We start from the raw sequence: 72089 nt of genomic DNA, 5'->3' as shown, positions 1-72089 counted from the left end.
TCGTTCCCTATCCAGGCATATGGACTCTTTAATGGTGGCACTCGGTGGGCGGCCTTCCACTCCTCTAAGACCATCATTAATGTCTACTTAATTGGCACAGTCTTGGTCCAGGGCTCTCAGGCCAATCTCCTCCTCTTTGATAGATGCTTCCCACGTCTTATTAACTTCCTTTCCTCTCCTGCTATCCCTTCTTACCCCTCTCTGGCTCCTCTGCTGCCTCCTTCCTCTGCCACCTCTTCGGGACCCCCTGCTGCTTCTCTGGCCACCATGTTGCCTCCCTCCTCTGCCACCCCTCCAGCACTCTCTTCTCCTGCTCTGACTACCCTGCCTTCTCTTCCTTCCTCCTCTGCCCATCCTCGGGCACCTCCAACACTTCTGCAGGGTGTACCTCTGGCCTGTGCCCCTCCCCAGAAGTCCTTCAAATGTGGCAACCTGCTCCACATCGCTACTCTCGTTCAGCTGTCAAACACTCCTCTGACATCAACTGTCTCCTAGAAGAGCTTGATTTGGATGTACTCGGTCTCACTGAGACTTGGTTCACGGCCAGCTCTGTCATGAGTTTCAACACTCTCCTTCCCGATGGCTACAAGATCGTCTCCGAACCCAGAACCAACCATCCCAGTGGGGGTGTAGCCAAGATTTTCCCTTGATGATACCTGCTTCTGTCATTCCAATGTAGCACTACTTCTCCTTTGAAGGCCTGGTCTGCAGGCTCTCTATCTCTCCTGCCCTCTCTCTCACTGTGGCCACTATCTACAGGCTGCCTGGCCAGGTTGCCCTCTTCCTCTCTGAGTGGGCTGACCTCTCCTCCTCACTCCTTGCCTCTACCTCTCAACTTCTCCTCCTCTGAGACTTGAACATCCACCTGGATACTACCAGCCCTTCTTCACACTCTTTTGCAACCTGTGATTCTCTCTCTCTATTCTTCTCTCTGGCCCGACTCACTCTGCAGGGCATACCCTGGATGTTCTGATCTCCTCAGACTTCCCCTTCTCCAACCCTCTCACCACTCCTCTCTTTTGGAGTGATCACTTTCTCCTTTCTTCCCACCTCTCTCTTCCCCGCAGGTGAAGCTGATTCCAACCCTGCCACCTACCTTCTCGGTCATCCGACTCATGAAGCATGTGTCATTTGAGGCTTTTGCCGCTACTTTCTCTCCTCCTCCTGCACCTTTGGCTGACTCACACCCTGACAGAGCCCTCTCTAATCTTCATCTATCTATCTCTAACACTCTGGATGTCCTACCCCCTGTCATGAGAATCCGCTTGAAGCCCAAATCCAAGTGCAACTCTTGATATGATTCCGACTTCACTGCCTTTAAGCGCATGTGTAGGGGGGCGGAGAGGAAGTGGAAGGCATCGGACGCGCCCACTGACAAACTAGCCTGCCGCCTGCTCTATAGGCAGAACAAACTCTCTGTCCTCTCTGTCCTCTCTAACAAGAGAGCCTATATTCAAGCCCGCATCTCTGCGGCATCTAACAACTTGGCCAAACTTTTCAAAATCTGCAAGGAGAAGGCCAATCCTGCTGCAGTCTCTACCTCTCCTGCACATCCTTGGCCTCTCATTTCACTACTAAAATTCAGGCCCGTCTGATTTCGTTTCTCCTCCTCCTTTCTGCTCATTTCCCCTGTTCACCCTTGACGATGTTTCTAGACAATTCCGATCTATGAAAGTCTTGTCAAAGCTGGTTCTCCCCTGACCATCAAGAACCACATCAACACCCTTGTTCCAGCCTTGGGCAATTTCTGGAATCACTCCTTTACCACTGGAACTTTCCCCTCCCTCCCCCTTAAGCATTGTCTTGTGCACCCCCTTCGAAAGAAGCCCTTGGCCGATCCTTCCTCTCCGGCTAACTATTGTCTGATCGCCATCACTCCTTTCCTGCGCAAACTCTTGGAAAAGCTGGCCATCTCCCAGCTTAATCTACATACTGAATATGTTGGTTGCCTCCATAACCACCAGTCTGGCTTCTGAGCTGCCAGAAGCACGGAAACTGCTCTCCTGAACACCCTTGAAGACTTGCTCTCCAATGTTGACTCTAATCACCCTTCTGTCCTCATTCTCCTTGATCTATCCTCTGCTTTTGACACGGTCAACCATGCCATCCTGCCCAATTGCCTCCGCAACACCCTTGGTATCACTGATCAGGCCTTGGCCTGGTTGACCTCCTTTCTCACCGACTGACCCTCTAAGGTTCAACTGGTGTCTTTCCTCTCTTCTATCTCTCTCTCTACTTGTGGTGTTCCCCAGGGGTCTAACCTCTCTCCTTGGCTGTTCAACCAATACCCGGCACCTTTCACCCACCTCATTGCTGCTCTCTGCTTCAACTTTCAGTACTATGCGGATTACATTAAGCTCGTTTCAGGCTCCCCTCGACCACCTCTTCTCCTTCTCCCATTCTCTCATCTCTGACTGTCTGTCTGCTATCCAGGAGTTATGTGCCGCCAACGATCTCTGCCTTAATGCCAGTAATACAGAGATTCTCCTCATTGGTACACCTGCACCCTCCTTTCCTGTCACTCTCTGGCTGGCCTCCCTTGGCCCTCTTCCTGCTCCCACCAGTGAGGCCAAGAATGTCAGGGTCATCCTCGACTCCGCACTCTAATTTTCTCCTCACATCTCTGATGTCTCTAAGAAGTCAAAATACCAACTGCACCTCCTCAGAGGTACCTTTCCTCTCCTTCCGCCAGAAGATCACTGTCTCTAGAGCTCTGGTTCTCTCCAGGCTGGACTACTGCAACAGCCTCTTTCTCAATCTGCCTGTTTCTACTTTACGCCCTCTGCAACTCATCCAGAACAGGACTGCGAGACTTGTCCTTGGCATCAAGCCCAGGGATAGTATCTCTCCAGCACTGAAATCTCTGCATTGGCTCCCAGTGGCTGCAAGGATTAAGTTCAAGACCCTCTGCATTGTCCACAAGGCCTTCTGGGGCCTGGGTCCTCAATACCTGCAACTCTGTCTTCGTAAATACCTTCGTATTCGAGCTCTTTGCTCGTCCACCTCCAACTCCCCCAGGGTCAGTCGCATCTCCAAGCAGCGAGTTGGTGGTAGATCTCTTTGTTCGGCTGGGCCCTCCCTCTGGAACAGCCTCCTTGCCTTTCAGAAACTTGAGGAGCACCATCTCCGGTTCCAGAAGCACCTCAAGCCCTTCCTCTTTGTTTCTGCCTTCTCTTTTCCTCTCCCCTGCTGATTTCCTGTCTGATACTGCACTGGTCACCTGGCTACTCTCTGATGATTTTGGGCCCAGGCCCCTGCCCTCTCAGTTGCACACCCGCACTGCCTCCCGGCAACCCTTGCACTTGGGTCTGTATCTGTAACCCTACAGTCTCCCTACCTGCACTTTTGGACACCTGCTGTCTGCACTTACCCTTGCACCTGCCACCTGCTGGCCGCACCTCTTGTTATTTTTTTTATCCCATGTTCAGCACTGCGCGCTCTCCTTCGCCCTGGCACTTTTCCTCTCCCCTGCACTCGCGTGATCTCAATGTCACTTGGCCTAGTAAGACAGTTGTCTTTGTCCTCCATCTGTTCCCCCTTCCTTGCCTTGTCGCGCCTTGAAACACTTGTGTATAGGTGCGTTGCAAATGCCATATCATATCATACCAAGAGACCAGAAAACTCTCAACCTGTACCGTCTGCCTCCTGATGCAGTTTTACCAGCCCCAGAACTCTCTCCTACATGCTGGCACTCCCTTGCAGCCTCAACCTAATTAAAATGTGCTTCAAAATGCAACAGAAAATAAAATGTGTATAAAATGTAATTTTGTAAGAAACAAAATCTCCTATTCTTTGCTTCAGTATTCGTGGGGGCGGGGGGTGGTCTATCTTTTCCAACAAGATGGAGGGACTACAAGCACCACCTATGGGGCCTGCTGGGAATAGCCACAGTGTTCAGGAAGGCATTGTTGGGTGAACACCATCTGAGATGATACAAAGACTGGGGGCCTCACTGTTCAGCCTTCTCAGTGAAGGAGAAGGCATCACCCTTGATTCTCCCCAGCCAGACCAAGAAAGGCATGCTGGGGGCTGGTAGGAGTAGACGGGAGTCGAGGAGATAAATGGTTAAGGGAGCTCAAGCAAGGTGAATGGGGAGTAAAAGGTGAAGGAAGATCGAATATAATAGAAAGTGGAGAGCAGATTGGAAAGGAAGATAGATATATTGATGTTGCAACACTATTTTCCTTGCTTCTCCTTTTGCTCTGTACTGTTTTTTTTATAGCGAGGTGCACATATATTTTTCAGATCTGGGAAGATATTTTTTGCTGGATCACAGATCTGGGAAATCTGGGTCAATGATGTCACAGAAAATGGGCGGATAAACCCTCATCAATAACACCAATCCTGCTTCTACACTCACAACAGTCCCTATGGAAGAACTCTACTGTCCCTGTGTACCCTGTGCACCCGCTACCCAATGGCTGTGCTGATGTAGCACCTGTCTAATAGGGACAGCCAGAGAGACAGTCTCTGCAACTAAATTGAACTAAAAGAATGAATAGCTTGTATTTTTTTTAAAAATGACAAAACACACAACAAAGGCTTAAAAATCTAAAAGGATACAGTCAGGCAGGGATACTTCTTCAATTTTATTCTACCCTTTACATGAGTATGTACCATATCTCTTTGAATAAGCCTTGAAGCAGTGCCCCCCTAACTCACAGCATATGTGAGGGGTCAGAAATGAAAGCCGGACACAAACGTATCATGTTTTTGGTTAAAGACATTTATTTAATAATAAGGGGTTGGGACAATGCCTCTCTGACCCTATTCTTAAGATGAAGTTCACTACCTAAAGCCAAAAACGAAGGATCTGTCTTTATCAGGATGTCAATAACTGAAAAGTTGTCCTTGTGTCCAAAACATCCTATGCTCACCCTGACACTACAAACAAAACAATAGAAATGTGAAAGGAAGTGTCTTCAACTTGATATTGGCAAAATAGTGTTCACAACTGAAAATCTCCAATAAAAAATGTTCTCCAAGGTGGAAGCCCTTGGATTCACAGGGTGGACCCCTTGCCCTGGATTCTTAAGTGGGATGGCAATTGTCTCTTTTACTAACAGTTCCTTTGTGTCACTCCTTGATTCACAAGGTTCCTGTTTAGGCAACACATTATGTAACAGACTTTCTTTAACACAAATGTCTCCTTTGTTTAGAAAAGTGTCTCTCGTTATTATTTCTGGAAGCTTTGTGAACTGTCTGGTATTTTCCCTTGCCAGGACTCTACGCAATTCCAACTGCCTGGTGTACTCTCCTGCCGGGTCTCTTTATGCGATGCCAACTGTCTGGTGTACTCTACTGCCAGGGCACTTTATGCAATGCCTACTACCTAGTGCATTGTCCCGCCAGGACTTGATTTGTGGTTTTCACTTGCCTGGTATACACCCCTGCCAGGACTTCTTATGCGATTCAATTGCCTGGTGTCCCATGCGTTTCAGAATTCCTCTGTATTACCAACACTGTATATATTGCTTTTGGTTTGGTATATATGTTTGCGGTAAGATTTGTTTACGTTTTGCCCCACACTTGCATCTCATGCATTCATAGCTCATTGGGAACTGTACTTTGCCTTTTCTGCATTCAAACCATCTTCTTGTAGTTTTAACAATGGTGTCACATTCAAATTGTCATTGGTGCGGTCGCTGGAACACCCCAGGGTCCTCACTGACTTTGGGTAGACTTACCAGTTCTCTCCAGCATCTCCAGTTCACACTTCTGCGGTCTGACTCTTTCACCCGCTTTCCACACTAGAGTGTGGAGACGTCCTTCCGGCTCCCTTCACAGCTCTGCGGTCACACACCTGCCTCCCTTCAGGTCCCGGAATGGAGAATGCTGCCTCTTCAAGCTGCCCAGGACCTCTCTCGCGGCTCCCAGCATCTCCACAGCACTTCCATCGCTCGCACAGTGTTTTCCCTCCTGTTTCAGCGGCCTTCTCTGCTCCGCCACACCGGTACGTGTTTCTCGCATTCGTGAGCATTTGTATAGGAACCAACACCTTCTCCTGCACTGCCACACTCAGCAGTGCAGTTGCCATCTTTAAATGTTTGTGCGCATAGGTGATTTGCAAAAACAACTAGACTACATGCTGGGTTGCATTGGGCCGGGCCGAAATCATAAGCCCACGCATAGGCTGGTTTTTTAAATCATATGCCTGGGCCTTTTTCTTTTTTATGCAACTCGTGCTCAGGGTATGCTGCAGGCAGCCTCTGAGCCAACTGCCGCGTGCGACACCATGGCGCGGCGGCGCCAGCAGTGTTTATTTTACAAAACACTGGGAGCGGGCAGGCTGGGCCCGGGCCAGGCCGGGGCTGGCATCTGCCTCAGCCTGGCCCGCTGCCAGTAAATTCAATTGTAAGTGGCTGATCGTGGTGCACATTTGCAACCTAAGTTGCAAATTGCTTTGCTTTGGCGCCGGGGGTGGGCCGGGAGAATTTCCTGAGCACGTCACGCAACCCATGCTAGGGGAGGTTCCGGGCCGTGTGGCAGCCTCCGAGTTGAGCAACACAACAACGGGCTCAGGAGACAGACAGCTGCTGCAGGTGACAGAGGAGCTAGTACGGAAGGAAGTGAGAGACGCCAGGGACCGAGCCTGCCGCACAGCAGCAACACCAGGTATGCCCCGTACTTAGCAACGCTGGTCGCTATAACTCATTTGTAGAGTGCAAAGTATGGCACTACGGTCCACAGCTCAAATATCGAGCGCACCATTCCACTCAAGCAGAGCAAACAGATGCGCACCAACATGTGTTACACAACACCACAAGATCACGCAGACACTAGGATTGCAGCGCAGCATACTGAGGGGGAGACGTGCATTTGGCGAGTGCTTCTTTGCACAACAGGGCACATGAATATCTAATTACATTGCTGCACACTGAGGAAGTAAATCTAATTATATTGCTGCACGTCCACCATGTGAAATGGTAAAGGCGCGCTATATACGAGAACAGAACACATCTGTTGCACACAGCCTCACGAATGTGTTGTGCATTGGTGTTCTTGCAGAATGAGGCTCGTATAGGCGGAATTGTAATGTTTCACCAGGCGTGTGCATTTTGCTCAATCTAGGTGCTGCAAAAGAAACTATTTCGGCACACTTGAGGTCATACATGGTCAATTGGATTTGTGCAATCTAGAGGGATGTCACATATACGTTCCCACTGCTGGGCACTGATATAATTCAATGGTTTGCTGCACACCAAGGTTCATGAATGGAAGATTGTACATGGAGACTCGTGTATGAAGGGTTGCACAGTGAGGGATGATAATAGAACTCAACAAACCTTAATTTGATTTGCCCTCTGTTGCGAGTCATGCTCAAGACTGTAGCACAGCAAGCTTCAAGTAAATGCACTTCTGTGCTGCACGCACGCACGCACGCACGCACGCACACACACGCACACACACACACACACACACACACGGATTGCAATACTGCACAACTTTGCTCTGGACTCACCTTGCACTGAGATTCTTTGTCCCTCTTCTAGTCTATGCTCTGTACTTGCACGCGACGATTCCCTTTCCTATGGCCGCTGCATCAATACAGAAATGTTGTGTTAAGGAACTTCCAGGCTGCCTGCTTTCCACAGCCTATGACTACGCACCACTGTCATGTGCACGGTCTCAGGTACTCGGGCAGATGTGAAAGCGAGGGCTCTAGGGATGAGTATGTCCCATGTAATGGCGCGGGCCTGTGCCTGCTTTGGTTGGTCCGTGGAACATTGTTATGCCTGTAAGTGGACATTGTAGACTGGGAGATTGTAAATAAGGCTGTGCTGTGCCAACTGCGGTGTGCCACGTTTTATTTTTTTTTTTTTTTTTTTTTTTTTTTTTGCAACTTTATTTTAGAAAAAGAAGAAAAGACAATAACATATTCACAAAAAAAAATTACATACCAGTTCACTGAAACATCAAAAACAAGAATATTTTAAATACAAAACCCAACCCAACCCACAGTTCACATCACATTACCTATAAAATCAAACTCAATACAGATCCAAAAAAGTCCCCCATATTTTTGCAAACAAACCATTCTTACCCTGTTTCCTATATATACATTCCTCCATAGCTGCCAAATCTCGCATTTCACTTATCCACAACTCTTTCTCCAATGCAGCAACAGATTTCCAATTTCTAAGGATAATTTTCTTACCCACTGCAGCTCCTCTAAATAACCATTTTTTCTGGCATTGAGAGAGATCATCCAAGTTGAAGTCGCTCCCCAGAATGATTGTCTCGAAATTAAAATCAATTGTCACATCCAGGATTTCTTCACAAATTACACCGACATCATTCCAGAACCCTCGAACCTTCACGCAATCCCACAACATATGCTCCATTGTACCATTCTCCTGAACACATGCCCAGCATTCCGGACCATCCCTTAAACTTCGCCTCCACAATTTTTCCGGGGTCCAATAGACCCTATTCAGGATCTTAATCTGTCTTGTCCGCTCAGTCAAACTCAAGGAACACAGTTTGACATTCTCACACATCCGTGTCCAAACTTCCACAGAAATGTCCGTGCCAATTCTCCTACTCCATTCAAATCTTAGAAAATCATTGCCTTTATATTCAAGCAGAATCTGCCTGTATACTCTGCTCGCTAAGCCGCCCTCATTCACCAAAGATTTCCTCGTAAGAAATTCCAGGTTCAGACTATTTTGAAAATCACACACACCAACAACCAACTTCAGTTTCCTGTAGTCTGAAAACTTGAAACCCTCAATGCGAAATTCTCTCTGCAAATCTCTAGCGCTTTTCCATTCACCCTCAGTGAAGAGGTCACCAACCCATTTGACACCACCTAAAAACCATTCAGGCCAAAATATTGTTTTGCCGTTTAGTTTGATAGAGGGATTCATCCATAATGACGCATTCGGATCTCTGCATGCATCCACACCTAACAATGCATTCAGATTCTTCCAGGAATTTCTCAATGATGTAGTCAATATATCTTTCACACCTTTCGATACTGTGGTCAACAATGCCCTAGGTGACAAAGGGCCATTAGCACTCGCCTCGGCCACAGCCCACACACTAGGATTTGTTTCCATGAAGTCAACCACAAAAGCACAATTAAAGGCTAGATGATAGGCCCTGAAATTTGGTACTCCTAACCCGCCTTTCTCCAATGGCAACTGTAACTTCCACAAACTCAATCTTGGCGGTTTCTTGTCCCACAAAAATCCTTGTGTAAGCCTGTCTAATTCTTTCCAATAAGAAGCCTCAATATTCAATGGGATCATACCTAAAATATAGTTGATTTTAGGGGCGGACACCATCTTCAAAGCGTTAACCTTCCCCCAAAGCGAGAGATACAGTAATTCCCATCGTTCCAAGTCATTTTTAAAAGCCACCGTAAGCATATTCATGTTCACTCTTACCAAGTCACTAATCCTCGGAGTGATCCAAATCCCCAGATATAACACCTTATCTGGACACCAACGAAAACCCAGATCAGTGACATATTTTTTGCTACATCCAGGAACCAGCGGCATCACTTCCGATTTGCTCCAATTTACTCTATAACCAGAAATCTTCTGGAATGAAGTTAAGACATCCATTAATGCTGGTAAAGATAGATGCAAGTCCCGCAGGACCAAAAGTATGTCATCTGCAAACAACCATATTTTCTGTTGTAAACCCCAACACGAGACACCGTCAATATCCAGTTCATTTCTAATAACAGCTGCCAAAGGCTCAATCGCCAGAACAAACAACAAAGGCGAAAGCGGGCATCCCTGTCTCGTCCCCCTTTCCAGACTAAAAGGAACAGAGCGGATCCCATTGGTATTAACATCTGCTGTCGGCTCCGAATATAAGAGCCTGATCCACGATCTAAAATTCACTCCAAATCCCAATTTCTCAAGGACTAAGAACAAGAAATCCCATTCCACCCGATCAAAAGCCTTCTCCGCGTCCAATGAAAAAACGGCTGCATCCCCTGACTCATCCGTCGCCTTATTAATCGTATGGAATAAACGCCTGATGTTGCTAGATGTTTTTCTCCCTTTCACAAAACCCGATTGATTTTCATTGATCAACTTCGGGAGAAGATCCTCCACTCTAGAGGCCAAGATCTTCGCCAAAATTTTGTTGTCCGTGTTAATAAGACTAATCGGACGATAACTCCCAGGAAGCGTCTCATCCTTTCCCTTCTTCGGAAAGACAGATATCATGGCGTGTCTAGTCGAAGGCGGCAGTAGGCCACTAGCCAAAGAGGATACATACATGTCCCTAAGTAGATACAGGGCTGAATCCGGCAATATCTTGTAGAACTCAACCGGAAAGCCGTCTGGCCCAGGTGACTTCCCAACATTTAATTTGCTAATAGCCTTCTTAATCTCATCCAATGTCAGGTCCTCCTCTAGTGTCTGCGAATCAAAATCAGAAACTCTAGCAAGGTTCGCCCTCTCAAGAAAGTCCACACTCCCGAGTGGTTCATCGATTTCACTCTTATATAAATGCATGTAATAATCCCGAAAAACACTGTTAATTTCATTTGGCATAAATGTGATCCGGCCATCTTTATCCTGAATAGATGCAATCGACCGTTCAGATTCCCTCATCTTCAACCTATATGCTAACCATCTATCACACTTCTCACCTTTCTCAAAGTACTCACATTTCAGGTTATGGTATTTCTTTTCCGCTCTCTCCTCAATTATATCACTAAGTTCTCTCTTTAGTTTTTTCAATTCATTAAGACCATCTCTGTCAAACGGGTCAGTCATGACCACCTTAGATAAATCACCAATCCTCACCTCAAGTTCCTTCTGCCTACCAGAATTCTTCTTTTTCAATCCACACGTCAAATTAATCAGATAACCCCTCATAGTGCATTTCAAAGCTTCCCATACAACCTCAGGACTCAATTCGCCCGTGTGATTTACTGAAACAAAAAAATCAATTTCTGCCCTCAACTTCTCCACCTCCTTATCCATCTTCAAATACGTATTATCCATTCTCCAAGTATATTGCTTCTGAACAGGACCTCCCAAGCTAATACACATCACCACGTGTGCATGATCCGTCAGTAAGATTGTGCCTATTTCACTGGATTTATAGTTCTTCGTCATTAGTCCAGCTGTCAGCAACATGTCCAGTCTAGAGTAAACCGAATGTGCACCTGAGTAAAAACTATACTCTCTAGCATGTGGATGTTCCAACCTCCAACCATCCCGCAAAGCATGTTCCTCCAGCAAGTCCTTCAGAGAAATCAAATGGCGGTCACTATGTCTATAATTTCCAGACATACTTCTATCCAAATCATTATTCAAAACAGTATTAAAGTCACCACCAAGAATTATATTATCCGAACCCAAGTCTTGAAGCGTCTGAGCCACCTTCCTAAAGAATGAACCATCATCCACTGATGGGGCATAAATATTACATAGCGTCACAAAACAACCTTGAATATTAACCAGCAAAGCCACCATCCTACCCTCACCATCTGATATTTCCCGTACAATCTTCAATGGAGTATTCTTCCTAATTAAAATTGCCACTCCCCTTGATCGAGTGGAAAAACATGAGCCATAGACCCTTCCAACCCAACCTTTATTAAGGGTACTGACTTCATCTTTAAGCAGATGAGTCTCCTGAATAAAACAAATGTCGCACTTCAGCTCTTTCATGTAATTCATGATCTTTAGCCTTTTCTTTGAATTATTTAGTCCATTAACATTCCACGTAAGTATACGTAAATCATCAGCCATGTTCACTGACCCACTATCAACGCCAAATTCACCAAATATAGGATCCACTACCAAACCAGAAAATCTTAAAAGGTAACTACAAGATGTGAACAAACCCTCCCCCCCTCTGAAATAGAAGCAAGTCAGCAACAACAGACAAGTACTATACACTAGATATAACATTCTAAATAGCCCAGTGTCCTGGACACCCCTCCTATAAGCTTATGAACATTATCTATAGAAATAATCCCCCCAAAATTTACCAACTAGTCAAACGCCACCTTATGTATATTAAATTCGACCTTGACAACCATCCATATATTTGTTACAGTTTCCATATCTCCAAAAGCATTTCACTCACCAATTAAGCGCTCATCCCACACCACTGATAACACCTCTAGCAACATGCATCAGCCTCAAATAAACCTAACAGTATCCCAAACCCACAGATTTGCCTCCCCCAAGTCCAGCATATTGTCATCAGTTAGGACAGTAGCCCCTCGAACACACTCCCCACAAAGAGCGAGTGCGAAAACAATCTGCACAGGGAGCCTGGGTGATGTCCCGTGGGCCGTACATATATATTCAAATAAGAGGCAGTATATCCAAAGAAATAGCAAATTAAACTAAATAGATCCAACTACTCTTCACATAAAGACTGAATCCATATTTAGTCGGACCCACCCAATCAAATTAAAACACCAAAATGAGCCGAGAAAAAATAAAAATAAAAATCGGCATGGAAAATAGAAGACATGCAAGGCAAAGAACATACCATTTTGAATAAATCAAGAATTTTTAGGTGCATCTATAAATAGGCAACTATATAAATATATAAATATATTTCATATTAGGTAAACATGTACCCTGTCACCAGCATCCATTAGACACCCCTCCATTCTCTCGCAATTATCAAATGAGGACAATAAATTCACCAGGAAGGAGCAGCCAGTACCTAGAAAGAAATATGTTTATAGCCAATACTAATACTTTCAACAGGGCATATAACAACTCACTTCGTCCCAATCTACAAGACCCAGCACAAGCGTAGCAGTTTTCTTTTAAAATATATTCCCAGACAAATGATAACAGTATAAGTCAACATCCAAAAAAGTGCTAGGCTTCCCATCTAAATAATTAAACATCTACCTCCCCAACTCAACCCACAAAGTCAAAAATCCCATTGAACACAAGGTCCTATAGCGGAGGACCATAAATTGGAAGGTTAGTCACAAGAAGGTCAACAATCAGACCATATTATAGAGGTGATGGAATGACGTTCTGTATGGCTTCGCACACTTTACCCGGACATCAATCAATGTCTCTATGTCTTAAAGCCTCCACACCTATCATCAATATGCAGTCAAGACAAACCCATCAGTCCTCACGCCGAATTGGGAGCACACAGGAAGGTTCTTATCCATGCATCGTGTGAGCACGATATTTAAACACAAGTGGCAGCGTGTAAATGCATCTAAATACACCTGAAAGAGATGGTGCTTTGTAATCATCGTTTCAGCAATTGAGTTGTTTGCACATTCTCTGCTGATTTGAATAATACACACGCTCATAGTACCAGCTGCACAATGGACAAGCAATTGAAACATAGTTTAAAGCTCTCATTTGCTGGCAGGGTGGTGACATTCTCAGGTTTTCCCATACCGAGTGCTATTTGTTCTTGCCCAAACGAAAAAACGCACTTTCTTTGCAAAGCATGTCTGGCTATAGCATTAAGAGGTGGATCACATGGGCTTCATATCCTAAAACCCATTCAAATGCATTCACTGTACGTGTGTATTGATGTTGCGGCGTATCAGACTTCAAACCCATTGTTGAAGTCTTTTTTCCAGTCGTTTTGAAATGTTTGCATCGTCTCACACACTCCATCTGTACCCAGAAGAGGCAGAGGAAAAAGAAAGATTGCTTTCGTTTGTTGTTTCCGTGTTTTGACAAGGCAGTCAATTCCACCTTCTGCCAGAAGGTGGCAACAGTGGATAATCATTTGACACTTCAGCAACATCAGTTTCAAAAGACAATGCTGAAGCAGAGCTGTGAGGATAGCTCATTGGCAACGCTTCGGTCTTTGAAACAAGAGCAATAGGGTTCGAATCCTGCACCAGCCGCGCTTTGGAAAAAAAAAAAACTAGAAAATGAGGTAAGCGATCAATCCATGTGGACTTACCAGCAGATCATGGCACTCCTCCCAACGGATAGAAAATCCAAGAAACGTGCTGTGAATCCCGGTAATGATACGGACGTGCCATGACTGCTTCCTGGATCTCACAAGGCACGCAAGGGGCACGTTATAGGGTGCATTCTTCTAATTTTCAGGCCACAATACGGAGCACAGAAATGAAAACGCTGAAGTGAGTGTTCATTTAAAATCGCCCAAAGTTCTAAAATCTTCAACTGTAGTGAGGTGGCAGCGCCATTTTAATTAATGTAAAAGCGCATAAATTCAAGGTTTAAAAAGGTAGCGTTTGAAAACTTAAAACACACGCAGTAGGAAATATTAAGTACATCTTCCCCTCAATGGTTCCAGCCATTTCAAAGCCTCTTTAGGGTCAGAAGTGGACTTTTCACCGTCAGGCAAAACCAAGGTCAGCAAATTCGCCCTGTTAAGGATAGCTTTAACACCCACCAGTCTTGCCAAATCTTTTGCCTCTTTGAAAGACTTCCTAATCAGCAGAGTCTCTTTTGGATAGTCAGGATACACGAATATTTGATGACCCTTGAAGTATGTGTTTCCTTTCCTCCTTGCTGCTCCTAGAATAGCTTCTTTTGTCCTGGTGTTCATCAGAGTGATCAAAATTTGTCTTGCCTTTGGACCAGCGCTTTTTCCCACTCTATATAAATTGTCCACATCCCCTGGGATTATTTGGTCACAACCATAGCAAAACTTCAAAATGTCCAACACCAGCTGTATCAAATCTTCATTAGGACTTTCCTCCACTCCAACAAGCCTCAGATTTTTGTTTCTCATCTTCAAGTCCAATTCCAATCCCTTATCTCTACCTTTTTGAACTTCCTCCCTCAAAGTGTTGTAGGCTCTGAAGCTTCCTGTAATTTCTGAGGACATAGATATTGATCCACTCTCCAGGGCAGTAATCCTACCATCCAATCGAGATACCTTCTCAGACAAATCATCCATTGAAGTTTTGACATCCCCCACATCATGGGCCACTTTCTCCAAGTCCTGAGCCATTTTGAGCAACAAAGAATAAATATCCTGGGTGCTAGGTATTTCGCTCATCTCTGATGTTTGCTTTGATTTCTTTGGTATGGGGTTATCGGCAGTTTCAATCTTTTTCTTGATGTTCATAATCCAATATTATCAGTAGCAGGAGGGGGCCAGGAGCTACAGGATTATGCTGCTGCCTCTGCTGCCTGCATTCCGGAAGGCCACGTTTTATAGTCTTTACAAAATGTTGAACCTCATGTTTCTAGTGTGGAGAGGCTGTCAAATAACACCAAGTGTGGCGTATGGAATGGATTCTTAGAGTAGCCCCGGAATTATGTGAACTTAACACGAGTAACAGTATTTAAAGTTATAATACGAATCTAGATAAAGGTAAAATGGCTAATCTGCAATATAAGAATGGCGGATTCTGACTTCTCCAGCGAGTCTGGTGAGCTGGTTAGAGGGAGAAAGGGAGGGGAATGGGCGAGGAGTGATGGAGGAAGTGGGAGCCAGAGGTTGTGGAATACGGGTGTGGAAGGGACTGAAGAAGACATGTGAAAGGCGAGCAGTACACATTTTTATTTACTTTTGTGCAACACTTGTATATGAATGTGCATATTTGCGCCCATTTCATATTTGCTTTATGTCAGTTCGATTTAGAAAGTGGCAAAGTGGCAACCAGATTGACTTACTTTTTCAGGCAAGTTCAAAATAAAGCTTGGATTTTGGAAGGCAAATGGTCCTAATATCGAAGAGAACGAAATGTGCCTCAGAGCTGTGGACCCTGTCACAGAACTGTATGCATAGTTAAGTTATTTTATGAGTTGTGTTGTAATGTAACAGACACATGTCCCCGGAGGATAGCTCAGAGGTAACGTGCTCACCTTGGAAACAAAACGACACGGAGCAACACAGGTTCCATCCTCGGGGGCGTGCTTAGAAACCTCTGGGTATTATAAATTGTTATAAAGTGTTATAAATAACCTATCATATCTTATCATATCATGAGCCTCCATAAGTAGCATGTTCTGTAAAGTTGTGAATTGACACGATTCACGGAGGATGGTTTGAGGGCCACTTTTTTTGAGGCGAGGTGTGGGCAAATTTTTTGTCCCAGTCCAACCCCGACTACATGTTGTGCTTTAAGCTCTTATTATCTTGTACAAATTCCTTCATCCTACTCGACTCAGAGGTTGGGGGATTCTGGGATTTCAAGTCCATGGGCGCTTTAATACACCTGGTGTTTAAATAGTTATTCTCAGTGATTTTACATAAAGGTACCTCAGAAACAAAAAGTGTTGTGTTGGAGGTTTGTGTGTTTAGGTCATAGATGGGTGTTTGACTAGAAAAATATGAAGAAGAGGTTTCTTTATTTCCTCTACAAGGGGGAACTAGCAGCTGGCAAGAGGCAATTAAAGTCCTGGGTATTAGAGGGTCTTCCTCATGGAAAAAGGTCTTGGTATCAGAAGGCCTTCCTCATGGGAAAGGGGGAGATACTGTGTCTTGCCCAATGACATCATGACATCTCGCTGGTAGTTGAATCCTCCCATGGGATCCTCCCTCATGAAGCCGCCTCCAGGGTCAGGATCAGGTAGCAGCTGCTGTCTCCTGGCCACATGGGAGGAGGTCACCACGGGAAATACGTGACGACTCCATTGGATTCATCACACTTGCCACTTCTAACTTTGTATCCGACTAATTCAAAAGAATTTCTGTAGATAGATTGGTCGACCACTTTTGGTTATCAGATAACCACTTTGGTGTTACCTTCTTCAGGACCTAAAAGGGAGATCAACACCACATCATCTCAGGAAACCCTTGGGGTTCCGCAGGTATTCATTGACTGCCACCCTGTTCGATCAATGGACCTACACGAGACCGAACAAACAACAATGGGACTTATATTCACCCGTTAGCTGATGAAACTACTAATGATGTCACAATCAAACTGTGAAGGCATAGCACAAGGAGCTAATAAACAGAGCAGACCAATCTGGAGCATCATGGTAAACTTACGTCACCTATCTGTCGTTATGCCAGGCTGAATTACTTCTCCTTCTCCAAATGCAAATTGCAGGTCATTGAGGTTGCCATTACCTAAAAAGTTGTCAAAACCTGGGAAAATCCAGCAACTGTATAAGGCCCACCACTTTCCTGCAACAGGAGGGCATGGCATTACCTTCTGAATTATATATATTTTAGGACAAAGTTGTATTACTGATCTATCTGATCTTATCTTGTACGCATCTTAAGCCCTTTATTTTTGTGATTTACCTTAAATCCCCTATGCTGCCACCACAGGGCTAATAAGGACACACAGCCCCCCAGAGACCATTCGCCACTGACATAAATCGCTGGAAGTCGCAAAGCACTAATACTGGCTAATTCGGTAGGCTATTGCTTAGCCGTGGACACAAGCACAAGTCCACGGTCTGATAAAACTGCACTAGAAGCATCAACAACGGGCTTACAACAGAAGGTATGAAATTGTGTTCGTGTGGGGGCGATCAGCTGCACTGAGAATGTCCTCAAGCCAAACCCTGAACATAAAGCCTTGGATGCCATGACACTGCTTGCCAAATGAGGGCCAAAGACCACAACACAAATAAGTCCAGAGACATGACGCATTTAACCCACCTCACCAGTTCGGAAGAGGAAAGAGGAGGATGAGTTTTCCAGAAAGAGATAAACAATTGATCAGGGCATTCTCAGATTAGTCGGCCAGTCCTGGCCAGTTGACTGAGAGGAATCCGCTTTGTATAGCTGTCAGTAACTGATCATCCTGAGTCTCACTGTTCGAGGGGGCAGAGGTTCCTGCATGCTCAGGAGTTACCGGTCTGGAACCCGAGTCACAATTACTGGTAAAGGAGTTCATTGGGCCATGTTTCTTCCCAGCACCTTTGATCATCTTGGTCCTCCTGCTTCCTCTTTATCACCACCAAACGGCATACCGGAGTACGCCTCAACTCCTAATGCCCAGGGATCTCACCTTGGATTAATTTCTCACAGCCGGGTCCTCTGGTCAGCCCGGCATCTCCCCAATGGATCTAGTTGCTGACAAATCAGCCTAAGCTAAGGATGTCACCAGGTCCAATAAAAATGCAAAATAATAAGAGCTGTTTCAGAAACCCCCACCTAGTCCCTGTAGTAGTCAGTTACATCTGCCAGCACCAGGAATAAGCAGATTGAGGATCTTCACATCTCCCAGGTGTAATAGCATAGTACAGTCAGTGGTGTGTGATCAGTGTTGCTCGACAGTTATGTGGTCAAGTCTCATTATGTGTCAGCAGCATTAGGTGGTCGTCCTCTTCCCCACTTCTATTTTATCATTCCGCCAGTTATGGGCCACACAAGGCACTCACAGTCCCATGGTATAGGCGTGGGTCAGCATTGCGAGCGGTCTAGGATTCCTGTTGCAGGGGCTTCAGGATGCTCTCTGCCCCCAGTGTGTGTTTTCAGGTAATACTGCGCTCAGGCAGCCCGGTGGCCCCTCCAGCGCCCACTAGTCTGGTCGCTCCTTGCGCTATGGAGCCACTGCCAGCTTGGGTTGGTGTTTTGTTTGTTTGCCCCCCAGAGTTATTGATGCTTGAGGGCCCAGTGTGTCCCCCTCTCACCCTCAGCAGGGTATAAGCAGCAGGAGCTGGCATTTCATGGTACGAGCGGGCCCGCTCTTAAAGCCTGTGCATTAACTTAGGTGGAGGAAGCAGGCGGCACGATACGGGTGGCCCTCAGGGTGTTGGGTGTGGAATGGTCAGGGCCTAGGACCCCGTTGTACGTAGGTGTACTTCAACCTCTCTCACCTCTTCTTCAGCTCACTGGCAGGCGCAAGGAGCCCCGGCACCGGTCTTCCTTCAGCTGGTTGCCGATACCGCTCCACTGGACCGCCCGCCCTTAACGTTGATGCGAATCTGATGGATTGCACCGTCCCTCACTCCTTACAGCAAACGCTCCACAGCTGAGGTGCGAGCTGGAACTGGACACCAAATCAGACTGCCCCCCCCCATCCAGGCCGCCGGAGCACCGGGCTCGGGCAGCAGATCCACCCCCTGTCACGGATGTGCCTCAGGGCAAGATCGGTCGCCTCACCGTCTGTTCCACGGAGCTCCGATTTGTCACTTCCACTGCACGGATCGGGTTGCAAAGTGAACACAGGATGCTTGAGGGCTATGTATAATCTGCATGTAATCTTAAACTTTTAGACACTGGCACATTAACAGATATTTTAATACTCAGGATTTTGCCAGGGCCGGAGCTAGTTCCTAAGCTGCCATTCCACCTGCTGCTCAAAAGCGCCCCCAGATTTCCAAACTCTGACCTGGTGGGCAGAAGGTTAGGAGGCCACCCTCGGTTTAGTGAAACAGCAGAACATTCTGGACGAACAAGACCAATCTAGGTAGCTTGGCAGGCGGTCAAGGCGAAGTCTCAGGAGGAATGAGAGTGATCGGGAGTCCACAATGTGCACACACAGTAATGGACCACAAATTACTCTTAGACAAGTGTATATGAAATATACCTATACATTTATTGTTGTCCGGACCAATAGACACGAGTAAACTTTAGTTATGCAAAAACAGTTACCACACAAAATCCTTATACTGTACAATATATATACATTACGTTTCCTAATGCAATACCATGGTAAAATACAGCCACAACCTGTAAAGAGAGGGTTGAGTTAACACATTTATAGTATTAGGTGTCTGAGTTGTTCCCTAACTTTCGAGTTTAGCCCTAAAAAGAGGGGAGCCTTCTGCTGAACAGTACAGTTGTGCGTAAAAATGCACGATCGCACAGGTGAAGCAAAAAGCAGGTCTTCCTAGGCGGGCTCTAGCAAGTCAGAAAGGGGCTTGAGGCGATGAAGAATTGGTTCCCACTATTCGAGCAGGGTCTGCCCTTGGCGGCAGAACAGGTTTAAAAAGGTAAGACTAGCTAGGGAGTGCAGGCTAACCCAGCCAATATTGAATACCTTTAAGGGATACTCGTATGTAAAAATGATCGGTTGTGCCAGGGGGCCACCGTTAAGTGATGCAAGTACTCACCGACCCTCAGCACAGTCTGGACCAAACTTTGCCAGTTCACTCGAGGTCGCTAGTAGGTTCGAGTCCTGCCGTTTTGCAGCGCTACGGCTCTCAGCAGCTGCGGAATAGCACGGTCGTCCGTGACGGGACAGTTTCCTTTCCTCAGCTTCCGTTGGAGGTATGTAGAAAATTCTGGTGCAGCAGGCTTCAGGGCACAGAAGGACGAAGAGCAAGGGATCTACAGTGACCGTCACCAACAGGTAGTGACGCGGGAATCACAGATGCGGACAGCGTTACACACTCTCCTAATTCGAGACCCAGAGGAGCTAGGCCTGCAAAGTTTGGCGGGCGGATGCATGTGACCACAAGTAAGCGATTTCCCAAGTCTTGAGTTTGCACTTGAGATGGTGGCAGATCAGCGGGATACCCTTAGGTAGATCTCAGCAGTTCCCTGGATGGCCCATGAACACTTCCGAAGGAGCTCGTTTGGTGGGTAAGCAGGGGGCGCCAAGAGTAGTTGTTCTCAATACTCCAAAGGGGGTGAAGTGCCTTAGCAGGCCTTCTTGATTGAAGAAGAAAGCAGGAGTCTGATGGGACAGCAGAGGGCGAAAGGTGCCAAAACCTTCCAAAGCATCTCTGAGAGTTTCACAAGTCTGTTTCTTCATGCAGGAGGCTTGGCTCCTTCTGTAGTTCGGTGATAACTCAGGTGATCTATCTGGAATTAACACAGAGCCCCTTCTCTTATCCAAGATTAGCTTTGCGCCAAAATCGAGGACTTCCAATTGAAGATCTGCTCTCATGCAGGCATCCCAGTCATGGACGAATCACAGTACACGGTGGCCCCAGTCATTCAGGCACTACAGACATCCTGGCAATAGTAGTGTGGAATGGGACCAGAAAGTACCAACCCACTTCCTGGGCACACACAGAGATCGGTTTTCGTGGGAGGCTGCATGCCCAAATAAGGAAATCCCACGTTACTCGACCTGGGTAAAGGCAAGGGACACAAGGGCCATGGGACAGAACAAAAGACTTTGTGGCTCGGCCATTTTCAGACTGTTAAGCAGAATCCTGTGCAGTGCCCTTAGGGACCGCTACACACAATTAAGACTACAAGTGGTAGTACAATTTCACCTTTGGTACAAGCCTGTACTACACAGAAAATGTGTTAGCAATGGCTGAGCAGCCAGACTTATCTCAAGAGCAAATGAGCAGTAGTAGAGATTACACAAAGGGCTATAATTACTGTGACTCAAGCAAACACTGACTGAAGGTTTCTGGTTAAAAAATATCAGTATATTTACTTTTAAACCATCTGTTCACAAAACACTTCACTTCTATTAAAATAAAACCACACTTCAAATATACTACACACAACCAATTCCCCTTGTGCAGAACAATTCAAGGTAAGTACTTTGGGATTTGACAGACTGGTGTTGTGAAACAAAGACGTTACCGGGAGTACATATGCGAACACTTTTTGACAGAAATGACAGTTCGGTCTTACTAAAGATAAGCGTACCAGCGGGAAGAAATGTAACCGTAGTCAAACACACTTAGCACATAAATTCACACAAGAAAATTGGGGATACAAATCATAGGCAATATTTTGTCAAGGCAGATAGAATCAGAGGACACTTTCTAACAAGTGAATAAAAGTCAATAGGCCTGCGCCAGTGTCAAGTGGAACAGGGCTCCTGTTGCTGAGGATCACACGGTTAGAGTAGTTCACGATTCGAGATTGCCAGGAGTACTTAGATATTGTCACAAAAGGAGGCAAAAGTTATAAGAGGGAAGGAAGAAAAGGACAAGCCTTTGGTGAGGAGGAAGGAGATTCACCCCAACTCCTCTAAGCCGGACACAGTACCTTATTCGTTGAAGATAGCTGGTGCCACGGCAGTTGTTCCTGGTAGTTCCTGCAGACTCACGGTTCCTGGAGCTTCAGTCGTGGAGACAAGAAGGAGGACGTCTGGAGCGATCTGCACTATCCAGGGATGAGGCCAGCAGCAGCAAAACGACGGTGAATAAAAGGTGCGCTCCTTTAAAACAGGAGAGGTTCTTCAGATGGCTATCCGGACCACTACAGCAGTGAAGAGGACCATCTGGCTGTGGAAGATGAGCTGGTTGATCCCACCAGGCTCAAGGGAAGAAGACTCCGGACTGGATCTTCTCTGGTCGTTGAAGGGTAGATAGCTCATGACTGCAGCAGGGCTTCTCCGGGACTCGGGAGTTACAGCATCCATCTTCTCCACTTCTCTTTGGTTCTTTGCAGTTCCAGTGGCGACTCTGACTTCCAGCCCAGGAGTCCTGCTTTTATGCCAAAATCCCGCATTCACACAGCCTGGCTGTCAATCACTCAGCAGGGGGGTTGTCTGGCCCGGACAACCACCTCAGCCAATCGACACAAAGTGTGACTTGGGTCTCCAAGGAGACCCTGCGCAGGGGGTGACTAAACCCCTCCCTCACATTCAGCCCACCTAGACACCCAGACGCCAAAGGAGGGCTTCTGGATAGAAGCCCGCCAAAGGTCGGCGAACAAAGAAGGCAAACCTGTTTTGGCGCGAAAGTAAAACACAAGAAGGACTTTAACAAAAAGAAATGGCGACTAAACCCGACCAGAGCCAAAATAAAAAGTATTTGGTCAAGCGGGTTTAAGTTCGAGGCTGATATAATAGCCTAAAAAAGTATCACGTTTATATAGTATAATCGTGGTAGGAAAGTTAGGGTAGATTCCACTGCCACCAGCCAAGTCTTAATGTTAAGAGAGCAAAACAAAGCTCAGAGAGGCACAGATAAAAAGGAGTAGGAATTAACCCTTTCCAATACTCCATGTAAGATGGGGTGTATTGGGTCTCCAATTTAAAGTGACTATGTAAAGTTAACGGCAACTTTACCTGTTTCTGGGGGACAGTAGTCAGCCCCAGAAAAATTGAGTCAGTGGGAAGTCTCAAAGACAACCCTGTGTCACTGCACTGAAGGTGCTGTGTAACACACACAAACATGGGACTCATGGAGTGGTGTGGCTCCAGAGCCCAAGATCACCCAAAAAGTAGAAATACACATGGCAAAACACATGTAAGAGTGGGAAAAAGGCTCACACTCTTACCAGGTGCAAAAAATAAACCCCAGAAATCCAGCAAAGCTGCTGAGGGACTCACTAGGTGAGAGAAATTAGCCATAAAATGAGAATTCTCCCTAACACTTGCCCCCCCCAGACTAAGGGACAGGAGGATTTAATCCTCTCCTGGATGGAACCATACCTCTAGTCAGTTATAAACATCCTAGAGAGACCATCAGCATTTTGGTGGTGACTTACTGCTCTGTGCTCAATGGTAAAATCAAACACTTGCAGGCGGATTGACCATCTTAGTAGTTTAGGGTTTCCCCCTTTCATTTGCATCAGTCATCTCAAGGGTTGGTGGTCAGTCTGAATAATGAAAGTAGATCCATACAAGTATGGTCTAAACTTTTTCAGTGCCCACACAATAGCAAAGCATTCACGTCTATTGCTGCCCACCTTGTCTCAGGATCCTTTAACTTCCTGCTGATGAAACAAATGGGATGTTCCCTACCTTTCTCATCCAGTTGACTAAGGACTGCACCTATACCTGCATTAGAAACATCAGTTTGTACAATGAAGGGTTGGTGGCAGTCAGGAGCTCTTAGGACTGGAGCTTGACAAAGGGCTTTCTTCAGGCCTTCAAAGGCTTGAGTGCACTCCTCATTCCATCTGACCCTTTTAGGGAATTCTGTAGAGGAGATCACATTCAAGGGAGAAGCTATGGTCCCATAGTTCTCCATGAAGTTCTTATAATACCCAGTGAGACCTAGGAAGTCTCTCACTTGGGTTTGAGTAGTAGGGGTGGCCCAGTTTTGTACAGCCTGTACTTTGCTAGGCAATGGCCGTATTTCACCCCCTCCTACCTCGTGTCCAAAGTAGACCACTTTGCTCTGACCAATTTGACATTTACTTGCCCTGATGGTCAGATGGGCCTGTTCAGGAACCTGCAAAACACATCCTAGGTGATCAACATTTTCTTTCCATGTAGGGCTTAACACTGCAATGTCATCTAAGTATGCCATGCAGAAGTCCTCCATCCCATTCAGAACTTGATTGACCATCCTCTGAAATGTAGCAGGTGCATTCTTTAGTCCAAAAGGCATTAGCTTAAATTGGTAGAGGCCTGCTGGGGTGGAGAATGCAGTATTTTCCTTGGCATGGTCTGTCAGGGCTATTTTTCAATAGCCTGACGTTAGGTCAAATGTGTTGAGGTACTTGGCTGCACCAAGTTTGTCCACCAGCTCATCTGTCCTAGGTAAAGGATGGGCATCATCCACCAGCTCATCTGTCCTAGGTAAAGGATGGGCATCAGTCTTAGTGACTGCATTTAGAGCTCTATAGTCCACACAGAATCTCATCTCTTTGGATCCTGCCTTTGGTACAAGCACAACTGGGATAGACCATGGGCTAGTAGAGGGCTCTATTACCCCGAGATCAAGCATCCTGTTGACCTCATTCCTTATATGGGTTCTTACGTTGTCTGACATTCTGTACCCCCTGCGTTTCACAGACAAACAGTGACCAGTGAGGATATCATGCTGGCCCAAGGGGTCAAGCCTGGTGAAAGTGAGAACAGGGGGGCAAACTGATTTAACAGTAATTTACACTCTTCTTGCTGGTCAGATGTTAGACTGGAAGAGAGATTAACTCCTTCCACTTTCTCATCTAAAGGTAAGCCTCTGAGGAGGTCAGGCAGAGGTTCACTCTCCTCCTCTGCTTGAGCTGAAGCTAGAAGCAAAGCTCCCATTTCAGGTCTAGAGACATAAGCCTTCAAACGGTTGGTGTGAAAGACTCTAGGAGCCTCCTTAGGATTGCCTATGTCCACAAGATAGTTCACCTCTCCAATTTTACCCACATTCTTGAAGGGTCCTATCCATTTGTCCTGCAAGGCCCTCTGCCTTGTGGGTACCATAACAAGAACAAGCTGGTCTTGAGTAAACTCAACCATGTTAGCCATCTGGTCATGCCAATGCTTGACCACAGCTTGACCAGCCCTCAAGTTATCACTTGCCTCTGCCATCATGTGTGACATTCTCCTCCGGAGACCTATCACATAGTCAGTCACTCTGACTGTCTTGGAGGAATGAGCACTCTCCAACCCCTCCTTAATCAGGGCCAATGTACCTCTGACTGGATGGCCATAGAGAAGTTCAAAGGGACTGTAACCTACTCCCTCCTGAGGGACTTCTCTATATGCAAAGAGAAGGCATGGCAGTAGAAGGTCCCACTTTCTTTTAAGGGGTTCTTCTAAAGCACCTATCATGCTCTTCATAGTTCTGTTAAACCTCTCCACCAACACATTAGTTTGTGGGTGGCAGGCAGTACAGTACTTGTAAGTGACTCCACAGGTTTTCCACATGGCTTGCTTGTAGTGGGACATAAAATGCGATCCCCTTCCTTAGGAAAACCTACTCTGGTAAAAATACAAAGTAGGGCCTTAGCCACAGCCTGAGCTGTAACAGTTCTCATAGGTATGGCTTCAGGATACCTAGTAGCATGGTTTACTACAACCAGGATAAACCTGTTACCTGAAGATGTGGGAGGGTCAAGAGGACCAACAATGTCAATCCCAACCCTCTCAAAAGGAACTCCCACCACTGGGAGAGGCACCAAGGGAGCCACATTCTTGGCTCCACTCTTGCCAGAGGTTTGGCAAGTGTGACAGCTCCTACAGAATGTGTCTACTTCTAAACCCATCTTAGACCAGTAGAAGTAAAGAGAGAGCCTGTCCTTGGTCTTCTTAAAACTTAAGTGACCAGCCAAAGGTATCTCGTGGGCTAACTGTAGGAACTGAAATCGGTTCACTAGAGCTACTACACGTCTTTTGCAGTCTCCAGGGGTTTGACTTAGTTGGTTCACTGTAGAAGAGGCCATCTTCCCAGTGCAACCTATACTTCCCAGGCTCTTCCCCATCAAGCTGAGAAGCTGCCTGTAGGTGAAGACCTTCAAGAGTAGGACACTCACTTTGTCCTCTGCTGAAGTCTGCCCTGTTGGGTCCACCTTCTGACAGTAACGACTGCAGCTCAGGATGTTCAACGGGGTCAAGATCTCCAACCAGGGATCTTTTTCCAGATCTGAGTCCTCAGTATCTGGTGGAACCACACAGGGTTGAACCTCACACTCAGCCTCAGCTGGTGGAGGAGTCACAGGTGTGACTTTGGACAGTCTGGGTGATGTCCTTGTAGGCACAGGGGTGCTTGCTGTTTTCTTGCTGCTAGACTTGGGTTTCCCCTTTGTCTCTTTTTGTCTTGCAATAGCAGTAAGTAAGTCCTATGGACTTGGAGTGCTAGCTTTTTCTATCAAGTCCCCAGGAGAGCCTCTCAAGGTTCTCTCCCTTGCAGACCTTGTGAGCTCCTGCTTCCTTTTGCTGAGGGGTCTGAGGGTACTGGACACAACTCCAAGAGTTTTCAGGTCACTTTGCACACTAACAGGTATTCTGACAGTCATGGCATTTCACTGGATGAGAGCTGGTAACTGGGGAAACATTTGCACAGGGCCTCCAGCTAACTTGGTTAGGTGTTTGGGTGCCTTAGCAACATCCTCTACCTTGAAAAAACATTCATCAACCACAGTTATGCTGGCTCCAGTGTCTCTGATGGCAGGTGTCTCCTGACCATTCACAAGAACACTATCTTTATAATACTCTTTAGTATTATCTGGGATTGAGTTATAGACACCTAGGTTCTGTTGTTCCCAAAGACCCAAGGACACTAAAGAAACACTAGCTGAGACTCTAATGGGCTCATCAGCTAGGAACTGAAGGTTTCCACTGGCTATAGGTACTTCTTCCACCTGGGAGAAGACTAAGGAGACAGTGTGGACCCCTGAAGGTTTACCCTTACATCTGGGATCACCTTTCACATGGTCAGTTGACCCACAAGCAAAACATTTCCCAAATGCTTTAAGGAATGGGGGCTTGTTCTGACCTCCATCTGGTTTGGGACCCGATGGTACACTAGCCTGATTCGGTTTCCCTTGTGGCTTACCCTGGTTATGTTTGGGGCCCTCTTTTGGATGGGAGTTATTGGAATTCTCCTTGTTATCTTTCTTTGGCTGCTTTTCCTCATCCTACTTCTGAGTTGCCCCAGAATCCTTGTGAGTAGCCCTGTTGGCAACCCACTAGTCAGCAGCCTTAGCTAACTTCTTAGGATCTATCTCCTTTGAATCAGCCAAGTGCTGTCTAAGCTCAGGGGAGCAAGCATCATAAATTGACTCCAACATAACAAGATTCCTCAAACCTCCATAAGTGTTCACCTTGTAACCCTTAACCCAACCATCTAAGTTTTTCAAACATTCACACACCCAGGTAGCCCAAGGGGTACCATCATGCTTTTTGAGGGTCCTAAACCTTTTTAGGTACTGGGAAGGGGTCTTCCCAAATCTAGCTTTCAAAGCTAGCTTCACACACTCATAATCCTGATTATCCTCCTCCCCCAACTCCATTACAACATCACTTGCAACAGGGGGAATCCTAGAGAAAAGCCAAGGCATCAACTGATTCCCTGTGATACCCTGAATCCCATGATTATACTCAAACATTTCTAACCAATCCAAAACATCAAGTTTAGTCTCATACATACCAATCATTTCCTTTGGCATACAGGGTCTCTTAGGGCTGGAAGACCTAGAAGATCCTGGGAGAGAAGCATTTTCCAAAGACAATTTCTTTATCTTTAAAGCACGAGCCATCTCCATTTCCCTGAGCCTTTACTCTTGATGTTTCAGGGCAGTTTGTGCCTCAATACGTTCCACTTCCAATTCAGGTCTCATTTTCTCAAGGGCAATAAATCCAGGAGTGAGTGTAGGACCCGATGGGGTCCCTGTGGACAGAGGGACAGAGGTTGTGGTTTCTGAGCAGGCAAGGGAGTTGTAGGGTTTGCTAACAAGGACTCATCTACTTCTTCTAATCCAACACTCTCAGAATCAGAAACATCAGTAGCCACATTAGCGGGAGGGGTGGGCCCTTCTCACCCACTCTCCAGACTTTGTTTTCCCAATAACTTAGTAACCAGTTCAGATTTCTTTCCTTTACCCGAGAGGCTCTGTTCTCTACACATGGTTCTCAAAACCTCAGCATTGTAGTTTAGGAGATTCTCTTCACTGTAGTTTTCCATACTTGACATGATTTTTCAGTTAACAGATATAGTGGTGTTTAGCCTTGTGGTTAGTTGACCCAAGGTAATAGCAGCACTCTAAGTGTAATCACTATACTTAAAAACCCCACCGCTGCACACCAGTGTTAGGCAGAATCCTGTGCAGTGCCCTTAGGGACCACTACACACAATTGAGACTACAAGTGGTAGTACAATTTCACCTTTGGTACAAGCCTGTACTACACAGAAAAAGTGGTAGCAATGGCTGAGCAGCCAGACTTATCTCAAGAAAAAAATGAGCAGTAGTAGAGATTACACAAAGGATTACAATTACTTTGACGCAAGCAAACACTGACTCAAGGTTTCTGGTTAAAAAATATAAGTACATTTATTTTTAAACCATCTGTTCACAAAACTCTTCACTTCTTATTAAAATAAAACCACACTTCAAATATACTACACACAACCAATTCCCCTTGTGCAGAACAATTCAAGGTAAGTACTTTGGGATTTGACAGACCAGTGTTGTGAAACAAAGACGTTACCGGGATTACATATTCGATCACTTTTTGACAGTTATGACAGTTCGGTCTTACTAAAGATAAGCGTACCAGCGGGAAGAAATGTAACCGTAGTCAAACACACTTAGCACATAAATTCACACAAGAAAATTGGGGATAAAAATCATAGGCAATATTTTGTCAAGGCAGATAGAATCAGAGGACACTTTCTAACAAGTGAATAAAAGTCAATAGGCCTGCGCCAGTGTCAAGTGGAACAGGGCTCCTGTTGCTGAGGATCACACTGTTAGAGTAGTTCACGATTCGAGATTGCCAGGAGTACTTAGATATTGTCACAAAAGGAGGCAAAATTATAAGAGGGAAGGAAGAAAAGGACAAGCCCCAGAAAAATTGAGTCAGTGGGAAGTCTCAAAGACAACCCTGTGTCACTGCACTGAAGGTGCTGTGTAACACACACAAAAATGGGGCTTATGGAGTGGTGTGGGACCAGAGCCCAGGATCACCTAAAAAGTAGAAATACACATGGCAAAACACATGTAAGAGTGGGAACAAAGGCTCACACTCTTACCAGGTGGAAAAAATAAACCCCAGAAATCAAGCAACGCTGCTGAGGGACTCACTAGGTGAGGGAAATTAGCCATAAAATGAAAATTCTCCCTAACACAGGCGCGGCCACAGTCTTGAACCAAGAGCAGTAAATGCAGTATAATTCAGTAAAAAGAAATAAAACATTATACAAAGTAACTGATGCCTCCAGTTCATCCCAGGCACATTCATACAATCACCAAAAAATCATTTGAGGGAGTCCACAGCCATTAAACCAAAAGGACCCCAGTGCACGGTCCTGGAAGGTACATTGTGCACTGTTAAAAAGTTACCAAGAAATGGCAAAATAGTCAAAGACTAAGGCAAATATAGCTTCCCAGTACTGACAGTCTGAAGGACGTGTCAGTTTCCCAATAACAAGTGAGCAAAAGGCCAGGGGAGTTCAGCTGAAGGCTGGGCTCCACTGGAAAAAATCAAGATAGGAAAGCCAAACAAAAGCAAACGTTTGGGGGGTCCAGAAATGGAGGGAAAATTACACATGAATTAAATCTTTCCTAACAGTAGGTCATCTCGGGAACGCCCAAACCCCCCAAACCTGGGGGTCAGAAAGGGACCCATCTGGGCACTGTAAGGAACTCATGGTGGCAACAGTAAAGATGGACACAAGTGATCACAGTTCAATGGTGTTAATTGAACAATGAATGCAGGGTGGAAAAATGCCTAATCTAAACCTAAATCTAAGATGGGAGCAAGTTCTGACCATCAAATGAAAAATAAGGCAGTCCTAGTGGCGTCATGTAAAAATGAAAGGCCAATACAAAAGAAAATATTGCCAAATCCTTACAACTAATTACAGAAAGAGTGTGGGGTAGGGTTTTCAATAAAGAAAGATGTGTTCACAAATAATAAGTCAGGATGTAATTGCCAGGGTCCTCCCTTCTCCACGTTTTGAGCATGGGACAAAGTGGATCTCCTGAGCACATCCCATGCTCGAGCTTTCCCAGCACGAACTGGCAGTTCAGTATCAGCTATCAGGTTCCTCAATGGTTAAGTCTCTTTTCAATAAAAAGTCTCTTGCCTTCAGGGCCTGATGTATCCAACAAATAAACACAAAGTTCTGCTTCACGTATACTTTGGATGATGGCTTAACCCCTGGGTCCCCCTCTTCCAGGCACCGACCCCTCGCTAATCGCATTTAACAAATCAACTAAACAGTCCTTTTTTCAATGAATTTTGGGTGATTACTTTTCACCCCTGGATCTCCCTCTTTCGGGCTCGGACCCCTTTCAAATGTCAGCCTCCCTCCTCCAGGTTCACTCTGGCCAACTTTTACAACACACTGTTCATGTGCTCATTTCACCAAGCAGGATTCATTTGCCTTAGCTTCGCAATCATCTGTCGGTCAAAGACTTTCAACTGTACAGAGGATTTTACATGACCCCTGTATGACCACTTTGTCCTCTTTCGCCTTATTCCAAGGGCTTCTGGTTACGGTAGTTTCTACCAGTGGGTAATCGCCGGGAGTTTCCTGCTTGAGCACCCATGTGATGCCGCCTACTCTGTTGCTGGTTTTCCCCCTCTTGCCTCAATCGTATCTTTCAGCCTTTCAAAGTTCACATTAGCCGTTACTTTTCATTCAATACGGTTTGGTTTCTTATCGACTCACCGGCTGTGATGGACCGCTTGCTTTTCTTTATCCTTGGAGTCAAGGTTGGTATCACATCGACCAGCGTCCTTCCCCAGCTTGGTTATCAGCGGAGGAGGGTCACACATACCGTAGGCATCTGCTGCAACACATGCAAGCTATTGTTTACAGTGTTATGATTCCTTCTGTGGAGGATTCATGGGCTTTGGTCGGAAAGGTTAAAGTCACTTCTCTCCTTGTCGCCCCCTCGCTATGCGCCGTCTTTCTCCTCTTGAACTGCCATGCTGAGTTAGTGCTCACTTTGTGCAGTCGGCATTGCTCTTCCTGTGTCCTTGTGCTTCACCTTTTATCCCTGTGGGGAAGGGAAGGGAAGGGACCGTCAGGTGTGTTTGATTCTGGTCAATTGCCTGACTTTGCCTGACCCTTGTTTTGGGACATGTCAGGTAAACGGCTCTGGTGTTAGTTTGTTGTCTTTCATGTTGTGCGAAAGTGTTCATGTGGGAAAAGGTGGACAGCGTTTTGGAATGATATGGTATGGTATGGTAATGTTTATTTGTAAAGCACCTATACAAAAGGCAAGTGTTTCAAAGTGCTCAAGGAGGGAGGGAACAAGGGTAAAAAACAACAGTCATTCAGAGCACTTGGATTTCTGAACGATCCAAGTCTGCACAGGCAGAGTAGGTGCATTTAATACAATTAACAGTGTAGATAATAGCAAATAGGTCTCACAACGATTTTGCAGTTTTTCTAAGGGTATTGAGGCACCACCATGCAAGAAGGTGAGACAGGGGCCTCATTATGAGGCTGGCGGTAGCCATGCCTGTAATACAGGCAAGGCTGCTGCCGGTATTCATTTTTTTCCGGCGCCCAGAAATGGTCAATTACCGGATCATTACAGCCTTGCCTGACCTGGTATTTGCCCATTCCTAGGCGGCGGGAAAAATTATTTCCCATTTGAGCCCAGAAGGGCTCAAATGCGAATGGGGAGGTTGGATGCACCGGCACCATTTATAACGGTGCCGGTGCATCCGACATGCTGTGCTCGCAGGTGCCATTAATTCCTCCAGGTCAGACCTGGCGGAATGAAAGGCACCCGTGAGCACAACTCAGAGTTTGCCAGTCTGGATACAACGATACCGGCAAGTTTACCAGTACCGTTGTATGCAGACCAGCAAGCTCGTAATGAGGCCCATTATATGTACAGATCGTGCAAGTGCACAGATGGTACAGGAGAGGGGAGGGGGTATATCCTACATGGTAGGATGGGGAAAATGTGTTGAAAGAAGGCGGAGACCACATCTCACCCATTAGTGTCCCACTCCCCAACGACCCCCCCCATCCAGGTGATCCACCCTCACTGGTCCACTTGGATGACACATCCCTGGGGACTAGATAGGGAGATGCCTTCAGGTTTCTCACAACACTCTTGGTTTCTTGCCCCCCACCTCACCCAGAGGAAACAGAGGATATCCCTCTGCAGAGAACTCAGCTCAGAAGGGAGTTCACCACATATAAAAATCTCAGTAACAGGGTAATTTTGATGACCGTTATACGGGCAAACCAGGAGAGGTCTTGCCCTACCTCTAAAGGTAATCTAACTATGCTTTCCAAAGTCCTGGGATGTTAGCCACAAACAGTCCCTCGTATGCTGGAGTCAATTTTACCCCCAAGTATTCTATTCCGTCCCGTTCCCAGATCAAGGGGAATTCCCTGCTCCATACTGTTGCTGATTTAGGATCTTCCATAACGTTATGGGCCTTTGTTTTGGAATTATAAATGCGGATCCCAGACACCCCCGCAAACTTCTCCAAGAGCGTCATACCCTTTGGGAGTGATCGTGCAGTGTCTCAGAGGAACAACTGTATGTCGTCTGCATGTCATGCAATCTTATGTGTGTCCCCTTTAACCCTGACCCTGTGCATTTCTGGATCAGTCCTAATTGCCTACACCAGTGGCTCCATGGCCATCGCAAAAATCAGCAGAGAAAGAGAGCATCCCTGTCGGGTGCCCCGCCGCACTGCGATCGAGCTCGAGAGTTGACCATTAACCAGTAGTTTCATAGAGGGAATCTGAAAGTTGGCAAGAATCATACGAATAAATACCTGCCCACATCTGAACCTTTCAAAGGTCAGCCTCAGAAAGCCCCAGTCCAGGCTATGAAATGCTCTGGTGGCATCAAGCACAAGCATCAACATCTTATGGGCAGTCCTATGTCCCCATATTGACACATTCACAGCCCTTCTAATATTATCTTGGGTATGCCTCCCCATGATAAACCCAGCTTGGTCAGGTTGAATGATATTTGGCAGCACTCCCATTTACTGTTGGGCCAAGACTTTTACATAGAACTTAGCCTCCCCATTGAGTAGCAAAATAGAGCAATAACTGGCACATTCTGTCAGGTTCTTACCTGGTTTCAGTACTAGGGTGGTTGTGGAGGGACCCATATCCCCTGACACTACACCCATCTCCCTGATTCGATTAAACAGTCTTGTTAAAGGGGAAGTTAGCATATTCTGGAAAGTTTTGTAGTATGCACTGCCAAACCCATCTGGTTCTGGAACTTTATTCCTAGGCATGGAACCAATAGCTCGATCAACCTTCTCCTCTGTGAACAGGGCCTTTAAGAGCTGTCTGTCCTCATTGGAGATTCGGGGTAATTATATTTTCCCCAGGAATGCCTGCAGGGCCGTATTGTCTAGGTCCTCCCTCTTCAGTATCGGAGAGTATAATGCCTGCATAATGTCCACTTTCTTCATTTCCCCCCTCAGCTGAGCGCTCGCCGAATTGTTCAACTGGGTAATGTAGTTCTAAGCTGTTTGCTTCCTTAATTTTGCTGCTAGGAATCTATTGGCTTTGTCCCCTCTTGAATAGAATGATTGCTTAGTTTGTATGAAGAGTTGCGCCAACCTTTCCTCCAGGTGAGCTTCTAATGTCACCGTTTTGTGCTGGAAACTATCGGAAGCGGCCTCTGTAGTGCGAGCTTGGTCGTTTGTGTGCTGGAGAGAGGTGCGGCTTGATGGTTCTAGGTCCTTTCCTCGAATCTCGAGAGTGAGCACTGATGTGGATGCAGACGAGGAAACGGGCGTGGGAGCAGGTAGCTCTGTAATTACGGAGTGCCGAGCTTCGACCAGGACCCCGTAGCCCATACAGAAGTCCCCCCCCACACCCCCTGAGCCTGGCGCCTAGGCTGGACACCCTACGGCGGAGTTTGATGAGGTGACACGGATTCGCAGCCCAAGTCACCTTGCCCTGCACTCCCGTTATACTGTTCACAGCTGACTCCACAGTTTGAGCTGAGCGGGCTGCAGGTTACGGGCCACGGGTAGTCTGGCATTCCGTGGTCTCTGCTGTTTGCAGAGGGACGAGGACTAGAGGGCCGGAGGAGCGGAAGGAAAAGTGGACTGGGCGGAGTGTGGAACTTGGGAAACCCGGCAGTAACGCTATACAGCAGTGCAGCTGTCTGTGCACGGTGCTTTGGGGGAATGGGGGATTCCTCCTGTGCTAAAGGAAGCTGGGAGTGAAGGCTTGAGCTTGACTAAGTGCCCCGTGAGTACCACCTTAGAAGGAGTTGTTGACTGCCTAATGTGGAGTGCCACTGGTAGTTGTGGCTAGCCACTCCTCCTCCCTTCATAAAGACTTAACATAAGGTGACCAGGCGAGTCCCGCTTTGCCGCAGACGACTTATCCAGCATTTGAAGTGCTCGTGAATAATTTCACTTTCTGGAGGACTACTGGCCCCACAAGGCTGTGCAACCGTGTGGGTGGTTCCATAGAGGCTCCTGGACCCTTTTCTCCTTAATCACCTTCTGGACTCGAAGTAAGAATGCAGCTCACTTTAACATCGGGCATGCCAGCCCGCAGTACCATTATGCGAGCGAGTGTCGGGGGCTCAAGATACCATGGAGATGCCTCCATTATTTGTTCCACTCCCAGAAGGAGTCGGGTCAAACTCCTCGCCCCAGGTAATGTGGATATCCGCAAATTCTGCAATGGGTCTCTCTCGGCCTTTCGGGCTCAGGTCGGGAACCCACCTCAGGCTCTACCTGAGGCGGGGACCTCGGGGGGGGGGGAACCGACCTGAGCTTATCAATAAAGGCCCTAATATTCAGGTTGAGCCTGCAACAGAGGTCGCTTTGAACACATAGCCTCTGGTGGGCTCCGGGAAGCAGTGCTCTATATCCGACACAGCTTTGTTAGAATCTTTACCTGTGTCGGGTGCAGTGGGCCAAGGTCCTGTTGAACTTATTGAAAGTGATTCTAAATTGGGGGACATTGCGGTGATTGATTTGGAGCACCTTTCAGCGCACCAATAATGTTCTCAGCGAGTTCGAGAAGTGACCCTCACTCGATTAGTAGTGACCAGGGTGGGTCAAGGGACTCTTCTTGTTCTGCAAGTGAGCCTTTACCTCCACCTCCGCAAGGGAAAGTGAGCAATGTGTTAACCCATAATCAAAGCATGAATACATCTGTTATGGTAATCCAAAGGGAGAATGATTGGGGAATTGCCTTACATGCGATGAATCTCGCATTATCTACAATGTCTAGAGCCCTCGAAGCATGTGAACAGAAATTAATTTGGCAGGAGGGCTGTATGGAGACAATAATGAAAGGGCAATTCACCAACGACGAATTCTTAGCTAAAATATGGGAGAAATGCAGGTCACCAAAAGTGTTGAAGCCACCCATGAATAATGTAGCTGCGCAGACAGAGAATGATGTTGAGCCGAGTATACGAGTGGGGGGTGTCACAAATGTGATCCCAATACCAAAGGTGGTGGAATCGGTGATCCCGTGTTTTGTGGAAGTCATCTATGAAAATTCAAAAGGTGGGGGTGGTCAGAGGGTGGAGGGGGTTGAGTGTGTAAAGCCTCCACCCGCTATAGTGGAAGAAATGGTGGTGGAGAAACCAAACCCTAATATGGTAGATGTAGTGCCTCGGGGGGAAAAGCAAACAACAAACCCAGAGAATCCTGTATTAAAACCCATCAAATTGGCTGCAAAAAAGCTCCCAAAGAATCAACAATTACCCAAGTCGGTGAGGAAATCTTCGGTCAAACACTTCTTCAAGGTTATCTCGGTTCCCAAGCGTTCGACGTTGGCAGCCTCTGAGGCTATCAAACAAAAATACATATCCCGAGCCCTGGATAAAAGAAAAGGGGCACTTAGCTTCTGCCCCCTCCAGCCCTTAGAGTACCCCCCTTTGGATAACCTTGTAGAGGAATTGTCAGAGACACGTGATGGTCCTGAGCAGGCGCCACCCGAGCAGAAATCTAAAACAGTCATAAACCACCCGAAAGCCACTGTAAATGAGGGGGGAGCATCCCTAAGGTCGACCAGTATCGGGCAGAGATCAGGAAAGCGGTGGATGAGTATATGTCAAAGACTCGTCCTACTCCTCTTCCGCCTCCTGTTAAACCGTCTGGTCCCAACCAGTCCGTCTTGACACATAAAGAAAAAGCTACAGCCGGCTTGGATAGTGAGGTCCAAGCCATATCTTTCTGCCCAAACAGTGACTCCTGGGTAAATCCAATACAGGCGAAGGATTCTCGGAGGGCCCCCAATGGAGTGGTGAAGTGGAGGGTCCGCATACAGTAGATTCTGAGAGCCACCCGATTGGGGCCAGGGTCCTGATTGACAACACTGGAGATTTAACACAGATAACAGGGCCAATTATCTCATTAATAGAGCAGGCTTTGAAGAAGATGCAGAGCCCGAATATGCATTTGGAAGAGGTGCCCCCTGAGAGTAATAGCAATCATCCTAAGGGTAAGCAACACAAGCCCCCAGTGAGAAACAGGATAGTAGAGTTTCCCCTGCTTTTTTCATGCAGAAGACCACCCTGCACACAATATGATCTCAACAGGCGAGCGATCTTAGCAATCTTCTCAGAGATCCCCAATTTACGAGATGTGGTGTCTGCTGACTTGTTCCAAGTAGAATTATTAAACACATCTAATTTGAATGCAGTAATCCTGTGGGTAAAATCAAGGGTCACCAGAATGTAATTTGGCAAGAAAGAGAGGAGTTGTTCGCCTTAGGGTTTGTTCTCGAGCCTTTAAGTGATAGAGCATTAACTCCCCAGCAATCGCCCCGTTATCCCAATGATGTGAGGAGTGAGATTGTGAGAAATCCCAACGAGCAACTGCACCGTGAGGTCCATTCGCATGGTGGAAGGCCTGGTACAAATATGATGAAGTAATATGCGAATGGGGGGAGGGAGTTGCAGATGTCATTGGCTAGTTGGAACACCAGGGGATTCTCGCACCTTTTGAATAGTGACCAGAATGATTTGAATAAATATGACATTGTCTTTTTACAAGAGACCTGGCTCACGGATGCGCCTCTTTGGGATGACCACAAAATCCTCCTAAACCCAGCTGTGAAACCAGCCTTGGGACTCCCAATGTCAGGGTTGGTCAAAGCGGTTAAAAAGGGGAGTGGTATGACAACTGAGCTCTGGGCAATGCCTAACAGTTATATGTTATAGGGCAAGCTAATGGCTGGGTCAGAAGTGTACGCTTTGTTAAATATATACTGGAACCCAATTGCTATGTCGGACGACACCTTTTTCAATGACTTAAATAACATCCTTGACCTAGTGGTCTTGAACCCCAGGATAACTGGCCTGGTCTTAGCGGGTGATTTAAACCTAAAGTGCATGAGCAAAGGTACATGTAAAAATAAAAAGAGATGGACAAGATGGGACTCTCTTGTTAAAGCCAGAGGGTTGGTTATGTTCAATGGAGCCTTTAAAGCAGATATTCCGCCAGTTCCGACATGGCAAAAAGAGGCCAGTGAGTCAATCATAGATTATATCTATGTGAATGAGGGTCTCTGGCCAGCAGTAGTCCAATTTAATGTCACAAAATCAGACTCTAGTGATCACAATATTTTAGAAACCCATTGGAAGTGCGCTCCATTAAGTGGGCCAAAGGATAGGCAGTATGTAAAAGCTTCTTGTGTTGTATATGCTGGTGGTAAAAAGCTATGATGGTCGGAGAAGGAGGTAATCTCCCTTAATCATGATTTAGACAGATGTCATGTTGATTATTCTTTGTTGTTAAGAGGAGACAAAGTTGAACGGCCTGATCAAATTCAGGTATGCCGGAAACAAGGAGCGGATGGTAAGAATCCTTCTCAGCATTTACATGTATTTGACAAAGAAGTGAAAGAGAAGAAAGCGAGATTACGCAAGGATCTTAGAGCGGTCCACTGTGGTTCTTTAGGGGATAGGTTGACCAAAGCCACTATACTGAAAACCGCTTACAGAAATTGGGTAAGACAGCACCAGGCTGTTAGGCAGAAACCTGTGCAGTTCCCTTAGGGACCACTGCAAAAGATTTAAGATTACAGGTGTTAGCAGTAAACCCACTTGGTAGCAGTCTGCACCACCCAGATTTACCTGGTAGCTGTGGCTGAGCAGTCAGACTTCCCTCAAGAAGAGTTAGGCAGTATGCAAAGTATACTCAATAGGCACTTAGATACAATAATATAAGCAAACACTGACCAGAGCTTTGGTATCAAAGTATATAATTATTTATTTATAAACACACAGTGAAACACTCCAGCACTCTTATTGTAAAATATTCTAAACACAGTTACTATTATGATATATACACCCCTTTTCCCCTTATTAGAAAATCACAGTAAACACCACTTATTTTCATACAGAGGTGAGCGCTTAACTAGATTGCACTCTACTAAGGTTGGGGAAAAGGGAGGGAAAAAGACAGAATATTCAGGATTACACCACTCTACGATTCAGGAACACTATTAGCAAGGCAGAGAGCAAAAGTCACTGGTGAGCCAAAGTCCAACAGCTGGGCCCACTCTTAGAGAGAGCAGAGCACAAATGCGCCCAAGATCACACAGTTACACTAGGCTTAGAAAGTCTTGCAGAGGGTTCAGAAAGAGTTTAGAGAGGCTTTAGAAAAGTTTAGCCAGGGTGTCCCAGGCTAACCCAGGTTCGAAAGCCGGGGGCTAAATCTACCCCGTACAGTCTTTGCAAGGGACGCCGGGCGGGACACGGTACCTTAAGTGGGAAGGATCCTCCAGCGGTGGCAGTTGTTCCTGGTAGTGGTTGCAAGTTGTGGCGTCGTCCAGGGGAAGAGAAGATCTCGACGTGGAGGAAAGATGCAGGTCGTTGCTCTACCAGGGCAGAAACCAGCCGCAGAGTTTTCCGGTAAAAGGTGGTACCTTTATCTTGCGGTCGTGGTAAAACATGGTATCCCGGTTGCCGGGGTGCTTAGCACGGGCAAGGCGGCCACGAGATACCTCGGGAAAGCGAAAAGACGGTGAAACTGGTTATCCCCACCAGTTAAAGGAAGAAGACTCTCCGGCGGGAGATCTCCTCTGTCGTTGGGAAAAGTGGTGAGACGGTCCAGCAGGGCTCCACCGGTCGTGGTGTCATGGCAGGTCGGCTCTGCTTCTCCCTCGTCAGATTCTTAGGTACTGTGGCGACTTCTGAAGTTCCAGTCCCCAAAGCCCTGCTTTTATGCAGCAAACCCCCATTCACTCAGCCTAGCTGTCACTGAAACATGCTAAGTGGTGAGCCGGCCGGCTCACCACTTGGGCCAATCAGGACGGAGTGCGACTCGAGTTGCCTCGGCAACTCAGTCCAGGGTGCCTAAATTCCCCTCCACCCCGCCTAAGTACCCCAGACATAGTGGCACCACTTTGGAGGGCTTCTGTGGAGAAGCCCGCCAAAAAGTGGAACAAAGGGCTCGACTTGTGTTGGAGTCACAGAAGAGAACACAAACGCCATTTTAGAATCAAGTTTTGGCAAAAAATACCAACCGGAGAATTAATATTAATTAAATAAACCGGCGGTATGTTCGAGGCTACCTTAAATAATTAAATAAAGATAGTAGCCTAAAACAATGTGAAATCCCATAGGAAAATATTCGCGGTTGAATATAAAAAGTAGTATCCACTGCCACCAGCCAAAACTCGATCAGGGGGGACGGAGACATGCCCCCTCGACTAACAGACCCGGGGGCAATCGAATTGCCCCAGCCAGTACGTCCACAATATGATGGTTTGTACTGGTTCTGTTCAGAATTTAAGACTAGTAAAGTCAATGGTGACTTTACATGCCCTGGGAGACAGTAGTCAGTCCCAGGGTATGGGGTCTATACTGGGGGGTCACTATGACACCCCTGTGTTACTGCACGGAGGGTGCTGTGTAACACACATCACAAAAACACATGAAACCCTATGGAGTAAAAGACCCCATAGCCCATTAGACACATCTAGATTCAAAGAAACACACTCAAATCATGTCCAAGAGTGAGGGTAAAAGAGTCTCACTCTTGGCAGGAGAAAAAAATAAACCCCAAAAATCCAGCAAAGCTGCTGGGGGACTCACTAGGTTAGGAAATTCAGCCTAAACAGAGAATTCTCCCTAACGCTCGCCCCCCAGGCTAAGGGACAGGAGGATTTAATCCACTCCTGGATGAACCTCATACCTCTAGTCGATGACATACATCCTAGAGAGTCCATCAGCATTTTGATGGTGACACCCTGACCTGTGCTCAATGGTGAAATCAAACCCTTGCAGGCAGATTGACCATCTCAATAGTTTTGGATTTTCTCCCTTCATTTGCATTAAGCATCTCAAGGGTTGGTGGTCAGTCTGAATGACAAAAGTAGAACCATACAAGTATGGCCTAAACTTCTTCAGTGCCCACACAATAGCAAAGCATTCTCTTTCTATTGTTGCCCACCTTGTCTCAGGATCCTTCAGCTTACGGCTGATGAAGCAAATGGGGTGCTCCCTACCCTTCTCATCCAGTTGGCTGAGGACTGCACCTATGGCTACATTGGAAGCATCAGTTTGTACAATGAAAGTTTGGTGGTAGTCAGGAGCTCTCAATACTGGAGCTTGGCAAAGAGCTTTCTTCAGTTTTTCAAAGGCCTGATTGCATTCCTCATTCCATTTGACCTTTTTAGGGAATTTTGGAGAGGAGATTACATTCAGTGGAGAAGCTATGGTCCCATAGTTCTCAATGAAATTCCTGTAGTACCCAGTGAGGCCTACGAAGGCTCTCACTTGGGTTTGAGTAGTAGGTGTTGTTCAATTTTGCACAGCTTCAATCTTGCTGAGCAAAGGCCTTATTTCTCCACCTCCTACCTCATGTCCAAGGTAGACCACCTTACTTTGACCTATCTGGCATTTACTTGCCTTGATAGTCAAATTGGCCTGTCCAAGAGCCTGCAAAACATGTCCTAGGTGGTTCACATGATCCTCCCAGGAGTGGCTGAAGACTGCAATGTCATCCAAGTATGCCATGCAGAAGTCCTCCATCCTATCTAGAACTTGGTTTACCATCCTTTGGAATGTAGCAGGTGCCTTTTTTAATTCAAAAGGCATGACCTTAAACTGGTACAAGCCAACTGGGGTGGAAAATGCAGTTTTCTCCTTGGCATGGTCTGTCAAGGCTATTTGCCAATAGCCTGACGTAAGGTCAAATGTGCTGAGGTACTTGGCGGCACCAAGTTTATCCACCAACTCATCTGTCCTTGGTAAAGGGTGGGCATCAGTCTTGGTGACTGCATTAAGAGCTCTATAGTCCACACAGAATCTCAAGTCTTTGGATCCTGCCTTTGGTACTAACACAACTGGGCTAGACCATGGACTAGTAGAGGGTTCTATTACCCCTAGATCAAGCATCTTCTTGACCTCCCCCTTGATATGGGTTCTCACATTTTCTGACATTCGGTATCCTCTGCTTTTGACTGGCAGACAGACACCAGTGAGTATCTCGTGCTGTCCCCAAGGGGTCAAGCCTGGTGAGAGTGAGAACAGGGAGGCAAACTGATTTAACATAGATTTGCACTCCTCTTGTTGCTCATGTATTGGACCTGAAGAGAGATTGACTCCTTCAATTTTTTCATCCAAAGGTACACCTCTGAGGAGATCAGGGAGATACTCACTCTCTTCTTCCTCTGCTGCTGAAGCTAGAAGCAAGGCTCCTACTTCAGGTCTGGAGATGTACGCCTTCAGTCGGTTGGTGTGGACGACTCTAGGAGCTTCCCTGGGTCTGCCCAGATCCACCAGATAGTTGACCTCTCCAAGTTTTCCCACAACTTTGAAGGGTCCCATCCATTTGTCCTGTAAGGCCCTCTGCCTTGTGGGGAGCATAACGAGAACTAGCTGGTCTTGAGTGAACTCAACCATGTTAGCCTTTTGATCATGCCAATGCTTGACCAAAGCTTGTCCAGCTTTCAGGTTATCACTAGCTTCTGCCATCATGTGTGACATTCTCCTTCGGAGACCTATCACATAGTCAGTCACTCTGACTGGATTGAGGGGGGGGAGCGCCCGCCAACCCCTCCTTAATCAGGGCCAATGGACCTCCGACCGGATGGCCATAGAGAAGTTCAAAGGGAGAATAACCTACTCCCTCCTGAGGGACTTCTCTATAAGCAAAGAGAAGGCATGGCAGTAGAAGGTCCCACTTTCTTTTCAGGGGTTCTTCTAAAGCACCTATCATGCTCTTCATGGCTCTGTTAAATCTTTCTACCAGTCCATTGGTTTGGGGGTGGTAGGCGGTTGAGAACTTGTAAGTAACTCCACAGGTTTTCCACATGGCTTTCATGTAGTGGGACATAAAGTTTGATCCCCTGTCAGAGATTACTTCCTTAGGAAACCCAACCCTGGTAAAAATACCAAGGAGGGCCTTAGCCACAGCCGGAGCTGTAACAGTTCTCATAGGTATTGCCTCAGGATATCTAGTAGCATGGTCTACTACAACAAGGATAAACCTGTTGCCTGAGGATGTAGGGGGATCAAGGGGACCAACAATGTCAATCCCTACCCTCTCAAATGGAACTCCCACAACTGGCAGAGGCACTAATGGTGCCACATTCTTGGCGCCAACCTTACCAGAAGTTTGGCAGGTATGGCAGCTCTTGCAAAACCTATCTACTTCGGCCCCCATTTTTGGCCAGTAGAAGTAGAGTGAGAGCCTTTCCTTGGTCTTCTTGAAACTCAAGTGACCAGCCAAAGAAATCTCGTGGGCTAAGTGCAAGAACTTTTGTCTGTTTTCTTGAGGTACTACAAGGCGTTTGTAGTCTCCAGGTTCAGACTCAGTTGGTTCACTGTAGAAGAGGCCATCTTCCCAGTGCAACCTATACTTCCCAGGCTCTTGCCCATCAGCCTGAGCAGCGGCCTGTTGGCGGAGACCCTCCAGAGTTGGACATTCTCTTTGTCCCTTATGGAAAGCTGCCCTGCTGGGCCCACCTTCTGCCAGTAAAGACTGCAGCTCAGGATGGTCCTCAGTGTCTAGATCTCCAATAAATTCTGGGCCTCCCACTAGCTCTTCTTCAGAGTCTAGTTCCACCATACAGGGTTGTACCTCCCTCTCAGGCTCAGCTGGAGGGGGAGTTACAGGTGTAACTGTTGGAAGCACTGGAGTGCTTGCTGCTGACTTTTTCCTAGGAGTCTTGGGTTGCCCCTTTGCTCCTGATCTGGTAGTTACTGCAGTGAGTTGCTCCAGTGGCAAAGGCGTGATCTCTGTCATCATCTCCTGAGATAACCCTCTCAGGGTTTTCATTCTTGCAGGTTTTGTGAGCTCCTGTAACCGCTTACTAGGTGGTCTGGGGGTATCTGACACAACTCTAAGAGCTTTCAGGTCATTACCCAACAGAACCCTTCCTGGCACTTCACATTGTACACTGACAGGTATTTGTACAGCCATGTCATTACACTGGACGAGAACTGGTAACTGGGGACACATCTGCACAGGCCCTCCAGCTAACTTGGTGAGGCATTTGGGTGCCTTAGCAACATCCTCTGCCTTGAAAAAAGATTCATCCACCACAGTTATGCTGGCCCCAGTGTCTCTAATGGCAGGTGTCTTGTGACCATTTACCTGGACACTGTCTTTATAATACTCTTTAGTATTATCTGGGATAGAATTATACACATCTAAATTCTGTTGTTCCCACAACCCCAGAGAGACTAAAGAAACACTGGCTGAGACTCCAATGGGTTCATCAGCCAGCAGTAGAAAGTTTCCACTTGCCATTGGGACTTCCTCGTCTGGGGCGAAGGCTAAGGAGGCAAGTTGGATCCCTGAAGGTTTACCCTTGCATCTGGGATCTCCTTTCACATGGTCAGTAGAGCCACAAACAAAGCATTTTCCAAATGCCTTCTGGAATGGAGGCTTGTTCTGACCTCCCTCTGGTTTAGCACCAGAGGAGACACTATTCTGCTGTGGTTTCCCTGGTGGCTTACCCTTCTGGTTTTGTTTGGGGCCCTCTTTGGAATTTGCAGTATTAGAATTCTCTTTGGAGTCCTTTTTAGGCTGTTTCCCCTCATCCTTTTTCTGAGTTACCCCAGCATCCTTGTGAGTGGCCCTGTTGGCAACCCACAAGTCAGCAGCCTTAGCTAGTTTTCGGGAATCTAATTCCTTTGAATCAGCCAAGTGCTGTCTGAGCTCAGGAGAGCAGGCATCATAAATTGACTCCAACATCACAAGATTATTCATTCCTTCATAAGTGTTAACTCTGTAACCCTTAATCCATCCCTCTAAGTTTTTCAACCCTTCACTCACCCAGCTAGCCCAAGGGGTACCATCATGCTTTTTGAGGGTTCTAAACCTCTTAAGATACTGGGAAGGGGTCTTCCCAAACCTAGCTATCAAAGCTAGTTTCACACATTCATACTCTTTCCTATCCTCCTCCCCCAACTCCATTACCACATCAGTTGCAACAGGGGGAAGCCTAGAGAACAACCAGTTGAGTAAGTCATTTCATGTGATGTTCTGGAGCCCATGATTATATTCAAACAGAGACAACCAATCCAACACATCCAACTTAGGCTCATACATACCAACCAATTCCTTAGGCATCCGGGGTCTTTTAGGACTGGAACTTCTAGAGGAGCCAGAGAGAGAAGCATTTTCGACAGACAATTTCTTCATTTCTAGCTCATGCTTGAGCTCCATTTCCCTCAGCCTTAGTTCTTGATTCATTTCCTGATGTCTCTGTTCAGCCAGAGTATTCAGTCTCTTGAACTCTAGTTCAAGTTTCATTTTCTCTAATTCGAGATGTTGAGGACTTAGTGTGGGACTTGGTCAAGGCCCAGTAGGTACAGCAGGTAGGGCAGACAGAGGCCTAGGGGGGACAGCCACAGCAGCCTCACCCTCCTCTTCTGACTCTTCCTCAAGATTATTAACATTTGGATCAATATCAATTTCTATACTGTTATCTACATTTTCTGGCATGGTAGGTTCCTCAGACCCATCATCCAGACTTTGGTTAGCTAACAACCTTTCTATTAACTCCATTTACTTGCCTTTAGTCAGGAGGTTCTTATGCTTACACAATACTCTTAAACAATCAGCAGTTTTTGTAGCAAGGGACTCCTGACTATAAGTTTCCATAGTTGACATGTTAGAAAGATTACTTTTTCAGTGCTAAGCTTTGTGGTTAGTTGTACTAAGGTATCCTCAAGCACTCTAAAGTGTATACTCAATACAAATCCCACCGCTGTACACCAGTGTTAGGCAGAAACCTGTGCAGTTCCCTTAGGGACCACTGCAAAAGATTTAAGACTACAGGTGTTAGCAGTAAACCCACTTGGTAGCAGTCTGCACCACCCAGATTTACCTGGTAGCTGTGGCTGAGCAGCCAGACTTCCCTCAAGAAGAGTTAGGCAGTATGCAAAGTATACTCAATAGGCACTTAGATACAATAATATAAGCAAACACTGACCAGAGCTTTGGTATCAAAGTATATAATTATTTATTTATAAACACACAGTGAAACACTCCAGCACTCTTATTGTAAAATATTCTAAACACAGTTACTATTATGATATATACACCCCTTTTCCCCTTATTAGAAAATCACAGTAAACACCACTTATTTTCATACAGAGGTGAGCGCTTAACTAGATTGCACTCTACTAAGGTTGGGGAAAAGGGAGGGAAAAAGACAGAATATGCAGGATTACACCACTCTACAATTCAGGAACACTATTAGCAAGGCAGAGAGCAAAAGTCACCGGTGAGCCAAAGTCCAACGGCTGGGCCCACTCTTAGAGAGAGCAGAGCACAAATGCGCCCAAGATCACACAGTTACACTAGGCTTAGAAAATCTTGCAGAGGGTTCAGAAAAGAGTTTAGAGAGGCTTTAGAAAAGTTTAGCCAGGGTGTCCCAGGCTAACCCAGGTTCAAAAGCTGGGGGCTAAATCTACCCCGTACAGTCGGTTGCAAGGGACGCCGGCTGGGACACGGTACCTTAAGTGGGAAGGATCCTCCAGCGGTGGCAGTTGTTCCTGGTAGTGGTTGCAAGTTGCGGCGTCGTCCAGGGGAAGAAAAGATCTCAACGTGGAGAAAAGATGCAGGTCATTGCACTACCAGGGCAGAAACCAGCCGCTGAGTTTTCCGGTAAAAGGTGGTACCTTTATCTCGCGGTCGTGGTAAAACGTGGTATCCCGGTTGCCGGGGTGCTTAGCACGGGCAAGGCGGCCACGAGATACGTCGGGAAAGCGAAAAGACGGTGAAACTGTTTATCCCCACCAGTTAAAGGAAGAAGACTCTCCGGCGAGAGATCTCCTCTGTCGTTGGGAAAAGTGGTGAGATGGTCCAGCAGGGCTCCACCGGTCGTGGTGTCGTGGCAGGTCGGCTCAGCTTCTCCCTCGTCGGATTCTTAGGTCCTGTGGCGACTTCTGAAGTTCCAGTCCCCAAAGCGCTGCTTTTATGCAGCAAACCCCCATTCACTCAGCCTAGCTGTCACTCAAACATGCTAAGTGATGAGCCGGCCGGCTCACCACTTGGGCCAATCAGGACGGAGTGCGACTTGAGTTGCCTCGGCAACTCAGTCCAGGGTGCCTAAATTCCCCTCCACCCCGCCTAAGTACCCCAGACATAGTGGCACCACTTTGGAGGGCTTCTGTGGAGAAGCCCGCCAAAAAGTGGAACAAAGGGCTCGACTTGGGTTGGATTCACAGAAGAGAACACAAACGCCATTTTAGAATCAAGTTTTGGCAAAAAATACCAACCGGAGAATTAATATTAATTAAATAAACCGGCGGTATGTTCGAGGCTACCTTAAATAATTAAATAAAGATAGTAGCCTAAAACAATGTGAAATCCCATAGGAAAATATTCATGGTTGAATATAAAAAGTAGTATCCACTGCCACCAGCCAAAACTCGATCAGGGGGGACGGAGACGTGCCCCCTCGACTAACAGACCCGGGGGCAATCGAATTGCCCCAGCCAGTACGTCCACAATATGATGGTTTGTACTGGTTCTGTTCAGAATTTAAGACTAGTAAAGTCAATGGTGACTTTACATGCCCTGGGAGACAGTAGTCAGTCCCAGGGTATGGGGTCTATACTGGGGGGTCACTATGACACCCCTGTGTTACTGCACGGAGGGTGCTGTGTAACACACATCACAAAAACACATGAAACCCTATGGAGTAAAAGACCCCATAGCCCATTAGACACATCTAGATTCAAAGAAACACACTCAAATCATGTCCAAGAGTGAGGGTAAAAGAGTCTCACTCTTGGCAGGAGAAAAAAATAAACCCCAAAAATCCAGCAAAGCAGCTGGGGGACTCACTAGGCTAGGAAATTCAGCCTAAACAGAGAATTCTCCCTAACACAGGCGAAGATGTTTCAGGAAGATGGGGCAACTATGCTGAAAGCATTAGCAGGGAAAACTATAGCAAAAATGTGGTCATTGATGAATTATGCTACTTTGGGTTCTCAGTTAAGTTATCAAGTTATAGGAGTCCAAACTCAAAAATGGATTGACCACTTTACTCTGTTGTATGCTTGAGATGCTTCGGGTAGTAGCTGGGTTGAGCCTGGTCCTCTGGGTCAGTTTCATCTGAATTTTGAACTCGAGGACATTGTCGAGCTCATTAAATCTGCCTCGAATTCTAAAGCCTGTGGCCCAGATGGGCTGTCTAATTTTGAACTTAAAAAATTCCCTGAGGTGTGGGCGGCGGTTTTATATAAAATCTTTATGACCGTAAATGAAACGCAGTGCCTCCCCTCTCCGTGGACTCAAGCGATAACAATCCCGATCTATAAGAAAGGGGATAGACTGGAACCAAGCAGCTATAGACCCATATCACTGCTTGATGTTCCAGGAAAGTTGTACTGCCGTCTAATCCTGCGGGAACATCAAGCATGGGCGAGCCAAATGAAACTGGCAGACCCCTTACAGGCGGGTTTTGTGAAGGGGTTGGGCACAATCCCCAATATTGTGCTACTCAGGGTCATTAAGGCACAGCAAGCGGAGAGAGCACAGCCCCTATATATGGGATTTATCGACTTCAAGGCTGCTTTCGACTCTGTTGACCGGGAGTTGCTGTTTCGAAAACTGAAGGCCTATGATTGTCCTGTGTCACTGTTGTCTCTGATCATCCTGTTCCACACTAAGACATTCATGCGTGTACGCATTAGCTTGGATGGAAAATTGTCACCCGAAATTGCACGTTGCCTTAAACAAGGCTGCGCGTTAGCAGCTTTTTTGTTTAATTTTTTCATTCTCGATATGGGGAAGGAATTTGCTAACTGTAATGGGGATCCTAGAGGCTGGGTCTTCACCAAATCCCATATATGTTGTATGCGGATGATTTGGTGTTACTGTCACAAACACCTCAGGGGCTACAACGCATGTTGGAGAAGTTGGGGACCTATGCCTGCAAAAACGGCCTGAGTATTAATGTGAGTAAATCCCAGGTATTAACATGTAAACCTTCGATAACTAGTAAGAGGTTTCAAGTCAATCACAAATGGTCAATCCAAGAAATAACGTTGGAAAAAGTCTCAGAGTATAAATATCTGGGAACCCTAATCATGGATAGTCAACGTAAGGGTGACGATTGTGCAAGGTCTCTGCGGAAGTTATCGCAGCTGATCTCACAGACCAGAATAATAATTAAAAAGTATGGGAAATTCACGTTAAAACATGCACTTGACTTTTATAAGATGAAAGTGTCCCTGATCTTGTTGTATGGGGTGGAAGGAATGGTACTAAATAAATCTCACCCATGGAACGCTCTTTAATCCAAATATTGGAAAGAGACTTTATCAGCACCAAAGGCAGTTCCAATTACACTGATTAGGTACGAGCTGGGCCTGTTGTCCCTCCACACCCAGGCAAGTTGGAGACAATGGCCCTCATTACGACCCTGGCGGATTTTTTCCGCCATCGACGGACTTTCCGGCCATGGCGCAAAGTCCCTTTACGCCATGGCGGATGGCGGACTTACCGCCCCATTCCGAGGTCGGCGGGGCGGTAAGTCCCCATTGACCCATTTACCCTTCCCCATTCCCATTTCGGCCCCATAGGGCTCAATGGGAGTGGGGAAGGAGTTAATTACGCCACCGTAAAATATGGTGGCGTAATTAACACCAAGGTCCCAGAGCGCCATGGATTTTTCCGCCCGCAAAAAGCGGGCGGAAAAATGACCATGGCGCTCCAGGAACTCGTAGTTGGCGGTAAGGGGTCCGCGCAGCTAACGCTGGCGCAGACCCCTTAGCGCCAGGGTCGTAATGAGGCCCAATGTGTGTTATTGCGAAAATGCTTATTGGGGGTCAACACGAGTACCATCTTAGAAGTGTTAGCCTCTGCCCTGCTGAAATTAAGAATTAAATTTGCGAGAGAATGGCTCAATTGTGTGTTAAATTGTCTGGCCAAGGCGGAGGTATCACTTGAATTGTTACTGCTGAATCCGGACCGGGCTAAAAGAAAGATATATTACATAGACTGGGCTGAGACGCTTGCTACTTGCAACCTTTATAAAGACTTTGATATCTGGTCTTTTGGCATAAAACCTTATGGGAGAATGGCGTCGTACCTGGTAAAATGTCCATCACCCGAGACCAGGGCTGAATTTCTAAGGTTCAGACTTAATCTCTGGGGCACGCGTGAGGTATTGGCCCGGCGTAAAGTCATAACTGCAGCACAGAACTACTGTAGATATTGATTAGATACTTCACAAAAGGAAACCCGTCAGCATCTTTTAATTGACTGCCCGGCTTTAAGGGAGGTCCGGAATAGATGCTTCCTTAATATTCTCACTTTTCACATTCATACCTCAAGTGAGAGTAGATGGCAAATAATATTTTCATCTTCAAGAGAACGTGTCCAAATTGCAGTGGTACAATTCTTTAGAGTGATTCTCCCGAAAGTTGAAGCCACAGGGGGTCAAATTGACATAATGCTTCCTTAGACTCACAAGTCATAAAGTCCGCTGTGAGATAGGATGTTGGTCCCATTTTAGGAGGTTTGAGTGAATTTTATGTTAAGAGGATTGGTTGGACCCTAATATTCCTTTGGCCTAATGGAGCGGGAATAGTTTAAATTGTTACGGGGAATACGTTTTTATCGTTTTTTTTTATATTTGTTATGCAATTTGGATTCATTTGTTACTTGTATATTTGTTGTTTTAGGAAAACCTTTGTGTTGTATGAATTGTGTAATTGTATAAATGGTGATAAAATATTTGAAAAGTTGTTATGCAACTAAAACAAATAAAAATAAAAAAATAAAAAAGAAATGTCACCATAGCCTTCAGGGCTCACCATGCTCTCTGAGACCCCCGAGATTTATTCAAACTCTCAGCTTCCTCAACTTCCCGTTCCAGCCCCACCCTAAGGAGCTCCTTTTCCCTCAAGAAGGCAGCCATTTGCGCGATAAATTCCCCTCTCATCATGGCCTGGCTAGCATCCCAAACCATAACCCAATCTACTGTCCCAGTATAATTTTCCCCAAAATTATTTTGCATGGCCCTTTCCATATGAGATCTCAAAGAAAGGCTCTTAAGATTAACACATTCAACCACCAAAGTCTGCGAATCATTGGGGGAGGTGTCAAAGACTCAGCCCGGAGGATGACAGGGGCGTGGTCAGTCAGGTACCGCACCTCAATCTCTATTTCTGTCACCTGTGGGATGAAAGTGTCCGACACGAATATCAATCCGGGAGAAACCTTTATGTACTGCAGAATAGTGTGTGTACGCCTGGTCTTGGTGACGGAAAAATCGCCAGGTCTTAATTAGGTGCAGTTCTCTGAGAAAATGTGCCAGCGCTGTTTATTCTTGTCATTGTTGTGGGTGGGTGGGAGAGTTTTGTCTAATGTGGCATCCATCACATAATTAAAATCCCCCCCTTAATACCTTACCCACACATCATTCCACTACCTTTCCCAGAAGATCAGTTAAGAGTTGCTCTTGCATCTCATTTGGCACATACGTAGCTATCAAAGTGACCAGCGGACCCAACAGCAATGCCCCAGGACCAGATAGCGACCTTCTGGGTCTATTGTGGAGGAATCATTTATGGAACTCTTTACCCTTTGTGATCACGATTGCTACCCCCATATTTTTAGTGCCACTGGATGCGAAAAACTGTATGGGGAACTCATCCAGGGTTTATCGTTAGGGAGCAAATGTGTCTCCTGTAAACAAATCACAGAAGCCTGCAGTTTTGTCAGTTGCTGCAAGATTGAACGCCTCTTGACCGGCAAGTTTAGGCCCCGAACATTTGGGAAAACCATTTGTACCTCCGCCATCATCTAATGCCCACCCTTCGAATCCCATGAGACCCATCACGACCCCCGCCCAAGATTGTAACAAGGACTCCTGTGTGCCACCACCATATTGAGAAATACAAGAAAACACTGAAACGCACCCCCAGCACCCACTAAACTGTTAAAACCTGTCATAAAAGGTGTTGTATCCACTCTCCGCACTCTACCGAACCGGCCAGGGTATATGGGATTTATTTCCTGCAACCCTGCCGTGACCCTCACCCACCCCTTCCCCATATCAACCTCCTCGTAACAGCAACCCCCCAGAACAACTTCCATCATGGAGTGGTGTCATCCATAATCTATTAATTAATGAATTAGTCAGCCTGTCATACCTGCCTCTTCCAGGCCTGTTTCTCCAAACTGTGTAGCCACCCTGGGCTTCAGTTATTATTGCACAGGTAGGACCCATGCTACGGCCCCCTTTGCTTCTCCTCTTAGCGAGCAGACGACCCATCTTCCATCTCTCCCTCTTTGGGAGCGGTGTAGCGGTGTAGCACTTAGATTGTCATCCAGATCTGCCTCTGGGTCCATAGAGCACGATGCCCTGTCCCCCTCCATCAGTTCCGTGGCTTCCTCTTCCATGGAAATAGTGTATTGCTGGCCCTTCCATTGAAGCGCAGCCCACATGGCAAAAGTACTTCGGTAACGTATGTCCTTGAACTTAAGCCAGCCCATGACCATCCGTAGCTGCTTCCATTTTAGCAGAGTCGCATGGGTCAGGTCTTGGTAAAGTGTCAGCAGGGTTTCACCGAACCTCACTGGCTCCTGTTTTTGCGCCGCTCTCATGATTTCTTCCGTCATCTGAAACAGGTGTACTCTCGTCAGGACATCTGGGGCCAGATTCCTATTCAGCTGAAACGAGGAATACACACAGTGAGTCGGCCTCTATCTCCGCCTAGGAGTCAATAGGTGTTGGAACAACGCTGCCACATATTCCTGCAACTCTGCATCCGGCATGGATTGAGGGATCCCACAATGTTATCTTATGTTATTTCGGCAGGATCAATTTTCGGCGTCTTCCTGTTTGTTAAGGACCGACTCCATTTGCTGCTCCAGGGTATCCACACGCTGTGCCAGTTCATCATGATTGTGCCCCTGCTCACATGATGCCATTTCTACTTCCTCCACCCTCGTCTCCAGCACTAGGACGTTCTTATTGAGATCCGTGATTGGTTTAGTGAGGTCAGCAGCACTGTCTTTAATATCTTTTTTACCTCCATCAACATTGCCATCAGGTCGGATCTCCTTGTTGGTAGATCATCAATCTCCAGTTGGAGAAGGGGGGAGGATGTACCTGGAGAGTGTACCTGGGCTGCGGCCAGTTGCTGTGGGTGCTTCTGCCTCTCAGACCCCTGCATAAACACTTTTCTATCCCCGACATGGAGCCCTTCTGCTTCGCCACTTACTTTGCCATATTGGGACACCTGATTCAGATTGAGCCCGACTCCTGAGTGATCCCGGGACCCCTGAGTTAGGCCCCTGTCCTTCACCACTGTCCAGAACTGGTGTTAATCCAGCTGCTTCTCCAAGTCTGACCGATCCTGCCACCAACCTCCTTGTCTCCCCCAGTGTTATCTAGCCCCAAGATATCTCAGTCATGGGTGTCTGTCTCTATGAGCAGGCCACCTCGCTGCTGCTAACTGGACCAGGGGTCAGGGGGAGCTGATGAGGGTGCTGTATCCCTGGTTCCTACATGCCAGGATGTTCTCCATCGTCGCGCGGGGCCTGCTTAATCTAAAGGCACTATCTTGCCATGCCTCCACCTTCAGCCAGGTCACTCCTCAATGCCTGAATGGGACCAGTGGGCTCCCCATTAGAAGTGCATCTCTCATGCCTTGCAGGCCTCAGAATTTCTCAATGTGCCTTCCCAGACTCTCTCCCTCTGCTGCACCGGACTGTGCACCCTCCACTAGTTAATTAAGTGCTCTCGCCGTTCTCACCACATTGCAGACTTATTTGGTGCTTGCCACTTGAAGGCCTGACGGTGCAGGCATCACAAAGTTTTGGACACAGACAGACTTTTAAGTTGAACTCTTTGACTCAGACTTTCCTTAGTTTTGTTCAGGTACAGAAATCCCACCTTAGTATAGGGCAAGTTAGGCCTTCAACCATCTCCTGACATTTAAATTAATAAATATCTTTTGTTTGAACTTTAAGTCTGTTGTATGTGTCTTTCTTCATGATGCCTTCACACCCCTTATAAAGACGTCCTTGAGTTGTGAGATCTGCACATGATCACCCTTTTTAGAGGAATTCCTGCCTCCTTTTAAAAAAGTCTTTTGGAATACAGGTTTAGCCAAACCTCCAAGGAATTCTGGGGTGTTACAGCTACAGGGGTAGTTTTAATTGATCTATGATGTGTGTTATTATACACGTTTATAAATGTGGGAAACATGTCCACATATCTACGGGTGTTTTGAGCTATTAGAAAAGGACAGATCCGTGTTTTAAAGGTTTGAATAAAACATTCTACATTAGAGGCTTTAACTTGAGAGTGTGTTATGAAATGGAGCACCCTGTGTTGTTTTAGAAGTATCTTTAGTGGTTTATTTAGAAACTCCTTACCAGTGTTTGTCTGTAGTTTAGTGGGTTCTCGCCCACTGTTAAATATGCGTTCAGAAGCATTTGCCACACTTGGTCTCGTCTTGTCTTTTAAAGCCTGAACATAAGCGCATTTTGATAGGATATTGATGACCGCTAGACTATATCGGAAGCCATCAGTTGTTGTACTGGAACATAAAATAATATTCACGATGAGATCCAGTCAAGTCCCCTATTTCAACTTGACTTGATCTCATAGAGAATATTACTCTATGTATGATTGTCATGATTTCGAATTATGTCTGCATACTGATACATCATTTAGCATTAGTGCTCTTTGTGTGATGAATTTACAAACTGGAACAACCAATCCTATGCCTATTCAACGTTCTCCATGGTATCACCCAACTGCAGATGAACTGAAATGCTTCACGATAAATCACACTCACCCTGCACACCGCACTGGTTATGATAATTGTCACGATCTGAGGTCCACGTGGATTAGTATACCTCCGTCCCCAAGCACCAGTCAGAGATGAGCAAAAACAACTTGCTGACCGGTTATTGGGGCCACGGGTGGGAGAAGCAGGAAACACCAGTCCCAGGTGGCTGCAAGAAAAAGACCAGGTTAGCTTAATGGTTACAAGGTATACGTGTATTAACAGATAGACAGTGAAGGCACCTACCCTTGGGATGACCGATGAATGCTTTGCACCTAACTGTTTCCCCCTGAAGGTCCGGTGGGCCGGTGCAGAGGAAAGGGAGGGAACCACTATGTAATGGGTCCAAAGGGTCTGGAAGTAAAGGCTTAAATCCAGAGGGAAGGTAAACTTGTTTCAAAGGGATAGGAAGAGACAATCCTTGAGAGCAGTTCCAAAGGTCTGAGCAGTCCAGGTAGGAAGTTCACCATAAAACCAAGTCCAAAGGGGCAAATCCAAAGGCAATCCAAGAAGCAGTCCAAAATCCAGGCAGAATGAGCAGACAGTCCTAATTTGATCCAAGCACCAAAACCAAGAGCAATCCAAAAGAGTAATGAGGTCCAGAATCCGAAAGGGTCAAAAACTATGAAGCAAAGAGCACAGGAGTAGCTACATGGCGACAACACAGCTGAGAAGCAATGAATGAAAGGGCTAACCCCTTTTTATTGCATGCTTCCGGGTCTGGTGACCAATTGCAGGTGACTTCCTGGTCACATGATCGCTCCTTCCTGGTCACATGACCGCTCTGGGTGCCCCATTGCCTGCAACTTCCTGGTCACGTGACTGCTTACGGGTCACATGACCTTCCTTCGTGGCATGGCACGGCCAGCAGGGGAACGGAACCCTCTCGGTGCCTGCAAGTGCCAAGGCAATCCCAAACAGAAGCGTAGGAACCGGCGCCAGGGATGTCTTTGAATGTGGCGTCCACCTGGAGGCCGGATGAACGCAGCAGTGGGAGGAACCCGCAAGCCCCTCTGCCGCCTGCACGCTGTGGAAGGAGGTAAGTGTGGAGAGGGCATGACAGAGCCCCCCCCAAGGGCACACGTCCCTGTGGGCTATGAGGGTTGTTTTTATGGAAACGTGAAACCAGCAATGGGGCATGAACCTGATCTGCGGGCTCCCATGACCTTTCCTCCGGGCCATAACCCAACCAGTCCACCGGATAGTAGAGACGACCCTTAGTGATTCGAGACCCAAGAATGTCATTGACCTCGTATTCTTCGGAGGCCCCTTTTATCACAGATGAAGGAGGTAGAATGATTTGCATGGAAGCTGGACATGGTTTGAGGAGAGATGTGTGGAAGACAGGGTGTATGCGCCAGGTGGCAGGCTAGGAAACTCGATAGGCTACGGGGTTGATGATTTTAGTGATCCGGTATGGCCCGACAAAATGTGGTAAGAGTTTACGGCAGCCTGCTATTGGGAGATGCCTAGTGGAGAGCCATGCCCTATGCCCGACTGCATAAGCGGGAGCCACTGTACGTTTTTTCTCGGCAGCCCGACACATTGAGAACTGCGATTCCCAGAGATGTAGTAGGGTTTGACTGTGGATGTCCCTTAGGTTCTGTACACATGAGGAGACAGATGGAGATAGTGTGGGCTTTAATACCAGGATGGGGAGGATGCAAGGGTGTTGACCATTCAATGAATAGAAAGGTGAGCAGCCTGTGGATGAATGGGGTGCGTTATTGTAAGTGAATTTGGCTAAGTGCAGGACCTTATACCAGGATTGCTGATGTTGTAAAGAAAGACAGCGGAGGTACTGTTCCATGGTTTGTTGACACGTTCGGTCTGCCCATCCGTCTCTGGGTGGTAGGAGGATGAGAAGTGTGTGTCTATACCTAATAGTTTTGTAAGGGACTGCCAAAACCGTGAGGTGAACTGGGAACCCCGATCACATACCACGATGGAAGGTAGTCCAAAGAGACAAAAGATGTGACGAAAAAGATATCAGCTAGGGCAGGAGCTGTGGGTATGCCGGTGCAGGGAACAAAACGTGTCATTTTTGTGAAGAAATCGACTACCACCCAAACAGTATCAAACCCCTTTACTTTGGGTAAGTCAGTGACGAAATCCATAGTGACAGTATGCCACAGCTTTAATGGGAGAGGAAAAGGTTGTAATAGCCCCAGAGGACGGCCCTTTCTGTTCTTACACTGGGCACACACAGAACAAGATGTGACATACGACACTGTATCCCTGTACATGGAGGGCCACCAGCACCAAAGTTGAGCAAGGCCAGTGTTAGTTTTTGGCCGGGATGACCATTTATGACTGCATCATGGGACCACTCTAATGCTATTGACCGTGTGTCTGGTGTGGGCAAGTATAGTCTCCCCTGTATATATGGTAGGCCTTCATGCATTTCTACCTCCCACTCTTGCATTTGTTCTGGGTGTAAGACAGCCCATTGTCTTATTAGGGTCAATAAATCCGCTGACGGCATGCATAGACATATGACATGTTTCCTCTCTAACAAGGTCTCTGGAAAAACCGGAAGGGAAGTTCCCCCAGGGATGCGGGAAAGGGTGTCGGCTTTGCCATGTGCTACGCCCGGTCGGTGTTTGATAACAAAGTCATATGCTGAGAAAAACAAATGCCAGCGGACTTGTCAGCTGTTGGTACACTTAAATGTGGCCAAGTCCTGGAGGTCCCAGTAATCGGTGTAGACAGTAACCTGATGTTTGGCCCCAAGTAGGTGATGACGCCACACCTGGAAGGCATCTTTGGCTGAGAGGAGTTCTTTCTCTGTGACCGTGTAGTGGGTTTAAGCTGGTGTAAATTTTCAGAAATGGAAGGCGACTGGGTGCAATAGGCCCGTGGATGGACAAGATTGAGACAAAACAGCTCCTAAAGCATATGAGAAAGCATCGACTTCAAGGATATAAGGAAGGTTCGGGTTGGGGTGCTGTAAGATAGGGGCAGTGGTGAATGCTGACTTAAGGGCCAAAAATGCATTCTGCTGCAAGGGGGTCCAAACAAACGGGGTATGAGGATTTGTGAGTTGGGCTAACGGGGCAGCAAGGGCCAAAAACCCTGCAATGAAACACCTGTAAAAATTGGCGAAGCCGAGGAAGGACTGTACTTCTTTTGCTGCTTTGTGGAACAGGCCAGTTAGTGACTGCACGGACCTTGGTAGAGTTCATAGCTAGACCTCCGGGGGTAATATGGATACCCAGGAAGTCTACTTCTTTGGCATGTAACAAGCATTTTTCTGGTTTGGTGTAAAGAGAGTGGGTGCGCAAACGGCTCAACACCTCCCATACATGTGTGACATGTTCTTGTCATGATTGGGAAAACACCAAGATGTCGTCCAAGTATAGCACCACGTAAATGTCGATGATATCATGAAAGATTTTGTTCATAAACCTTTGAAAGGTGGCGGGCGCATTACAGAGCCCAAAGGGCATCCCGGTATACTCGAAGAGACCGTATTTTGTACAAAAAGCCGTCTCCCACTCGTCCCCTCTTCGGACGCGTATAAGGTTGTACGCGCCTCGAAGGTCGAGCTTGGTGAAGACTGAAGCATGTATGAGACGGTCCAGCAAGGGAGTGATGAGTGCAATAGGGTACTGGTTCTTGATCGTGATGCTGTTGAGGCAACGGTAATCAATACAGGGTCGAAGATCACCTTCCCTTTTGGGTACGAAGAAGATAGGACTGGCTGCGGGGGACCGGGAAGGTCTGATGTGACCTAATTGCAATGAATGGTGTATGTATTCCTTTAGGATCAAATCTTCAGACGGGGAGAGGGAGTAGATGCGTCCGCAAGGTACGAGAGACCCTGGTTCCGGATTTATGTGGCAGTCGTATGGACGGTGCGGAGGCAAGTGTTCCGAGGACTTTTTGTCGAACACTTCCAAACGAAACAAGGCAGAGCACATGCCCTGGTATATCAACCTCCATTTTCTGAGGTTCATGTATGGACAACCGAGCTAGTGCTCCAAGGGCTTGTGCCGGGGTAGTTACCTGTTCTGGGGATACTAGACAATGTTCTTGATAGAACAGGGACTCAAAGGCGATTGAACCCAAGGACCAGTTGATGATGGGATTATGTGTGCATAGCCAGGGAATGCCAAGGATGTTACCGTATTGAGGGGTAGTAATCAGATCAAAGGTAAGGATTTCCTGGTGTGTGTCCTGTACTGCAAGAGTTACTGGACCTGTCTGTTGTCTGATAGGACCTGAAATCAGTGGGGAACCGTCTACCGCTTGTACAGGTTCTGGGTGTTTTTTATTCTGCAGTGGTAGGTTTAAGGAAGCAGCCAATGAACTGTCAACACAGTTGCCCGTCGCTCCGGAATCTATGTCCAAGTGTACCTGATGTTTGATGTTGTCAGCAGAAAACAAAAGAGCCGGAAGGAACAATGGCCGGGTTGGATCGGACAATGAAGGGGGGACGTATGAGTGCACTGGCAGGCTCGTCCGTGCCCCCTGATCTAGGGACGAGCCTTTGGAAAACCCGTTGATCTTTGTTTGGGTCTACGGGGCCATTCCTTGACGAAATGAAATGATCACTTATCCCGCAGTAAAAACAAGCTTTGGCCTGTCTTCGTCGTTCCCTCTCAGTGGGTGAAATGGGATTGTGAATAGCCCCAATTTGCATGGGTTCACTAGCTTGTTCTGTGATTGAAGATCCCAAAGTGAACACAGGGCTTGCTCTCCTGGATTCTGTTTTTTGCTTGTTATGCCTGGCATCTACCTGGAGTGCCAGGTCCAACAATTCAGGATATTGTGTAGGTAATGTGCGTACCACAGAGAAAGCATCCTTCATATATTCGCTAAGCCCCTTATAGAACACAACAGCTTTTTTATCTTCGGGCCAGGCGGTTTTGACAGACAATTGGTTAAACCGTGTTATGTATTCTATCAAAGTGTTCTTCCCTTGGGACAGGTCAAGGAGTTCTAAGTCCCGAGTTTGTGCTTTGTGGCGTGTGTCATCTCTGCCACTAACCTGTCGAAGTCATACAAAACGGGGCTATCATTTTCCAACAAAAGGGTTAGCCCATGTAGCAGGAATACCACTTAGATGGGATAGGGTGAAGGCAGCCTTAGTGGTGGAATCAGATAATGCCTGTGGCCGACATAAGAAGTGTAGTTTGCATTAGTTCAGGAAAGTGCTGAATTTACGTGGGTCGCCCTGGAACTTTTCGTGGGCAGCCAATGGGAAAGGAGTGGGGACATAGACTGGGGCTGGTGCCACTGCCCCAGCAGGGATTTCTGGTTGTGAGGGTGCATCCCCAAACTCCTCATCTGGAAGCAAAGCGTGTCTTTCACTTTGTATGGCATCTGATCTCTGATGAATGGCCGTAGTGGCGGCCGTCATATCAGCCTTTAAGACCGTGATTGCTTGTACAAGGGCAGACATTGGGTCCCCGGTGGAGATATCCATAATCCAGTGGTGGGCGGCTTCTCAGTCTGTCACGATCTGAGGTCCACGTGGATTAGTATACATCCGTCCCCAAGCACCAGTCAGAGAGGAGCAAAAACAACTTGCTGACCGGTTGTTGGGGCCACAGGTGGGAGAAACAGGAAACACTGGGTCCCAGGTGGCTGCAAGAAAAAGACCAGGTTAGCTTAATGGTTACAAGGTATACAAGTACTAACAGAAAGACAGTGAAGGCACCTACCCTTGGGATGACCGATGAATGCTTTGCACCAGCCCACCGGATCTTCAGGGGGAAACAGTTAGGTGCAGAGGAAAGGGAAGGAACCACCACGTAATGGGTCAAAGGGCTCTGGAAGTAAAGGCTTAAATCCAGAGGGAAGGTAAACTTGTTTCAAAGGGATAGGAAGAGACAATCCTCGATAGCAGTTCCAAAGGTCTGAGCAGTGCAGGTAGGAAGTTCACCAAAAAACCAAGTCCAAGGGGGCAAATCCAAAAGCAATCCAAGAAGCAGTCCAAAATCCAGGCAGAATGAGCAGGGAGTCCTAATTTGATCCAAGCTCGGAAACCAAGAGCGATCCAAAAGAGTAACGAGGTCCAGGATCCAAAAGGGTCAAAAACTATGAAGCAAAGAGCACAAGAGTAGCTACACGCCGTCAACACAGCTGAGAAGCAATGAATGAAAGGGCTAACCCCTTTTTATTGCATGCTTCCGGGTCTGGTGACCAATTGCAGGTGACTTCCTGGTCACATGACCGCTCCTTCCTGGTCACAAGACTGCTCTGGGTGCCCCATTGCCTGCAACTTCCTGGTCACGTGACTGCTTACGGGTCATGTGACCTTCCTTCCCGGCATGGCACGGCCAGCAGTCACGCGCCAAGGCAAGCCCAAACAGAAGCGTGGGAACTGGCGCCAGGGATGTCCTTGAATGTGGCATCTACCCGGAGGCCGGATGAACGCAGCAGCGGGAGGAACAGCGAGCCGCTCCACCGCCTAAGGTAAGTGGTGGAGAGGGCATGACAATAATGCAATATGATATTTTTTGGACCTTTTACAATCTCGGTAGCCTTGATAAAGACCTTTATGGTTGAAACACGTGTTGGCACCGGTACCCGGTCATATTGTCGGAAAAAAAAATTTGAATGCCATTTCGGCGAAAAAAAATTTGCCAAAAAAAAAAAAATGTTGAATGCATTTATTTTTGTTATATGGTTTTTTGGGGGTTTAGCTAGTAAAAAAACAGTGTAAATAAAAAATAAAAAAACAGGAGTTAAGGGGAAACCCCCCCATTAAAAAAAAAATAAAAAAATCCAACATTTTTTCCCCGCCATTTTTCATTCGACAAAATGACATTCGACATAGTCACTATAAACCGTCGGCACCACATGTTAAACAATGTTAAGACATTTTGACATTTGACTGTACTAAGGACGTTTAAGAAACTGATCAAGAAATTGATACAAGCAAATAAAAATGAATGAAAAATAACAAATCTTGTGGACTCTACGTACCTACTCAGCTGAGTGGGAATCAGCTTTTGGATCACGACACCAGCGTCAACTGAGTAGAAACTAACACCACGTTCTCACAATCTATTGCAGCAAGACTGTTGTATCTTATCTTAAAGCAAGAAGGTAAATAACTATCATCAGAATTTCTGGGGCTGCCGAGGGCAGTTTTCTAACTGTAGCTGTTCCTAAAGACAGATTCTTTGACACCACGCTGGATAGCCCTGAGAAGTCTGAAGAGCAAATGTCTAAAGTCTAAAGCCTTAGAGCTGCCAATAGACATATGACTATTTAACACATTGGCACAATCAAACCATAGAGCTGCTATCAAAGTTGTATTTTTATATCAAATCCATTGGGATTCTTATCAAATTTATATACAATTAATTTAAAATTTATATAAAATGTACTGGGGTTCATCAAATGGATTGGGGTTCAATTTATATGGGTTCAGATACATTGCTATGAAATGGTATACACACTACAGTGGGGTGCTTATCAAGTTTACATAAATATATGTAACATTTAGGAGCTGAGGGGCATGTTAAACCTTTCATCAACCGTTTCAAGTGACAGGTGGCCCGCCCACGTGTCACTTGAAACGGTTGATGAAAGGTTTCCCACTCTACTACTTGATTGTTATGTTTTCAATGCAGTAGCTTGAGGTCAAGTCCTTTGCCTAAACTGCTTACTGTTACTAAACAAACAGATCGTCCCAGGATATATGATGTCATCAGTGATGTCATTGAGGATGCCATTTGTAATATCATCTTTGATTTCCTGGATATTAATCTGAGCAGGGCATTGCGGGCGCGGATTATGGTTACACAGTTTACCGTAACTGGCACATTTATTTGGTTTTTTGAGTTTGCCCCATGGTCCGTTTAACAATGTTTTTTCTCTATTTATTGATTTTATAGTGCACCCGTCACTGCACTATAGATAAGTTGAATACTGAGTACCATAGGAAATTTAAAAAAATGAATTGCTAATAACATTTAACTCGTAAAACGGATTTGGCTAACATTTTGCAGACAAAAATGTACTGCTGTGCCCCATAAACCCTCCCCCTCCACCCCTACAGAATCGACATTTTTATGAAGAAAACACAACAAACACACTTTCTGCCTAGTCCCCATTCATTTACCCATAGACAAAAAAGGACAATTTTTGCTGGAGAGCACAGCGAAAACCTCTAGACAGAATTGGACCAGGTACGAAACAACATGGGCATGAAGCGTTGACTCGATTTCTGGGGATGGGTGGGGGTCAGGTTATGACGTCCAATACTTTTTAAAATATTTGACAGAGAAGGTGGTGTCCCCTTCTCCCAAAATTATAGAGATATTTCCCATGTTGCTTTTCAGCAGAAAGCTGCCATATATTTTGTTTCCGATGCAAGAGAAAACTGCGGTTATACCCACAGCTACCCAAAAACAAAAAGGCCAAAAAATGGCATTTGGATAAGGAAAAATTGTTAAAGGGCATCAGGCTAGAGGTGGGGGAGGGGAGGGAGGACACCATGTGAAATTGGGAAGTTGGAGGGGGACTACAGGCAAAGTTGAGAGCAGGAGTGATGTGCCGTAGCCACGGTTATTCTGCAGGATAACCGTGGCTACAGAAGAAAACACGAGCAGGTATGAAAGTGCGTCACACAGAAACGAGTTTTGTGGGGAATTGGAGAGGGCTGGGGAGGTGGGGAGGCTTTGGGGGAATAGGGGGACCATGCACAGATGAGCGGGGCACTTGCTGAGTGCCTGGTAGGGCAGGGAAGCATTTTATTCCCGTTGTTTTTCCCGATAACCGCAGGTATATAACAACTAAAGCTAACCATGGCTATCTGCAGTACATAGTTGTTATACCCGCGGTTATGGGGAAAAAGTTTAAAACATTTTTCATTTATACAGCTGCAATGAGATGGGGGTGAAAAATCATGGCCTGGTAGTGTTTTTAACAATAGAGTGGGCACGAGCGAAACCGGTAGTGTTGTAAAATAAACACGTGGGCATGGCCGAAGGCTGTGGCTACTGGCCATAGCTGAAGGCCATAGCTAGTGGCATGGTAGTGTTGTAAAATATACAGTGGGCACGGTCGAATGCCATGGCTAGCGGCCTGGTATTGTTTTAAAATATATAATGGACACAACTGAAGGTTGTGGCCACTGACCATGGCCAAAGGCCATGGATAGTAGCTTGGTAATGTTGTAAAATATACAGTGGACATGGCCGAAGGCCATGGCAAGTGACCTGGTAATGTTATAGAATATACACTGGTTTTAGCCAAAGGCCATGGCTAGTGGCCTGGTAATGTTGTAAAATATACAGTGCACATGGCCAAAGGCCATGTCTAGCGGCCTAGCAATGTTTTAAAATATACAGTGGACACAGCTAAAGGCTGTGACCACTAAGCATGCCCGAAGGCCAAGAATAGTGGCATGGTAATGTTGTAAAATATACAGTGGACATGGCTGAAGGCCATGGCTAGTGGCCTGGTAATGTCATAAAATGTAAAGGACACACGGCCAAAGGTCAAGGCTATTGGTGTGGAAAAAAACTATGGCCTAGCAAAACCTTTGAAATTCACTGAAAAAACTTTAGTTAAAGTTTATTTAAGCTGATCAGATTTATTGCAACAAAACCCCTGAAATTCAATGCATGTGGGAAGTCATGACCGGCTTAACACAGCAGGTTCCCGTTAAAAAGCCCAGGAGCACATATATATTATAAAAGAAGGGATTCACAATAACATACAAAATGCCATCAAAGCATTATAGGGGACATCAATGGTAGAGCGCAGAGTAAAGCCGGTCATGACTTTGCAAATGCGCTGAATTGTTTAGATAAATTTGGGCAACTTAACTGCATTTTAAGTAATGTTTTTTCAGTGAATATATATATTCATATATTGTGGCTGCCACCACGCTATAGTTGAGTATCAAGTTCCATAGGAAACCTAAACATTTAATTGCTAATAACCTTTGACTTGCATGATGGATTTGGCTGATATTATGCAAACAAAACCTTTGCCATGGGCCCCCCAGACTGGAAATTATGGAAAAGATTCATTAGATAATGAAAACGTTATTAAGAAAGTGAAAAAATGTTGTTTTCTGGGCTACTCCCATTCCCCATTGAGAAAAAAGTCCAAATTGTTGCTCAGCGCACAGCAAAAAATGCTGGATGGAATTGGACCAGGCACAAAACAACATGCGCATGAGGCGTTGACTTGCTTTCCGGGAGCGGTCTGTGGTTTTTCTCATAGTAATTGTTAAAATATTTGACAGAGAAGGGGTGCCCCCTTCACCCATAATTATAGCTATTTCTCCCATGGTGCTTTGCAGCAGAGAGGCTTTTCAGAAATGAAAAAGATGCCATTCTTTTTGTCCGATGTGAGAGATAACCGCCGTTATAATGGGAATAACTGGGGTTAGCCGAACATGAAAAGTGGGAAAAATGACATTTGGAGGAGGAAAAAGGATGAAATGCATCAGGCTGGAGATGCGGATGGTGAAAGAGGTCTCCATGAGAAATTGGTGAGTTGTCGGGCATGGGGGGGGCAGTTGGGGGCAAGTTCAGAGCTCTAATGTTTTCGTATTACTGGGGTTATACTGGGGATAACTGCAGTTATAGTAGAAAATGGGATCGGGAATAAGGGATTTGAATGGAGCAGGGGAACATGGCAAGCGGCGGGAGCACTTGGTTAGTGCCTGGGAGCACAGGTAAGAGTTTTGAGTGCTTTTTATGGATAACCGCTGGGTTGTTTGTAGCACATTGCTACTATGACCGCCGTTATGGAAAAACAGTTTTTTAAAAATAGAGAGAGTAAAAAAAACATGAGATTAATACAAAAAAAGTGTCATTTTACAGCTACAGTGAGGTAGGGGGTAATGGGTGTGGCTGAAGGATATAGCTACTGGGTTACGTTAAGGAACCAAATGGTGCAATATGGAAAGTGGACATGGCCGAAGGCCGTGGCTAGTGGATCCCAATGAAACCTATTGGGGCAACATGTCAAGGGGTGCAATATGGAAAGTGGACACGGCCAAAGGCCATGGCTAGTGCATCCAAAAGAAACATAGTGGTGTGGCCACGGCTGAAGGCCATGGCTAGCGTGCCTGTTTAGGAAACCTATTGGAGCGAAATGTAGAGTGGCCATTGCTGAAGGCCATGGCTACTGGGACCAGAAGAAACTTATTGAGGTATCATGTAAAGGGGCCACGGACGAAGGCCACAGCCAGTGATCATGGGCGAAGGCCATGGCTAGTGAGTAAGAAAGAAAGATAGTGCTTTAAAATGTACAATGGGCACGGCCAAAGGACTTGTTCACTAGCCAGGTACTTGAGGCCCTGGCTAGTGACCCTAAAAGACCTGTAAAGTGGCTGTGTCCACCTTGTGGGGCCAAAAGAAACATTATGGCTATTGGCCCAGTAGAGTTTTAAAATATACAGTGGGCACAGACAAAGGCTGTGTTCACTGGTCAGGGCCAAAGACCCTGGCTTGTGGGCCCGAAAGACATGTATAATGGTCACACCAAAGGCTCTTGCTGTTTTTAATGAATGAGATGCCATTTAGGCGGAATGCCTTCATGTGACTAGACACAATGCCCACTGGCTATCAGTCAAAGACAGAAACGCATTCAAAACCTTAGCACTCACTCACAAATGCCTCTCCAATTCAGCTCCCAAATATCTGACCTGCAAATTCACGAGAAACCCATCTGACAGACCCACTAGGTCTTCACAATTGCACTGCCTTAAGGTTCCTAGATTTAAGCTACAAAAAACAGGAGGCAGTAGATTCCCCGTGCTAGCGGCGAAATCATGTAACAACTTGCCTGTAGCCCTAAAAGCAGAATCTTCTTACCATTATTTCAGGAGAATTGTTAAAACATGGCTCCTCTCACAGGAGACGCCTTAAATGTCTTTGCATTCTGTTAACTTGTATATATCTGCAGCATACTTGTTACCTTCTCCTTTGTACTGTATCTTATCTGTCTGTCATGCAACTAAATGTGTAACCTTATGTAATGTGCCCAGATACCTGAGGGTTAGGTACGCTATATAAATAAAAAAATGAACAAATTTACCGTTTCATCTAGAATCACTGTTATTTCTTAATACCTGCACCCTGTGTGCGCGATACCTTTTTCTGGAGCTTGTTTAGCATTACTGGATTCTCCAGGTAGCACTTTAGTAAACATTAGACTCAAGTACAGTCTAAATATTGGATGGTACCTTGTTGTATATGCATAATCACAGGAAGTGGAGAGCTGACACAGCCCCACTAAGTGACACTGTTAGCCCCCCCCCATGTTTTAATTTTTGAAGATAGATTGCACAGAGCTTTGGTGCCAGTAATTTTGTGGCCATAAATAACTGTATTATAAAAAGGGAGACTCTCCCTCAGAACCTCCACCATTCCCTAATTAAGGAATACTAGAATCAGCTCCCTGACATTGGGCCTTTATAAGAGAAGGGATACACAATGACATACAAAATGGCATTATGGGGAGCATAGCATTCTGGGGGACCGGAACAGGAGCACACCGGGTTAAACTGGTCAGGACATCCCACATCCGCTGAATTTCAAGGCTTTTGTTGCGCTAAATATGCGCAACTTAACTACACCTTAACTAAGGTTTTTGCAGTGAATATATATATGCATGGGTGGGCATTTTGGAGTATTTTCTGGCTTTTTACCCCATGCACTACTTTCAATGTACCACATTGGTAAATAACACATTTGACCACAACTCATAATTAGGCGGTATTTTAAAACATGGAGGTATTTTTATCATGATCACTATACTTGTAATGAAGCCTCTGGTGTGAAGGGCATCCCAGGTGTGCCAGAGGTGGTGCCCTGGCAATCTGGTGTGCTTTGGGACAGTTGGGGAGCTATAGGGGCCAGGAAGCCTTACCTACCTGAGACTATGCCATGGAAAAATATTTTGTACGCTGGTCGAACACTTGTATCTCCTCTCAGTTGTAATTTGTTCTAAGGTGTGCAGTTGTCACACCCCTACCTGAGTTTCATTGAATGTTTGTCTGCCACAAACTGAAGGGTTGGTCCTCCAATCAGAGTGAGTTTAACGATTATTCCCTTCTATACCGAGACACAGTGGGACAGTGCTGGAATGGGCCTTTCCGTGAACTGCATTAGCTATCCACTGTTAGGCTAGAGATGAACAAACATGTTCCTTCAATAATATTGGGGTAGGTCACGGAGGGGTGTTGCTAGGTCTGGAAAGGACCTGGGGCTACGCTAATGTCGGGACTGGTGGGATTCGGGGTTAGCTATAGCCTTTTGGTTGTAGCCCCTGAGCTTCTATCCGGGGCTACAACCAAAAGACCCGGGGCTATAGCCCACTTTGCCGCCCCCTAGCAACGCCTCGGGGTAGGTGCTCCCCCCTTGCATGGTCTAAATCGATCAGACCCTTTCGTCTGTCTTGGAGGTAACCCCTTTTCTGAATATCCGCAGCGCCCGTGTTCCCCGTCTACCTCAGAGGCCATCTTTGAGCACAGTGGTAAAGAACGGTCACCCGAATCCACGCAGTGACTGCCAAAGCTACTCCTGATTCTGCCCCGGGGGGTGGTTGGCTACTAGGGTTGAGTGCAGAGCCAATCAGGTGCAGGAGGATGACTTTCCATTGAACCCTGCAGTCTCCGCTCTGCAGAGCCAGTGTAGATGTTTAACCTATTTGCATGCAGATAATTACAAGTAACAGTTCATTAACCAAAAAGGGACATGCGATTGGAAATGATTCATATTGGTTATCTTTACCAGCTGCACACTACTAGAAAGCATCATGCTCTCCGTGCTTACATGTGGCCTTTGCGTCGCCCCTGAATCCCTAAAGCTCTGCCAGGACCTAGGAAGGACGGGAAAGGGTTACTGGTACTAACGAGAAAGGACAGAAATGGCGCCTGAAACCTCGCCGCGCCACCAGGCATGCTAATGCGTTCAGGTTGTGCTGGAATCATTTAGGAAAGCAGCGAACCTTGCAGAGTACAGTTAACCTTGCCGTCTGTTTTCTAATTGCATCGAGTTCCCGTTTATTGATAGGCCCGTCGCTGGTTGCAGGCCCTCCTCTGCTTTCACGTGCACAAGAACGCACTGCTTCAGAACATTTTAAATCAGACCATTGCCTTCAGAACAGATTCAAGGGAAACTTGTGGCCTAAAGCGAAGGCTTAACATTTGCAAACAGGATGATGGCGCCACTTCTAATACTGTTTTCTGGCTTACTAAACTCGGAGATATTAAAACATTCCTTTGAACTCTTTCTGCCCCCATTACCTTAGCAGAGAAGGCTGGGAAGCATTCACATTAAAGCTCTTTGAATATTGGCAATGATTTTGGGGAATATAGTAACAGACAACGGGCATACATTGTCCACAAGATATTAATATTTCGAGCTTGAAATTGGTCAGGTTGGTGTTTTTAGTTTGGGCTATTAGGTGGCCTTTAGAGTCCAACTATAGGCCAACACTATGGCATTACAGTACAGATAGGGAGAAATGGTATACGAAGAGGGACAGAAAGCTTGTAGGTGTTGTTTGTTTATTTGAGCTCCCATTGACTGCCCATGGCCATGCTAATCCCTATGGCCATTCCCACCCAGTTCCTGCCCCTGCACACTCCGAGCACCTCCTTGTGGGAACTCTTTCAGCTTTCTTTAATCAAGCCATGGCATCAAACATTGCACTTGAAGTGCCTGCCAGTTTTTTTTTCTCCCAAAACATTCTTCGAGAGTTAATGACTTAATTGCAGTTGTAAACACGCTACTGGTGTAATATAAATGTCTTAATCATGTTGCCTTCAGCTACTCTGTTTATAAGCACTATGCGTGTCCTTTACTGAAGTCCTGTTAAAAACAAGCCTCGGCAAAGTCAACAGGTGGCTTGTGTGTAAGTATTAGGCATTTGCCAGGCACTGCTATTAGATGACCATGCACTTGCATCGTTTTGCAGCTTCTACCATCAATGGCCAGTTAATACCACTATGGCAGTGCCTGGCAAGGGCTTTCCCATGCCTACACAAAAGCCCAAACTGTTGACATTGCCAATGCTTGTTTGGTTTGTTCTGGGAAATCGGCTATAGTTTGCAGAGAGTGATACAGCAGTTTCCCGTCCAATGGGATTCTCTGTTTACAAGTTTGGCCTTTGCTATACAAGTCTGTAGTAGTTTCTCTATCAGGGCTTCCTTCAGACAGCACTAGGCCTTCAGGCTCAGTGCCCCGATATATGCAGAACTTAGATTTTTGCATTTAATTGAATTCAATTTTTAGCAATCGAAAATATAAAAATATCATTTATCCCATCCAATTTCATCACGAGTTTTTAAAACCAAAATGTTCCATAAAATAAGTTTCCCAAAAATGTAACCACGGCAGTCACATATTGGATCTTGCTACCCTCCATCAAAATTCTCCACCATGCCTCAGAGTCAAGTGTTCGATGTTCTTTCAACACTTCACCAAGTTGCATTGTTCGTGCGTCTTTGAGAGCTGGGAAAAAAAGAAGGTGCTTCACAGTTTCGACAGTGGCAACGTCTTTACAGAAACAACAGTTACTCTCCTGAATTTGACCACGAATAGCCCTAATCTCGTTGGTTGGTAGGAGATTTAGACGTGTTTGTAAAAATAGGTCCCTGAACATTCTGTTAGGGAATTGCTTCAGGTAGTTTGGCACATCGTCCAATTTTTGTGGCTCCATCGCCAAATGTACTACCAGCCGGTAGCCCACAGCGGATTCCAATGTCTTGATCCGGTCATGCTCTTTTAGTTTTCTCTTAATCCATGTTGGATTCGCGAGTAGAACCTCGAAAGAGTCCCCGATTTTATTCAATATGCAATTTATTTTCTTTCTTCAGTTGTTCAGCATTGTGTTGTTAGATGATGTTGTTTCCTTATGGAGCAAGTCCAAAATCGGGGGACGCAGAGATGCAAAGGATTTCCTAAGAAGTGCCATGCTGTTCCATTCCACAAATGATTTTAAAGAGGAGAGGCCCAACTCCCGATGGATAATCTAGATCGGGGTAGATGGTGGAACACATAGGACCTTTTTCCAGAAAAGGCCTTCTAGGTGAGGCCATACCGGGTTCTGAATGTTTAACATTGCTTCTGCTCCATAGGTCAGTGCAGGAATCGCTTTCAATTTATAAAACATCATGACCGGGATGATCGAGAAGCGACCACATTTTCGATTTAATGCACGTGCTTGGCTGGCAAGAGCTTTGCTTTTGTCTCTTAAATAGGAGACCATTAGGGCTTCCAATTGGGTGTCGCTAAGCTACACACCTAAGTACTTGAATGAACAAACCTGTTCGATTCGATGCCTGTCAGGAACCTTGAGAATTGTTTTTTTCCCTTGTTTGAGTTTCCAAAACTCAATATCTTTGTTTTCTCCTTGTTCATTCCCAAACCTTTAGATTTAATGTAGGATTGGAGCGAGTCCAATTGGGTTTGGACGCCAACCGGGGTTTGGTCTATTAAAACCACATTGCCGGCATAAAGAAGTCGAAGTACCCAGGCCCCCCCACCGTCAGAATAAATGCTCTAGCGGAAGAGTCAAGATGTTTCTTATCGGCCAGAAAAAAGTTCAACAGAGCTGGGGCCATAGGACATCCCTGCTTTACTCCCCTTGATGTAGGGATTTTATTAGACAGGAGGCCAGATTGGTTCAGACAGAGTCTCAGTGAAGTGCCAGAGTGTATCGCTATAATGGTATCCAGTAGTGCTTGCAGGCAGTTCTCGGCTTCTAGTTTCTCACATAATTTGGAGCAGTCTACCTGATCGAAAGTCTGGACAAGGTCCACAAAAGCCAAAAAAATCTTTGGCTTCCCATCTCGCACACGACTCTTAAGCATGTTCAAGAGTAAGATGTTAACTGAAGTCCCGATCCCCTTTACAAAGCCAGTCTGGAAAGGGTCGTTACAACCTGAGCGCATGCACCAGTTGTGAAAATGGTCCAGGATTATTGAGCTGTAAAGTTTCCCAATTACATCGCGATGGGCGATACATCTGTAGTTTTGTGGGTTCTCCTGCCCACCTTTCTTGAAAATTGGGACCACTATCGCCCGCCTCCAAGAACTTGGGATTTGACCAGTTGTTGTAACCTGGACAAGTAGATCGTATATAAATCTTGCCCGGTATCCAGTCATAGCATTGAATGCCAAAGCATCGAATGCCTTACCATCTAAAAAAAAGCATAGAAAAAAAACATCTAATGCAGTTTTTTTTAAGGTAAAGGGTTTATTTTAATTGTATTCAGTTTTTAAAGGTTAAAAAAGAGGGTTTGGGGGGACCCCCCATTAAAAATAATAAAAAAAAATGCATTAGATGCTTTTTTTAGATTGTAAGGCATTCGACGCTATGACTATAAACCATCTTGCCCATACCTCTGGTTGTTCTTTCAACATAAAGTTCGATAAACCGCCTGGCCCCGGGGCTCATGAGCTGTTTAACTTTTCGATGCGGCCTTGGATGTCATGAATGTCTTTCGATAGTACCCAGCGGTCTAACCCATGATTAAGCAAACCAGTGCATTGTATGTTTGCTTCCCCTGTGTACAATTTCTCGAAGTGTTGACTCCATCTAAGCTCACTTACAGGATTTGTTTGCTCTTCACTAGGTATGTAGCCCACAGATTTGACCAGGGACAAAATGTCCCACGTTTTCTTTCCAGCAAGGGCCCTGAGCATGGTCTCGGAGTCGCTCTGATACATTGTCAATGTGTTAGAAGTGAGCCAGTTTTTATACTTCTTTTTTTCAATAAGAGCGTTTTTAAGATCTATGGGGAGTTTCAATTTTTTTGCCACCTCAATGATTTTC

This window comes from Ambystoma mexicanum, chromosome 2q (assembly GCF_040938575.1).
Source record: "Ambystoma mexicanum isolate Mex_15411 chromosome 2q, UKY_AmexF1_1, whole genome shotgun sequence".
Classification (NCBI taxonomy): Eukaryota; Metazoa; Chordata; class Amphibia; order Caudata; family Ambystomatidae; genus Ambystoma; species Ambystoma mexicanum.
This window is presented reverse-complemented; position numbering follows the sequence as displayed.